The 50,555-nt window shown below is 40.7% G+C and overlaps 1 protein-coding gene across 1 annotated transcript; it reads left to right on the forward strand.

Annotated features, from left to right (window-relative positions):
- Positions 1-1,047: 1,047 nt before the first annotated feature.
- On the forward strand, positions 1,048-35,961 carry LOC133417861 (heparan sulfate glucosamine 3-O-sulfotransferase 3A1-like). The gene is made up of 2 exons (XM_061706047.1): positions 1,048-1,800; positions 34,014-35,961. Exons 1-2 carry the CDS (start codon positions 1,253-1,255, stop codon positions 34,633-34,635), a joined length of 1,170 nt encoding a protein of 389 aa, XP_061562031.1. The 5' UTR covers positions 1,048-1,252; the 3' UTR covers positions 34,636-35,961.
- Positions 35,962-50,555: the final 14,594 nt, after the last annotated feature.

Raw genomic sequence — 50,555 nt, forward strand, 5'->3', positions numbered from 1 at the left:
TGAAGCTGGAGAAAGCAGGGTGGGATCCTCTCAAGATGATGCAGATAAAGGTCCGGATCACTACTGGCTGTGGCGGACGTTACCAGCAGATTAGCTGGTAACGGCTAGCTGCTCAAGGGTAAGCGCCCAACTATAGAAGAGTTGTTTACGATCAGCAGCAGCGTTGACTTGCAAAGCGCCATGTTTGCCGCATAGCCAAGAGATCTTGTGACTTACCATCAGTGGCAGATGCTAACATGTTCTTCCTTGAGCTATTGCAGCGATGCATCAAATGTAAGTAAAAATGTGATTATAGAAATTGCCAAAAGCAACTATAATGTAATACACATTCTCCACCAGTAATAAAACAAATTCCAATTACATACATTTTGTAATAAATGTACACAATTTTGTTATATGTAATTCGTTACTCCCAACAACGTTCGCGGGTGTGCTGTAGCCTATCCCAACTGACTTTGGGCGAGAGGCAGGGTACACCCTGGACTGGTCGCCAGCCAATCGCAGGTTACATATAGGCAAACAACCATTCATACACACATTCGCACTTACGGACAATCTAGATAAAATTTACCATGCATGTTTTTCGAATGTGGGAGAAAACCAGAGTCCCACGCAGGCACGGGGAGAACTTCCAAACTCCACACAGGAAGGCCGGGGCCCGGATTAGAACCCACGACCTCTGAACTACGAGGCAGATGTGTAATTGTAAAAGTAATTGAAAGCAATCAAGTTACATGACTAATATTATGGTACTTGGATTACATTAGTGACTAATTTTTTTAACAGGTAACTAAGTATACATACGGAATACATTTTTTAAAGTAACCCTCCCGTTAAATAAATGATCTTATATTAAATTGCTATTTGCTACCCATAACGACTAAATTTCATTTGCGCATTGCCGAGATCATCAGAAATTCTCCCACCTACATGAAATATGATTGGCCGCTGTCCCGCTCCTACCTTTTTTCTCATTGGTCAGCGAGGGTGCCCGTCAACCACACTGACAGGCGAGAAGTTTACAACTGTACACACGTGCGGCGCCCGAGTCAGAGATTGAGAAGATCTAAAAGTCACCTGTCATCTTTAAAAACAGAAACAAGCTATATAAACAAGCTCCACGCTTATTTCCTGTTCCGATTTTTTTCCGGATTCGAACGCAACTTAGCGCAGCAGGTATTTTTTTTCTGGGTGTGGATGAACTCGTCGATGTCTGCATGGCAACGAGACGACTCGGTGATGCGCGCCTAGCATGGCGGTGGCCCCCGCAGCGACCACACAGGGATGGCGCTCGCCGGTGAACCGGACGCCCCAGTCCCGAAGAGCAGCGCTCATGCTGGCCTCGCTGCTCACCTCTCTCCTCCTGCTGCTTCACTGCCTGGCGTCCCAGCCGCGATCCACCTCCCGCCGGGCAGCAGCGGACGAGCCCGAGTTCGACTCCCGGAGGAGGCTCGAGTGGACCGGCGTCGGGGAAGCGGCGGGCTACCCGGCCTCCAGGCGTTCGTCGCGGGTGCTCGCGGACGAGCTGGAAGCACCGGAGAAGAGGGCGGAGGCTGCCGGCATCCTACTGGCGCCGCAGCTGGCGGCGGCCGACCGGAGGGTGTCACCGAGGCTTGCAGGTAGACTCAGCCCGCTCGGGGAGGGCGTCAAGAAACTGCCTCAGGCGCTCATCGTCGGTGTGAAGAAGGGAGGCACCCGTGCCCTGCTGGAGTTTCTCCGGGTCCATCCGGACATCAGGGCCGTGGGGGCAGAACCGCACTTCTTTGACCGCAACTACCACAACGGCCTGGAGTGGTACAGGTAAATATTCCACCACGTTACCCTCCTTAAATGTAATATGGAAATTAGTTTTTTGGTCCAAAATATGCTTTTCATGAGAATATGCAAATTTAGAGACTTTAAGTGTTTTTTTTTTTTTTTTTTTTACACATCAGACCTTAATGTTATAAGAAAACTTACTCATGCTTGGATTTGAATGATATTTTAAGTTGAATGGATCAAATTCGTATGGAAATGATTTTTTGGGGTCAAAAACATGCTTTGCATGACAGCTGACGGTGTTGCTGATTTTCATTTATTTAAACACTTCAAAATGTCTTTTTGCTTGATTTTGAATTATTTTATTTGAAGCCGCCGTCTTTCTCTTTGCGTATATTTCATTAGACTGCAAGTTTAAGACTTAAATACAACTTTCTTTTTGTGAAGCTATTTTTTTGCACAGTATAGCCCTGTAATATTTTAATTTTATGTGAGACAACAATATATTTCATGAGCGGATAACTTTTTACAGGGGATTGAGAGTGTGTTTGACAGTAAAACACAATCTGTCACTTTTTGTTATATAACTGGGGCAATCCTATGGCTAAAAAAATCTAAATAATATTTCTAATTTTTAGATCAGTTTATTTTAGCTGAAAATTATAATTTAAAATATTCACGATAATTAAACACAAATATTACGGGTAAGTGCAAAGCAGACACTTGCATGTGATATTTTTTGTATATTTAATAAGTAAGTCACACCACTGCATGTTTCAGAAGACGATTGAGTGAAACAATAAAATGCAAAATAAAAATAGTAAAAACAAATGTTATTTTCTAAAAAGAAATAAAAAGAACCTGCTGTTGATTATTTTTTTATTTTAATAAAATTGAAAACAAGACGTCTTATTTTCTAAAGAAAAACACGCAGAGTTGAAAAGAACCTACAATATAAATTATTAATATTCTTCAGTTATTTTATAAAATGGATTTCAAAACAAGATTGCTTATTTTGTTTAAAAACAAAAACAACAACACTTTTTAAGTCGAAATTATTTTTCTTAAAAAAAAACCCCACCACCACCACTTATTTCGTCAAAATTTATTTTTTAACGGTTATTTAATATAAATTAATAAGTGGTACGGAAAATGAATGAATGAATAAATTCAAAATACGATGGCTTATTTTCTAAAACAACAACAAACAATCAAAAAGAAATTAAGTATAAATTATCTTATTTATATATATATATATATATATATATATATATATATATATATATATTAAAATAAAATAGATGTTTTGTCTTATTTATTCAAATGAAATTAAAAACCAGACAGCCCAACTCTGTGGTCCCAAGTTGTTCCAGCAACAGGGACTCCCCCAAATAAAAGCCTCTCCATGGTAAAATTCCGCGTTTGTGATTAATTTTGTCTGTCACGGCGAGCGTTGTGGGTTCACGTTTCTGTAGCCTGGTGGGGGAATAATGGTAGAACGCCACCCCATGCTCCCCCACTCCCATTAACTCTACTGTGTGTCTAATGGGGCTGTTCTATATAGAAGGATTAGGGGCCAGAATGAAAGGTTACCTGAGTGTCTCAGGAGGAATAATTCACCTTTTGCGCCGAGCTAACTGCCATTAGTGGGCCCGAACCACCAAACTTTTCCTCTCCACAGTCCACGCACATGCACACGCATACACACGCAAGCAGTCTGGCGCCCCCCACACACACACACACACACACACACTCTCACACACAAACCTCCTTCTTTGTTCCTTCATGAGAGTGAACATTCTCTTTTTGCCATCACTCTTTCTCACCCTTCTGTTTACCTATTCATCCATTGTGAGATTGCAGGGAGGAGGGGCGGGCGTTATATCCATGAGGGTCCCATCTATCCCGAGACGTTGCCAAGATTCCCCGGAATTTTGGACCGTGCCTCCAAGGACGGCCCGCTACCCCCCCCCCCCCCACCCCCCCACCCCGTCCCCTCCGCCCCCTCCTCTGCCGCCTCCTCCTTCTTCATGCTGCCCATTTAGAAGAGGAGCAGCCTTGAATGGCAAAGAGGAATAAATAAGTGTTAAAACAAGCAGGCCCGCTCAGCAGGAGTTCATGTGGTGGAGTGCTCTCCTTTGATTGTGCCCCCCCCCGAACCCTCCCCCCACTTTAGATGGGAAGTGGTTGTCTCGGGGTCACCGAGAGGCATGTAGAGGCTTGTGGTTAAAGCCGGGAGTTTTTCCGCCTATTTACGCAGGTCGCTGTTCGGTGTGAACGGCACCGACACGGAAAGAGGGTCCGAAGTCGACCTGACAATTTGCATTTGGAGGTCGTATCCAAAAATCCCTTTCGCCCAGAGTTTGAGCAGAATTGGCACAACAGAGGCCTGACATTCATTCGCCTGCGTCTTTCACACAGCGACGCGGCGTCCCACCATCAGATAAGTACATGCACGAATAGTTGTCGCGCAAATGCTTTCAACACAACAGAACAGTAGAAGTGAGTGTCAAGTGTTAACTTCACACCCCAGTCCACGTTTAACACTATTCCCTTTCACACAGCTGCTGTTGTGTTTTCACGATTACTTTCAACAAAATAGGAAGGGAGAAGCAAGTATTGGGTGTTAAACGTCCCCATACGCTACGGTATTTCCTTTCACACAGCCGCCACCCCTTCTCTGTTACCTCTCTGATTGTACCTCGGAAGCCGATCTGTGAAAAAGTGAAAGGTGCTAAAAGAAAACAGAGGTGGCATGGCAGCTGTGTGAAAGGGAAGAGCAGAAAGCTGCAAACTGGGGTGTGAAGTCTAACCCCCGACACTCATTTCTCTTGCCTTGTTGTGTTGAAGCTAATTGTCAAAGCGCAACGGCCCTGGATTTGTCGCCAATTTGCCGGCTTTAGAGTATCAAATGCGGGACAACGGCTGCGTGAAGGGGAACAGCGAAAATCCGCGACTGGGGTGTGAAATCTAACGCCCGACACTCCTGTTTCTCGCCCTGTTGTGTTGAAAGCAATTGTCACAGCGCAACAGCCAGGGATTTTAAAGTCAACTCGCCAATTTGCCAACTTTGGAAGCAGTATCTGAGATGGGATGGTGGCTGTGTGGAATGGAATAGTGGAAAGTCTGAGCTGAGGGGTGTGAAGTTTGACACCGGACACTTGCTTCTCTCATCCTGTTTTATCCCCGATTGTGGGATCCCGTCAATATCGGACGCTGGGTTCTGTGTGACAAATAAATGCCACATGTGTCTCTGATGCTGGCAAACTATGTGTGAAAGCAGGGAAATGTGAAACTTGCTGAAATCAACCATCAACAGCCCCATTTCACGCTGTAAGAATTACATGTTGACTAGAAAACAAGTCTGACATCTGATTGGTCTTAATTTGAATCTTCATATCCAAAAGTTATGTAATCCCTCTTCTGCATGCCAGAGGCGCGCATCCCTAGCAGGATCTTTGTTTATCGCCGGGGCCAGGACGCGTCGTTGGCGCCAATCCCTCCCCAATGGGAACCCGCTGACCATATTTTAACGCCTCCTAAGCTCTTAATGGGACGTGGCAGCTCCAACAGGCCTCCTTCTCCGACGTTCTCCCCTCCTCATACCCCCGCCTCGCACTTGTCCCGCTTGTGGGAATTTCCACCCGGCGCCCCCAAACAGACGCTCACACGCCCAAAAGCAATGATGCAAAATGCTGTCATTAGTCATAAAAGTTGACTTTTTCCACTACATGCCGCCTCACTGCTAGCTTTGCTCTTATGTTACACGGTGACCAGACGTCCACTTTTTGAGACCTACAAACAAAAGGGGGTCAGAACAAGTAAAAAATCATCCGGGTTAATGATCTCAATCAGCTCAATGAAAAAGAATAGATAACAAACATGCGCTAGGAGTTCAAACACCCATTACGTTCTCATTAAGTTCAGTCTTACTCAATGGTGTGACTGTAACTGTATTATATATATATATATATATATATATATATATATATATATATAAAGGGAAATTACATTTTAAAAGTCGCAAATTCCTCCATGTTGTGATTTTATTTATATTTTATTTATAATTAATACTTTTCTAAAAAATAAATAAATAAATGCTATTACAAGACTCGCATTCAACCATGGCGTGACTGTAATTATATATACAGTGTTCCCTTGCTATATCGTGGTTTACCTATACATATTCATATTGCACGTAAGTCACCATGTCACGGGATTTTGAGAATATGTTTAGATTTTTTGGGAGTGGTAAAATAAACACTTCCTAGCAAAAAATATTAAAACTAAAAAAAAGAAAGAAAATATCATTACAACACATATTACAAGGAAGTAAAATGTACATAGTGTACCGTACTACTGTGCATTACTGTATGTTTAAGGGTTTAAAATGTGTTTAAGAGTATAGAGAGTGTTTAGAATATGGTAGAGATCAATAGGAGTGTGGGGAAGATTAATAAGAGTGAGAGGGGAGGTTCATACAGCTTTAAAATATGAAATAATTCATATTATATAAAATATATATAAAAAAAATATATTATATATATATGTATAAAATAATTTTTTAAAACGTGGTCGCTACTTCGATTTCACCTATTGCGGGGTTGGTTAGTGTATAAATATATTCATATTTAATTAAAAAGTCCCACCTTCTTCCAAAGTGTGACAGTAGTTTTTGAAAAATACATTGAAATTCTTGAATTAAACATTTAGTCCTCTGATGTGTGACTTTTAATGTAATTTTTAATTTAAACAAATATTTTCTTCAAATATTGTGTATTTATTTTGAACTTACATAAATCGGAATAAATCATTAATTTTTCCATGATGTGATTGTAATTTGTTTTCTATTTTCTTTTAATAAATTAATTCAAATTAATAAATTATTAAAGACTTGAAACACATTTGCTGTTAACTTTTAATTCAATTTTATTTTGTTAATACGTTTTTAAATTAGACATTTAATTAACAAGTCCCACTTTTCCCCAAGATGTGACTGTATTTGTAATTCAATATAGTTTTAATAATAAAAAGAAATACAAATTCGATTTACAACTCCCATTTGCTCTAAGGTGTGACTGTATAGTATTTTTCTGTTTTCGTTTTCTTTTAAACTACCATAATTTGCTCGAATTTCAGGCACTGCTTGTGTAAATCACTGAACAGCCTGACGCCAATCATTTTAACAGCACCACTGATCTCCAAAGGCAAGTCTGTCAAAAAGGGAATGCACCTCCTCAAATTGTACAATAAATTATATTAATTACATGAGTCATTTGCTTTGCTATTTAGTAATAAATATATATATATATATATATATATATATATATATATATATAGTCCATCAAAAGTATAGCAACAACTCACATTATTTCTAGCTAAAAGTGTTTCCACACGTGATCAGGATGGAGAAAAAAAAAAAAACAACAACAACCTCCTCCCTGATCTGTCTGCCACAGTTCATCTATGTTCTCCTCTGGTTGTGGTCCACCAACGGAGGAAATGTGCTGCTCTCATTAACATGCAAATCCTCATCTAAGGAGAACAGGATAATAGTGGCATTGGGGGGGGGGGGGGGGGGGGGGGTAAGAAAGGCTGTGTAGCACCACGACTCACTTGGAAAGCAATCTCCCTCCAGTCTAACACGCACTTACTGTAACAATTACCAGCGCACAGGTTGAGATTAATCGAATTACCGGGCGGTTTCCCTGCACTCGGACGGCGGCGCATCAATCACACCGCCGAACGCCGTGCGGATCCTTCATCACCGTCCTCGCGAGACGCCAGGCCGAGCTGTCGCCCTCCATCTATCAATAAAGCGGTCCGGGGTGGCAAACTCATTTTCTAGCACATTCTCGCTTTAATCAAGCCGGCTGGCGTGTGCGGCAGAAGCTGTCAGCCATCTTTCCCACAAACGAGAGGCATGAAGGAGAAGATGGAAAGTAGAAAAGGCCAAGACTGTGGAAGCCACTGCAGACGCAGAAAATGAGAGATTAAGGGCGATGAAAACCTGCACATTTTTTTTTTAATACCATGCAACATTTACAACAGTTGGATTAATACACGAGGAAACAATTATTCATGATAACTTCCAGTTTGCACAATAGAAATAACAAAGACTAGAAATAATCCAGTCCCAAAAATCCACTGCACGCTCGCTTTGTCAAGGGCACGCAATGTCCAAGTCATGGTTAATACAATTGCTCCTCTTGCCAATTATTATTGAGCCACCTTGCACAATAGAAATCAACAGAAGTAGAAAAACAATCCACAGTCACAAAATAGTCCATACCAAGGTCAGTCACGTTTACGCATCAAAAAAGGCAATGAAGATATTTGCAATCTGCCAGTTTATATACATATATATATATATATATATATATATATGTATATATATATACATATATATGTATATATGGGCGTACTGGAGCCTATCCCAGCGATCAACGGGCAGGTGGCGGGGTACACCCTGAACTGGTCGCCATCCAATCGCAGGGCACATAGAAACAAACAACCATTCGCACTCTCATTCACACCTACGGGCAATTTAGAGTCTTCAATCAACCTACCACGCATGTTTTTGGGATGTGGGAAGAAACTGGAGTGCCCGGAGAAAACCCACGCAGGCACGGGGAGAACATGCAAACTCCACACAGGATTGAACCCCGGTCCTCAGAAATGTGAGGCAGACGCTCTAACCAGTCGCCCACCGTGCCGCCTCCACAGGGTAAAAAAAGTCCATGGCACGTGTGTTCACATGCACACAATGTATATTTCATGATTAATGCAATTGCTCCTCTTGCCAGACAATGATAACCACCGCCTTGAAAGAGTAAGAAATAATTCACATAGTAAAAAAGTCCACAGCATGCTCAACCACACCACACAATGCACGTCATAATGTGACTGCTCTTCTCGCCAGTTATTAATGATAGCCACCTTGAACAATAGAAATAAACAGAAAAACTTGAAATAATCCACAGAGCCACAAAACAGACCAAGTCACACTCGGTCACAGTCACATAATCTAAATGTCATGATTAATGCAATTACTCTTCTCTACAATTATTAATGGTAGCCACCTTGCACAATAGAAATCAACAAAACAACCAAAAATTGTCCAGTCAAAAAAAGTCCATAGCACACTCAATGTAAAATCCAATTGCTTCTCTTACCAGTTATTCATGGTTACCAACACCTTGCACAATAGAAATAAACAGAACAAGTAATACACCCAGGCACAATAATATCCCTCGAGTGTATGTGCAATGTACGTGTCATTTCTTTATTATCTAGTCATTAATGACACACCTCCACCTTGCACAATAGAAACCAACATATTTGTATTGCCTTCATGTACTGTTCGAACAGAAAGACAGACAGAGGTTGGGCACTCAAACAGAGGTTTGCGCCTGAGGTTCCTGCCGTCTGGCTTGTTCTCCGTCCGTGACTCTGCCAGGGCGATTGGCGCCGAGCCGTCCTATCACCACACAGGCGGCTGCAGATAGCAAAATGCGGTGAGAGTGCCAGCGAGAGTGCCTTAGAGCACAGTCGCCGTGGAAGCGCCTAGAAAAACTTCCTTGAACAATCTTTGCCTGCCAGGAACAACAATCTTTTTTTTTTTTTTTTTTTTTTTTTTTAAAGCAAATGTTTGAGTTGGAAAATGGAAGACGCTTGAAGAGCGAGCCTCATTCTTTTGTCGCTTCTCAGGTTTTTCCACAAAGAATATTTTGTATGTAAAAAATATATATATATATACTGTATTGTGAATATTACAAGATATATTTTTTTATAAACAAAAAAAATGGCTATACAAGATCGGACACATTTTTTTTAAAGTAACAAAAATAAAACAAATGTTACAAGAGATCACAAATTACTATTTAAAATATGTTGAGTGTTAACACAATTAAAAAAATACATTTCATCTTCTCAAAATTAAAAAGTGAAAGATTTTTTTATTATTATGAAATAAATCAATCAATAAAATTGCGTGGAATATGTAAACATGTCCTGATTATCTAAATTAGGCCAAACATTGTACGAATAAATGCAAACAAATGGAATGTGATTAGATAAACTATTTTTAATTTTAATATATTTAAAATGTGGACTCATACAAAACCAGTCAGCCACCATGACACCTATTTTAAAACATGGAAAAATAAATTTAAAAAAGGGGAAAATTTAATTGTTTTAATTATTTTTTTTACAATTAAAAACAGTGTACACACCTTTATTTAATTAATGTTGACTGTTACAAGATATGACACAACACTTTAAATAAAAAAAATTAAAAATAGTATAAAAAACAAGACAACTCCAAATGTAATTGAAATTAAAATGTAAATAGGTGGAATGTTAGAAGGTATCACACTATTCTTATTTAAAAAATACAAATAGTGGAATGTTACATGATATCATACTATGTTTAATTATTTTTAAAAAATGTACAAAACTATGCGACAAAATTTCACACTATATAGTGTGTATAATTGTTTTTAATAAAAAAAGGATAGGATGTTACAAGAGCTGCGACCCTAGTGAGGATAAGCGGTGCAGAAAATGAATGAATGAATGCTACTAGTTTATAATTCTTTTTAAAAAGTGGAATGCTATAAAGTTATTAGACCATTTTTACAATTTAAAACAAAAAATAAAGGAATTTAAAATATATCACAATAATAGCTCTTCGCTTTTTCACCGATAACACATAGCTGAGATGTAGACTGTTTTTAACTGAAATTACTTATGACAAATATTTAACTGCGTAGTTAGCGTAGCACCACCACCTTGTAAAGGTGGCATTTTCCCCATCATGGACGATAAGATCGATCGAAGCAATCCGAGTGCATCCCCGTGTATTTCAAGTGACAATAAAAAGTGACCTCCGAGCACTCCTTTGGAAATATGAATCCGAAAATAAAAGCTGGGTTAACATATAGGCTAATACCTCATAAAAGGCGCGACAGCTGCTAAGCGGACCGGAGATATGATTGGAGGGCGGTGGGTTGGGGTGGGGGGTGGGGAGTCCTCACAGGTTGCCGACTTTGTGTACACACAAACCCCGAAAGTGAACAAACAACAGAATCCTTGAAACAATGTAACATGAGGAGGAACCCTTCAGAGCCATCTGTCTGAGCTCCCAGGGTGGCACGTTCGGCGGACCCCCGTCGGAAACCATCGATTGAGTAGCCACTTAGCATCAGGCTAGCTCACTCGCAAGTGTTGGGCGCCTGCCGCTAGTCTAGCAAAGAAACCGTAAGACAATTACATACCTTAGAATGTAATGATGATAGTGACTAAGATGATCACAGTTAACAGTATCATTACAGTGTCACTAAAAGAAATATGACACTGATTTGCTAACAAGAGCGGCTCAGGCCCAAATATTAGGGAAAAAAGAAATAATGCTCCAAATATTTATTACAAAAAATACCTAAATAAATACAACAGACAGGATGAAGAGAAAGCCAGTAAAAATGAAATATGAACGAAAATGTACAAAAATATTAGGGAAAATATAAAGATATTTAAATAAATTACACATATACGGTATTAAGGAAACCTTTTTCAAATATAATAACTATGAAAGTTGGAAAACCATATTTAAAAAATAAAAATAAAGACAAAATCTAAAAACAGTCGACACCATTTTGGATGAAATATAAAAATCATTAGTCCAACTAAAAATATATTTGATAAAAAATACATTAGGAAAAACTTTTTTTGTAAAAAAAATAATAAATCCTGAAATGTTTGGGGAAAAAATTTAGAGAGATGAGAAAACTAATATGTAAATATAAAACTATTAGTGCAATTCAATGAAAAATATTGCAATATTAGGTAAAATACAGAAAGATTCAAATAAAGTACACACAGGCAAAGTTTATTTCAAATAAAAGATACATCAGAAAAATATGTCAAAATTAGACAAAATGCTAAACTATTAGACTACAAAATTAGGTAGAAAAGTACAAAAATAGTCAAACTACAAAATATTCCACAAAAATGCAGACTAGGTATAGAAAAAAATTATAACAAAATAAGGTAAAAATAATTGACAAAAAAAAAAGGGGGGGGGGGGAGAGTACAAAATTACTGTATGGAAAATATTGAAATACAATACAATACATTTTAGGGTAAATTCCTATGAAATGTTAGAAACCCAAAAAATATCCAACGATTATACAAAAGACAAATGAAAATTTTAGACAAAACAATTCATGAATACAAAAACAGTTGAAAATCGCAAAAATAAGGAAAATTAAAGACAAATAATCTAACACAATATAAACAAAAATATTGGGCGAAAAAGAAGAGGAATTTTAAAATATGGGAAGAAAACACAACCATTAGTAAAAGGTTTGTCAGTAAACCAAAAACCATTTAATTTCTACACTAGTCCCTGTGTCCCTGTTATGTTGAAGGTACTCGACAGCTTCAGGCTAGCTCGCGAGGGGCCTAACAACAGCTCTTAATTTAGAGAGGAGTGTGTCAGGTGCTTGTGATCCAGGTGGAGCAACCCTGCACCTGCTACCTGTCCTCGCCCCATCCCCCAGCATGGTGCAGAGAGGGGCGGATTCCCCAAATGCCGGAGGGCAGCTGTTGACAGGCACTACTTTGGAGAGCCCAGCATGGGGCCTCACAGGTTCAGCTGCCAAGGGAATGTAAGGATGTCAGAAAGGGTGGCGGAGGTCAAGGAGTTGGCGAGCGAGAAGGGGGCCGCCCGAGGAGGCGGGTCAGTCGGTGGGTTGAATGGGAGTCGGTGGCGTGTTGCACGCCTTTCCCGAGAGGTGAATGTCCCAGTTTACAATCGCGACCCCTCGATAATCACTTTCACAATCCAAAGGCGGCTCAAGCGCTCATGCTCAGGAGGTCTCCGGAGATCACGTTACATCCGCTGTGTGTGCCCACTACAGCCCACCCGAGACTGCCTCGACCTCCGCCGGGCTCCGTTTCACCTGCCGCCTGCCCGCCCAATCCGACCTGCTGCTAGCAAATTTGACACATTGCAAGGAAAAAGGTTGAAAGCACGCTTGATGCCGGCGCATCAATCACACTACAGCCAGTTAGTCTAGCCTGGGGTGGTATCCTCAAAGGCTTTGTATCCTTGACACTTGACTTTTACGGCTTACAAATGGACCTGGCCAAGGTATAAACATGCTTTGGCCACATGCAATAACAAACGTTTCGTGATATAGCATCACTCATCTATCAAGTGGTTCAAATTTGGTAGCGATCAGAAACATTTTCTGGAACAACTGCGTCTTTGAATGAAGACACTTAAAAATAGCCTTCAATGCCCACTTCTAAGCAAAAGGGATTTTATTTATTTATTTTTGGAGTCTACTCATGACAGACGTGCCTACCAAATGTCATGTTCTGCAGAGGAACTGGCTTCAGGGGGTTGAATTTCCAATAACTTCCGAGCACCGCTACCAAGACAATTTTTAGGGTTGTGAAATGGAAAGATGTTCCTAAAATGGCCGCTATAAACCAAAATGGCAAGACTTTCTGTGTCTTTTTGGGCATGTCTTTTTGAGATTTTGGGGCTGAATTAAGAAAAGAAAATTCAGAAGGACCCCACAGACAATTTTAAGGCTTGACACCTGGAAAAATGAGCCTAAAATGGCTACTATAAACCAAAATGCCAGCCCTTTCTGTCTTTTCAGTCACGGGTGCTTGAGACGATGGGGTCTTCTCATGATAGACATGCCTAGCAAGTTAAATTTTTTTCCTGGAAACTGGCTTCAAGGGCTGAATTCAAAGAAAATCCGTGGGATGCCACTGAGACAACTTTTACAGTTGACACCTGTGGGGGGGGGGGGGGGGGAAACCTAACTAAAATGTCCCGCTATGAACCAAACTGGCAGGCTTCCTGCATCTTTTCAGGCACGGCTTCTTGAGGCTTTTTAATGGGTCTACTCATGATAGACGTGTACCAGCTTTCACGCTGCGACGTAAAAATGGCTTTGTGGGCTGAATTTTTATTACTAGGGTTGACATCATGAACACATCTGCAAAATGTGGTGAGATTTTGAGAACAGAAAAGCTCTAAATTAGGTGATTTATTTGGCCTAAGAATAATAACCGAAGTGGTGTCTTTTTAATTAGCCTCACTCATTTTCTTATTTATTTTTTGGTCTACTTTTGTCCAACGCCATCAGAAGCTTTTGGCTGGTCAGAAATTCTTTGAAGTGACTTATTGATCCTATTGTTTCCTGGTGTCAAGGTGTCAACCCCACACGCCCGGAAGACTTTTTTTCCCTTCCTTTTTATGGTCTGCTTTTATGTGGAAAGCGGACACCTCAAAGAACGGGGGTTTAAATCACCTTTACGGTCAAATCCATTTTTCCGACCCACCCGTGTGTACTACTCCTTTTCCACGCCCATCATTTCTCTCCCATCCGCTAGCATCCTTCTGGCTTATGAGCAACATCAAATCTTGTCCCTGGCCTCTAGATAAATGATCCAGCTGTGTCTTCGTTTTGGGACACAGTGAAGCAGCATGTGGCTCATTGCCCAAGGTTAGTCTTGTACATTCTGTTCCAAATAACTGTAAACAATTATATTTCTTTGATCCAAATAACTATCAACAATTGGTGATCATGAGGTGGCTCGATGTTATTTACTGTTATTTGGATCTCCAACATACAATTATTTGCAGTTACTTGGATCACAAACAAACAAAAAATTTAATAGCTGTTAATAGCTGTTTGAATCACAAACATGTTTTTACGATCACTTGGATCACAAACATTCTTTTGTTTGCTGTCACTTGGATTACAAGCCTACGATTGTTTAATGCTACTTGGATCACTTAATATACAATTGTGTATGACTATTTGGATCATAATCATACAATTGTTTATGACTAATTCGATTACCAATATACCGTTGTTTATGTTAACTTGGATCACAAACATAGTATTGTTTACATTCCATAGGATCACACACATACTATTTACGGTCACTCGCCTCACAAACGTACAATTCTTTGTAGTTACTTGCATCACAAAAATGTTTTTAAAGTTACTTTCATCTCAAACTTAAAATTGTTCACCGTTATTTGGATCACAAACATTCTGTCCTGTGATATGCGGCATCTGCATCTTACAATGAATATAATGGAACGATAACAGTTGTTGTTTCCCAGTGTTTATGACACTTAATCAACACAAGGGAAACCATTGTTTGGACCACCATTTTGGACCCTTAATAAGTCATTTCAACCTTCGGGCAGGGAGTGGGCGTCTTCCCAGCGATTTGCAAACATTTTACTCGCCGTCATTACCAAGTCATCAATAAGGAGGAGGAGCGACAGAATGGGTGAGAGTGGGATGTTCTCAAACAAGACGCCTGTGTGTTCTTTATCCACAAAGTACGCGCCCCCCAACCCACGTGAATTATTAACCCGGCCAATTAGCAAAGCTGCATTATTCACCGGGAAGCTGCGACAGTGTCCATTAACGGCGGCGCTCACTTCCCACGTGACGGCCTCATGTTCACAGCTCACATATTAAGTGGTTTACTTTTATTCTTTCTTATGCTATGTCCTCGTAGACAAGGGGATCATTTTTGTAACAGTTTTTAAAATAATGTATGATTGAGGAAACATTTGTTTTTATTTTACGAAATTTAATTTTCCGAGTAGATCTGGTAAAAAGTCGGAAGAAGCCGTACCTGACAAGACACAGGATTGATAGACCCTCTGCCATTTTGCTTTGAAACCGCCATTTTGGGGTCATTTGGGCCATTTTCAAGGGCACGAGTATTTTGGGTGGAAAATTCAGCTTACAAAGGCAGTTTCACTTAGCCGCATTAAAAATTTGGGGGGAAGAGTGTCACGAATCAATTTCAAGAGCCATCAAACTTTGGAGCCATGCTTTTGCCCACCCACAATAGCCCATCTGTCTAGTCTATGTGGTTCAAATTTAGTAGCAATTAGAAAAATGTCTTGGACAAATTAATTTTTCCAAGGACACCTGCAAAAAAATACCTAACCCTATTGTAGAATGGATGCTTCGAACCAAAAGGCGGACTTCCTGTATTTTTTCCCCCAGGTTTACTTTAGGTGCTTGTGACTATTTGGCTTCTCTACTCATGATAGACAAGCCTACTAGGTTTCATGTTCATAAATGAAAGCAGTTAAGTCTGATGACTTTTGAATTCACTGAAGTCACCTCGAAGCCATTTTCACTGAGCAACGTAAAATTAGGTAGGTGTGTCTCTCATGAGTGGACCCATAAATAAGTCTGACGAAGCAATGCCTGAAAAGACCCAGGAAGCCAGGCATTTTAGGGTCGTTTTGGCCATTTTCAAGGGTACTTCGCAGACAAACTAGTTCTACAGGCGTTGTCCGATTGCTACAGTACCAAAATCTAATTTGGACTGATGGGAGACCTATGTCTCATATGGGCAGAACATGGTAGCAAAGTTTGATGACTAGCAGGCTCTGTGATGGGGGAGGAAAATAAAATAATATATATATATATATATATATATATATATATATATATAAATAAATCAGCCCCTGAAACCACTTTCATGTAGCAATATGAAATTCGGTAGGCTTGTTTATCATGAGTACACCCCCAAAAATTCGCATGAAGCCATACCCCACCCCCCCCACCCCCTCAAAAAAAACAACAACAACAAAAATAACAGGAAGTCAGCCATGTTGTTTTAAAGCAACTATTTTATGGTCAATATGGACATTTCATTCAAAATGTAACTTTTCTCGGAAGAACATATTTTGTCAGATTGTTACCAAATTCGAACCATATGTAGTGGACAGATGGATGATGCCAAACTGCAAGCCGTTTTGCATTTTCATTATTGCGTGTGGATGTCGCATAGGGGCAAAGTTTGATGTCTCGCCATAAAATGGAAACCTCTTAATAAGTCCACTCTACAAGGTCAGATCTTGACCTAACATGTTGCGCATGATGAAGGCCCCACCTCCTGATAGTAATGTATACTGTACATGCAATAACTCTTCTGCTTTAATTAACCATTGTTTCCCGGGATTCTATATCAACATCTAGTCAGCTTGTCGCCACGATTTATAGACCTTCATAACACGGAAGAATCTCTTTTTCTAGTTGTCCCCCTTTGCCGCAGATCAACAGACAGTTATTTGATAAGAGCCATTTATTATCATTTGCTTATCTGAGTAATTGATGCCCAACCTCCTTGCTCCCCTGCCTGTCAGCATGTCATTGTGTAAACACTCTGAAGAAGTTGGATGTTGTCAATGAAAACAGCTCATGTCCAATATTCTAAAAAGGGGATGTAGCCTTGCCATGATTGCCTGAGAACCTCTTCACCCTTAGTAAGAGACCCATTAAGTCTGTTGAGATGCGACCACATCCATTGTGCTCTTTTAGGATTCACCTGAGGCATTGATTTATGGACCTTCTGAGACAAGCCGGCGTAATTACGCTGAAGTTGTCAAGCTAAATCCCTCCACCTTCCACCCCACCACCACCACGCTTGACGACTATGCACTGGGTGAAACATTGCGTGAACGGCCGCCGTGGACCCGTCCTGTGACACACCATTTATAATCGTCACACTATTTTCCAATCAGCAGCCCGGCGGCGCCAAGTGTTATTTTGCACTTTTTCTGGTTTCTAATCGCCGGTCGGCCTGAATTCAGCAGCCGGGATTCCACCCCACTCACCACGCCGCACCCACAAAACCTTTTATGCCAACTTCTTCTTGCATGCACAAAATAGTAAAATGTGCCCTGGAAAAAGCCGCCAGCTAAATTTAATACTCAACTTTTGAGTGTGATGACCAGGTTTCAAATTGTATCACTATAAAATAAAAATAAAGCAAGACGACAAAACACTATATTCAGAATTTGAAATAGGGATATTCAGAGTGTGAAATCAGGATCCAAGCCCAATTATTTCATCAGTCTTTAAATTCTATCGACCCATGGAATTTACTGTCACAAAGAACGATACAAAAATATGCAAAAAACATCAAAATTGCTGTCCCTTTTGATGTATAAATCAAGTTGCTCAATTATTCCTGAAATTTTGATGTTAGATGCCACATGTCAAATAAATGTATGATTTCTTTTGTTTTGATGCTTTTCTTTTAGCTGTATATTGCAAATTAATCCAGATCATGACCACAACTTTATTCTTTGCTGATTTTATCTTCGGGTCATAATAAAGCTACACAAAAATGTCTTACAAATTTGTTGTAGAATTGTTTTTTGTTTTTGTTTTTTGAGCGATGCAGGTCAGAAACAAAGATACTAAAGTATGCAAAAAAAGAAATAAAAAAATAGATTCACCTTGGTCTAGGGCTAGGCAAATAATCACTTCTATCGATTACTTTGAGTTCATTTGCAAGGTTTTTTCTTCTTCCCAAATGGATATTTTGAAGCTGACAAGCTGATTAACAAAAGCAGAGTCAGTGTTGCCGATTGAGCAATTCAGTTGCTATGTACAACACATTTTCTGACTAGCGGATTTAATTCCCGCTAATAAACAGACAACATGAACCGAATAATTTCTGCAGTTTTCCGAATGACAAAAAAGGAGCCCGATGGAAGTCGATGGTGAGTCAATCGTGCTGAACATTGCCAAAATCAGTGTCCATTTTAAAGGGATTTGAAATGTACAGCATATGCACCAGGCGAGCCATGCAGTGTGACGTTTCATTTTACTAGAGTATGCTATTGTAATTTGGGTAGTTCACAAACTTGTTTTGACAAAAGGGATTTTTTTTCCCTAGAGGAAGCACGTATTTTGTTATTTGTGAAAAAAAACTATACTTTATTATTTCTGTGGAAATTGATGCAATTTAATACTAGGAAAAATAATAGTAAAAAATAAAAACGGTCCATAACGGACAGTTTGCATTTGCACATGAAATGCAGATTTGTACTTGTTTATTTTTACGATTATGCGTGTTTGTGAGCACATTAGTCCTCATGCTAATGTGTCTGACAGCGCTACACATTAGCATCAACTGTCGGCAAAATGAGCAGCGTTAATGTACGTCTCGTTTGGCTTAGTTGCTTCTCTTCTCATTGTGCATCTTCTGAAGGATGGCTGTTGTTGCGCTCTCCACATTCATTGTTCTAATTGCGGTGTGGACAAGAGAAGCGTTCATTCACGCCCGCATCCGTCATTCAAGCCCGGGAGAGTTTTATCACACTGCTGTGATCTCCCGGTGGAATTCTCTCTCAATGTTAATGCGCTTTTAGGACGATGGCGTCAAAGAGAAATATTGAAAAAGATCCTTCTGATTTATACCGTCAATTAATGGGTCTGTGAACGCCTCATTTACCGTCTCCACGGCAACGCACAGCCTGTGTGTTAGAAAAAAAGACATTGGTTTTAAGCTATATGGATGAATGGTCTTTATTGCTTAGTTGTGCTTCATTCACCTTTCGCTAAATCACTCCTCGGAATTTATTTATTTTTGCATGAGTTTTAGGTTAGAGTTTAGGTTGTGGTTATGTTTAGGACTGCGGTTTAGGTTAGGGTCTAGATTAGGATGGGACGGATTTAGGATTAGGTTTAGGTTAAGGTATAGGTTAGGATTGGGGTTAGGAATTCGATCCATATACAGTAAATGATACCACTCTAAAATACATTGCAGTAATTTTTTTCCATGGGCTCCTGTGTAAAGTAACTTTGATGCAACTCTGAGAGCTGTTTCTAATATTTATCTCATAGCAACGTGAGAGGGCTAGGACGCCTCACGGGGAGGTGGACCTGCACTACACTGCATCCTTTGTCCTCAGGCCCCCGTCATGCCATTTTATTCCTAACGCCATCCCTCTCCGCGCAGCGAGGCCCGACAGGCTAAAACATTAGCACGTTGTCAGCGGCGGATCAGATGCCACCGTCCTCTGTTACGCTTCATATTCAGCCTCGGGGATGCCGTTACCTCACTACAGTCTGGGAAGCAAGAAGACGAGGCCCAACTTGCTTTCTCACAAAATGGGCTGGGGGGTTAATTGGGGTTGAGCCATCAGCAACCACTAGCTGCGGTTTGGCTTGGACCATTTTTCACCTTTTTCTCACCGCGACGTTCCGCTCTGTTGGTCTGGTGTAACGTGACCTTAAACACTTCCCAACTGTTACGGCAAAACGTTTCAGAGACTCCACTCTTTAATTTAGCACAGTAGGTGCTGCTGTTTTGCATAGCAACAGAGTTCATAAGGCCTCAGCAGTTAACTCTTCAACCACAGCAGTTTACTATCCCCCCAGAAAACTGAAATCATAATCTGAATAAAAGTCATAATGATATGAAAGTTGTAACTTATCGAATGAACTTGTAATTTTAGAACAGTCGTGTTATGAGAAAGAAAATTATAGTAGTAATATTACGATAAATAAATGTATATCTCACTATGGATGCATTTTCAGGGAAATAAATCAGAATTTAATGAGATAAAAGTCAAAAATTTTCACAACAGAAGCCGCAATCTTACAAGAATTCAGTGGTAATGTTACAAGAAAATATAATTTTTTTTCCAGATGAAAAGTCGTTTTACTGTTCAGAAAACATAGATGTAACATTATGAGAGAAAGGTTTGAACTTTATCAGACTGATGTATTAGCCATGGGGAAAAAAGATTATTTATTTATTTTTTAAGATAAAAAGGTCTAACATTACAAGAATAGTTGGATTTTTTACATCTATAAAGTGACAATGATACTAGAAAAAGTAATAAAATTACTGGGAAAACAAACAAACAAAAACTTACATATGTGTAATTGTATGGGAAGAAGTCAAAATGTTATGTGAAAAAATAATATTACAAGAAAAAAGTTTACATTTTTCCACTATTTTAAATTATTGTGATCTTACAATGATGAGTTTTTTCAAAAATGCCTACAATGAATGAACCACGTTAGTTTTTTAGAACGCTAGCTTGCTGACAGTAAATTGTCACGCTTGCTCACTAATTCAAAACACATTTGTTTACCCACTTAATTTTGAAAATAAAGTCATATGTAAAAAAAAAAGTCAATCTTATGAGAGTAAAGTCATACCCAAGGAAAATGTGGGAATATTAAGGGTTAGTTTTTTTGTTTGTTCCCCCCCCCCCATTTTAGTCAATTCCCATTTAGGTTTAGGTTGAGTTGTGCTAAGTGGGGAGCATCCGTAGTTGCTAATCCTGTCTGTGGCGCTCTCGCAGTGGCTTGGCACCAGGACGCGGGAAGCGATGGAGGCTGCCAGGCGCTTTGTGTTTCCGAGCCTGGGAGAAATGGGACGGGGAATGGCGGAACACACGGAAAAGAAGAGCCGGCATAATCGCTTTGACGTTCACCCGTGTCATGCTGGACTCTCACGCCCGCCTCGACTTTCGTTGCTTTGGAGGGAAACTGGAGCTGGGTGATTTGCACCGGCGGGTTTTAGCTATCTCGTAAATTTGTTGCTCCTCAGCTAGCAAGGCGCACGCCTCTGTTTTAAAAGTTTTACTGTCAAATATTTGGCTTTCGCTGAGCTTCGGCTCTCCGCTTTCATACGCAGATAAGGTTTCACTCTCTCGCCCTCGGCGGCCCGTGGGTTCTGATACACAGTACCGTAAAAAACACTGGGAAAAACAAAACAAAACAGAATTACAGGCCCCCTAAACCTAATAATTGGTTGGGTCATCCTCAGCAGCAACAACTGAAATCAAGCGTTTTATATAAGAGTACGAGAAAGGGGCCAATACTTTTTCACGGCACTGTATTATCAGAACCTTTGCAGTATTTTTAAAGAAAAAAAGGTTTTATTTTTCCAGAAAAAAGTTGTAACATCAAAATCTACAATGTTATAAGGTTGGGGGATAAATGTGAGAAAAAGTTGTAATTTTACAAGAAAAAAAGTCACAATCTTAAAAGACAAGTCAATGTTGCGAAGGAAAAAAAGTTGTCATGAAAAAAGCGGCTTTCCACCCCCCCCCCCCAAGACAAAAAGTTGTAAGCTCATGAGAATAAAGTTACTTGAGAGAGAAGCTGAAGTCGTAAAGATGGACATCAAATGGCCTGACAGCGACAACTGCTTTTAACACAACAGGGTGCAAGAAGTGAGTCTGTTAAACATCACACCTGGCTTTTACACTTTTCCCATTTACAGTCAGTTACGCCTCCGATATGATCGCTGAAGCTGGAAAATTTGCGGGTCACCTTCAGTTCTTCCCTATCGGGTATCCTTTAACAGAATAGCGACTCGGGAAAAGCAAAAGAGGCTAAGGAAACAAACAGCTTCCTTGCTGGAGGTATGAACATAAACTATAAAAACTATAAAACGATTTGCTGTAACAGTAAGTACTTTTGTTTACATAGACCATACTGGATACTGGAAGTAAAATAAACACCGAAACAAAAAAAAATGTTTCTCTTTTCCGCACACATTTAAGTGAAAGCAAAAGTAAGAGTTGCACTGCGAGTCCACAGACGACAGAAACATCTTGAGTTGTTTTGACAGTCAGCAACAGTTTGAAAGGCCCACTGACACGTACAGTGTCAGTATTCATGCCTCTCAAGTTGTTTTGTAATGTGAAGACAATGTGTGCCCAGTTTTGCTCGTTCTGAACCAAAGATTTTTTCAAATACAAAGAAGAAGAGTAAAAGATTTTGACTAAAAACATTGATGGTGGAGGAAGAAGGTGAAATCGGATGCGGTGCTTGGTCTGTATCCATAAGATTCTAGGAGATGGACAGAAATATGGACACTATGACAGGACCCAAGACTAATCCGAGCGCACCGCCAAGACCTCTCTTTAATTAGAAGATATCTTAATAATATCCCTAGGTTCTGAAACAACCACATATGATTGGATATGTGCTTCAGGAAGTTCCAGCCTTTTTGGATCTTGGTCAGTAGTCAGTCTTTATTAGTCTATCGTTAGTCCTTCTGGTTCGCCGAGTGAAGTCTTTACCAATTGAGTCATTGACCTAAGAAGAGCAACCTAAAACCCCACGGTGGGTGGGAGGTTAAGACATAAGAGGTGCGGCAAAGGATTTTCGAATTTTCCTGTGAAAGCAATAGGAAATAAGAGGGAAGGAATAATGGGATGGGATTGTCTTTTTGCCAGTGAAACACTTTTTGCGGCTTACGGATCAGTTATCACACTGGAGCACTAACGTTTAAGTTTTGCACACCAACAGGCTCATTTTGGAACATACCGCCATGGTAACCGTCACAAAGACAAAAGCTACTGGCTAATTATCACAGAGCGCAGCACCCCCCAACCCTAAAGGCTCTATTGTGCACTTCATCATTTTTACTTGATGTATTCAAATCAGGCTTACGTGCAGCATTTTAACACCCTCAGATTAACTCAGCACTAGAAAGGAAAGTATTGGGTGGCAGGGGGGTTGGTGATGGTGCTGGTCCTAATGACGCCACATTGACCATGTAAAGCCAACGTTCCCGAGGAGCACAATACGTTAAAAATAAGCTTTGCTATTAAACGTTAAGGTATCTTATCTCCCCGCGAGCCGCTTAAGCCCGCTAAAAGCTGACTTGGCAAAGGGAGGAAGTGTCAGTGAAGCTAATCCTGCTCGAGTGTCATCGCCGCAAAGTGGGTCAGGGAAGTATGAAAAAGTAATGTGAGGGCTCGGAATATGCCTTCATAGTGGGCCGCTAGAGTGCATAGGGTGCATAATAGCTTAATAGCATGGTATAAAAGTACATAGCGCGCAGGCTATAATGCTAATTCCTCAAGTAACAAGCAAGCTTTAGCTGTCCTTAACATTTCAGAATTTGAGCAGAATTTTGGGGAGGAAATAAAATTAACAATACATTTAAAGACAACTTTCGAAACTAAGCTAGCTAGTTTGTGAGAAGAAGGAGAACACTTTTATGACATGCAAATTTTCTGACTTTCTGCTACTATGCTGCCCCCTGTTGGTTTGGAGTTGGACGGCTAGCAACCAGCGTGAGAAAACAACCAATATAACGACCAGGTAATGAGACTGAGAGACTGAAAGCCGCAGTGTATTTGTCATCTGTACATGAATAACAAGTACTACTACTGATATACTGTACATGCGGATATAAGTGGTAAACTGTACACTAATAAAGAGAGATTCTATACAAATGTGGATATAAAAAGCAGCAAGAATAGTCAGCAGCGTTGTATGCGGCAAAAACACAACTGTAGGAAAGAGTTGGTAAAAGAGTATTATACAATGCATATATCAGTTAAAGGTGCAAAAGTTAATCGGTTAATCAACAACTAATCGATTATCAAATTAACTCACAACTATTTTGATTATCGATTACAAATTTAGAGACTTTGTTTAACTTCAAATTGTCCAAATCCTTGCAATTTCATCCTCTCAACAGTAAATATTCTCATATTTCTGTCATCCTCCATGAAAGCAGACGGTTTATCTTTGTATTTATTCAAAATAAGACATTTGCAAACATCTGCTTTTTCTTTTGAAAACAATGATCAACCTTTTTCCCTATTTTCTGACATGTTATGAACCAAACCAGTAACTGGATCAATAAATAAATGGACAGAAATTGAAAATATATATATATATTTTTTTTTAGCCGATTCATCGATTAATCAAAAACTATCAACAGATTAATCGTTAGTTGCAGCCCTAGTATCAATACATACTGTATATACCATTGGGAACAGAAAACTATACTGAACTATACATACAATATTTGCAAATGTGTAGGCACAGCACAAAGAAATAGCAGCATTGAACGTAGCAAAAACTATCATTTACATGTATGAATACATACTATGTTAGCAGCAGAAACAAAATACTATACCATATCATGCATACTGTATATGCATAGGTGAATGTGAAAAGCAGCAGAAATAGCCGCAGTCAACACATACCAGATATATGCTGGAAGCAGCAGAAGCTGAATACTCGAATATACTATGCATAATATTTATTCAGATGAATGTGAACAAAAGCAGCAAAAATAAGCAGTGGAATTGCATGTGACTTTTTTAGGATGGTAGCTTCACACATGCTAGTTCATCCAGACTCCAGGCAGGCTAGTCTAAGTTGAGTCATGACATATCTGCGCTTCTTTATCCTTTCTCACCCTCAGCCATCTTCCTCACGCCGCACCTCGCTGATACACCGTCCATCTGAATAATTCAATGTGCATGTTGCTGTAAAGATAAAGCTTTATTATAATTTTTTTACCCCCCTCCCTTATGCAATAAACTGGGGACTGACTGGCACAGAACAGCGTGGTGGATAAAAGACAGATCCTGTTGTATAAATAAATTTATAAGGATGCACCGGCAAAAGCTAACTCTATAAAATTTTTACTCAACTGGATGGCGGCAGCCCGTTCAGTACGGGAAGAAAAATGAAGATAAATCAGAGGGCAAGCTGAGGATTTATTTTTACAAGATGTTATTACTACCGTGAAAGGGTGTGATACAATATTTTTTCTCATAGTCCAATTATAATCCATCTCTCACATACAGCACACGTCTGATTATTTATTTTCCCTTCCCACATCAGCCCCAAACATTTGAGGGCAAGATGGAAGTTTTCCAAGTGGAGCCCCCTCTTGAGATGGATTGACGCGGTGAGAAGCCAGAAGGATAACATCGGCTATTTCTATGGATTTTTTCCCACCCATGACACAGAGGAAAACTCCATTATAAAAATGAATATTTGCATAAAGATGCCAAGTGGAAACATTTGGCAAACCCGCCAAGTGAACTGGACCAAAGTAGATAAGCATGCCACAAAGCACATTCATGTCAGGGCAGTTTTACCAAGTGTAGTACTTGGGCGTACTTTCCCATTTGTTCAAGCCACGTACCCCCTTAACTACAGAAATGGTGCACACACACTCCTACCACCCTTTAAAAAAAGGCATTGTGTTGAGTCACACGAACATTAAAACCCATAACCAAAACACAACATTAATGTGTTATTATTATACAGGGGGGCTCGTACCTCTGTCCCCGATCTATTACTGTATGTATTTCTTTAAGTCACTCTAAAACATCTATTATAGGTGTTTTTCCCCAAAACGCCTCCAACATCCCGGCAGCAATGGCGCACCCCCTTTACACTGCTTCCACTATGAAATGGGGAATAAATAAATAAATAAAAAATTCACAATATCAGAGATATTCATCAAGCAAAAGATTGAATCAGTGTCTGGGTCAAAACCTGGCGACTATGCGTGTAACAATTAATATTCACAACAAATGAATTTGATTTTCCATGGGTTTGATTGAAAAACAATATTGGGCTCACAAAAAAAAAAAAACACAAAAAAAAAAACATACAATTCTATGGAAGGGCTATAATTTGCCATTAAAAAAATTAACATATCCTTTAGGATGATACTGAATGCACTCAAACCTCAACGACAACTGTATCAAAGCAAATAAGCATGCCTCAAAGCACATCCATTACGTTACGGCAGTTTTTCCAAGTCTAGCTTGGTAAAAACCCTTCAGACATACAGATAACATTTTTCTTGGGTTTAATTCAAGACCGATATTGGGCTCATCTCAAACAATATGATCATCTCATCTCAATATCGCCCCAAAGGGATAAAAGTTTTTAAACACACCATTTATGCTTGATTTTGCTGTTCACACATTTTAGTTTTGTTTTAGTTGATCGAGCATTTCTTTACTAATCAAGCAAGCTAAAAAGTACATGTGCTGTGCTTCATTAAATACAAATACATAATTTCAATACTATTGGTTTACACAAAAATGTCTATAAAATGTAGCGGAATGGTCTATGATGGAGCAATCAATTACATTTCAACAACCCATTATATTTCAATCCATTTTGGTGATATTTGTTATACAAAGTGAATCATATTTGGCACCCACTGTTTGTTCTTCATCCTGGATTAACCACAAAGTATTGTAAATTAACAAAGAATTGGACTAACAAACCCAAATAAACTCTATAAATTGTATTCAGTTCAGCCTTGGTGGAGGTCTGTGCTCTACTTAGTGGCCTCCTAACGAGCTATTTATGATCATTATGGCCTCAGACGTTTGCACAGTACAGGATGTCACCCCGCGATGGAGTTGGATTGTAAGGAATAAATAAACTTCAATAAATATTTACCACCTTCCCAATTTGAGGAATTTTAACCTATTTGGGACTTTATTTTGACATTTTGGAGTCAAACCGCAGATTATTTGGAGTTTCAGAAAATATCCCAACTCTGAGATATAAAGTTTCTCAGAAGGGTCACTGATAGTGTAGTGGTTTACTCACTCAGCATGCGTTCAGTTCCCACTCAGTGGATAAGCAGTATGACAGAATAAGCCTTCAAAAAAATAGATGCTGGGATGGATGGCTTCTTTAAAGTTGAAAACCGCCGCGTTGGCACACAAAAGCAAAACTCTCCAACCCGGCAGGAAACAAGCGGAGTGGTGCGTGGGACCAATCGGGGGGGTAGGAAGCAATTTGGAGAGACGAGACAATTACAAGATAAGAGAGCCATCATCTCGTCGTGGAAAAAACGTGGCGACGCCGTCTCAGAGTCATCCGCCGGGGAAATGACAAGCTTTTTTGAGGGGGATAAAGAAGCAAACAGCGATAACAACGTCACTTGGGCGGAAAAATAAGTCAAAGAAAAAGTCAGTATTAGAATAACAGGAAGTTGATAGTGAGATTGATGGGTATGTTCATGATAAATGTATTGCATAGGACACATTTGAACTGATGTCTAAAATACTTGAGAAGTATGACGAATATTCTTTAACGTCTTAAACATTTTGAAAATGCTGCCTGTTCTTTGAAGGTTTATTTGGATTAGTTGGAAAATCTGGTGTGTTTCGGGATAAAGTGTCCAAGAATCAACCCCTCGCTGACACACTGAAACGGCACAGTTTGATTGAAATAAATGGACAGCAAATGTGTCATAAATCCATTTTAATGTGTTGTGGCGACAGATAACATATATTGAAGCTATTAAACTGAGAAAAACAGGCACTACCTCAATGTCATTGCTACCCAATAGCTGCCTGGGCGGCCGGCAATGTATATTTTCCATTGAGTTAGTTTTGTATTCGAATTTGATTGAGTATGATGAATGATGTCCAGATGTTTGCTGACAGGTGTATAAATAAAACCAAAGCTAAAAAAAACTTCAAAGACAAGGTTAAAGTAGAAAAAACATCAAGCCATATTATAATACAGCATACTGAAGATTGGGAATAGCTGAGGAAACATGCATGCACTCTCTAACTTTACTGTTAAAAGATTTCTGGTAAAGACAAAGATAGATAGATAATATCTCAGGGGTTTCCAATTGTCTCGATAGTGCCCACCCTAGAGTTTTTTTTTTTTTTACCCCAGCTCCCAAAGGCAGTTTCACCTAGCAAATAAAAATTTGGTAGGTGTGTCTATCATGGGTGAGACCCTGTGTCCTAAAACACACAAGAAGTCTGAAGTTTTGGTTTGAAGGAACCATAATGGGTTCATTTTTATGCCATTTCAAGCCACCAGAACTTTGGGAAAACTCAGCACCTGAAGGCAGTTTCACGTATAAATATGAAATTCAGTAGGACTGTCTATCACGATAAGGTCCACAAAAAAGTCTGAAAACACACAAACTCGCTGGAGTTTGACAAATATCGAGACCACCTCTTACAGAACCGTCTCGCACGGGTTTGATTTGGTCCACACTAGCGTTCGCTTGCAGTGTTCACATGTTGAAATGAACCTGAGTTTCAATTAAAATGAGCCAACATATTTGACGAATGACGATTATATTCTGTGTTTCTTGCCACAGTTATGAAAGATAGGTAAAAGCTTGAATGTTTAAAGCCCAGAGCGGCGGGCTTCCCCTTCACCGCACGGCAGCCATTACTCTAAATCACAGCCGCGACCTCCTCTGCTCACATCCACTGACCTGGAAAATATGCGGCGGGGTCCGTGCCTCACCGAGCTGGCCTTTGCTTGGCCGGCAAACAGCAGAAATATTGAGCCAATTACAAGATGATTATCTGCTGGCAGTGGCAGGGGAGCTAGCTGCGGGTGTGAGTGTATTTATGCCTGCCTGGCAGTAGGAGCAAGGAAAATTAATCAAAAGGCCTGCCATGCGAGGGAGAAGCACTCCTGCCTGCTTACCGCCACTTGTCCATTGACAAGACACTGGCTCCAATCCAAAGCCTTTCGTTTCCTGGAAGGACAACACTCGGAGGTGGCTGCCGTATTGTCCGTAAGACCCGGTGGTGCATGTAGGCGTTGATTTTGTGGCTTTCATATGACAGGCAGACATGAGTCACGTTAATTTACAAGCAAGGGGAAACGAGCGATGCATCAGACCACTTCTTTTATACCACAAAGGCAGCATTGAAAGATGCGCTGCGCTCGAGTGTGTACATTGGATTTTGCCTGCGAAAAAGCATGGGCATGCCTTCGAACCAGCAAGTCCTGGCGTCCCGTCCTTCCTTTTCCATTTGTGACACCAAAGTCCTGACAGGTTCACAAGACGTTCCTCCGCCGGCATCCAAATTCCTCCAAAAGTCGTCTTGTTCTTGCTGTTTTTCTTGTTCACCTCCCAACGAAAACTCGAGCCAGCAAGATGTGAGTTTGATTTAAAGCGGTTGGATGAAGACATCAAAGTCAAACGTGGAGGTGCAGTAAAACAATTTCTTACATCACTGACGCTGCCGATAAAGTCTCTCCGGGAGGTGAGGAACTGACCTGCAAATGCAGATTTTAGTGGTGCTGCTTCTTGCTTGTAAGTGAACACAACTTGTTCTGCTTCTAGATTATACATAATACATACACTACATATACACAACTTTTTAACTGTCGGGTTGAGCCAGGAGCAGAAAAACAAACTGCAAATTACTTGCAGGATGATTTAGCTCCTTGCAAACGGGCCACCTAAGGGGGATATTTCCCGGCTCGCTGCCTTGTGTGTTAGATACCTATGCAGGATGGGTGGTTTGAAGTCAACCCATGACTTTGCAGCTAGCGGGAAGCTAGGAGTGTGAAGACAAACTCCTGAGATGGGCTGCCCACTGCCCTTAGCATTGAAAGCAAATGTAGCTGCCCAGACACTGAAATCGCCACGTGTCTAATTATCTAAATGAGAGAAGCCACATCGGCATCGACACACGCACTGTCCCACTTAGGAAGATTATCTACTCTTAAGCCTCTGATACACCAATTTGCCAAGAAGGCAGCGTGAAAGAGACTTTGGAAATGATGGGTGAACTGTTCCATTCAGCCTACTAGGACTCAAATTGTTAAAAGCCAAAAATAAATGTACACCTTTTTCCGGGCCTACTCCACAACTTGATTATTCTTTCTTTGCTAATGTCCTACAATAATACTCCATAGTCACTTTCACTTCTGCCATCTATGATGGTTTGCTCAGCTGTGTTTAAGGTAAGGATGCAAGATGGGAGGTTGAAGTCGACCCCAGCTTTAGAAGGGATAGCGGGAAGTTGCAACCAAAACGTGAATTTTAACACCCAAGACTCACTGGTCACGGCCCTTTGTGTTGAAAGAAATGGTCATAGTCGTGCTGAATTCGACCCATTAATTTGCCGGCTTTGTCTTCCCAGTTGTAGGATCAGAGCTGCAACGGTCGAGCAGGAATTTATGCAGCAGACAAAAATCACTGAAGCGGGACACTGCTACGTCAGAAGTGCACCTGCACGCCGCCGATGCAGCTCGGCGCAGAGAAGTAATTAGATATGTGGAAGCATCGAATGCGACAGCTACAATTGTTTTTAACGCAAACAACCATTGCCAGTGAGTGTTATGCGCTGGTCTCGACTGGTGGCGTTCTGTCTCGGATACTACATCGGAAGTCTGCAAATTCAGGGTCAACTCCAACACCCCCATCTGCATTGGTACTTTAAACTAGTGATTAGCAGCCACTGTGCCCTGAGAGATCATCAGGTGTGCCACCGGAAATTATTAAATTCACTCACAGAAAATGGTCAGCAATCCATTTACTACAAATAATGCATCTTTGTTTAACTATCTGTATGAACAAAGCATAGTGGCAGGCAGAACAATGAAATGATATGACAAGATGGCAGAAGGTACAATAAACCTTGTGTAACACCCGAGGCTTTCAGGACAGTTGTTCTTGCCCCAGATGCTGGTGTTAATGTCGCCACCAATTTAATTATCTGAATGTGTGAAACCACAATGGCCGTTTGAACACGCACTATAGATGCAACAATGTCCCACTTTGATTACTTGTCTGAAAAGCACAGGTAAATAAATGCCACCTGTACCGCTATGCCTCTTTGCCAGAAAAGCAGAGGAGACTGTATCCATTTCCCATGACTGCACTTCCTGGGTGCACCTGAAACGCTTCTTGCGATAACTATAAAATTTATATTGTCCCCGAATACGCTTGTTTAGTTTCATGTCGCACGCCACACAGTTCCATCCTCCTCACTGACCCTGAAAATGCCCCGCCCCCCTGAGTGGTCCTCAACGGTACTAGTGCCTTTGCTACATTGACCACAGAACAAGCGTGATGCTCGCCATCAAATATGAATGCGTCCTTTAGCGCAGTCTCATCTCTTTTTCATACACCCAATAATGTTTTCATGTGAGGTTGCCGTAAGGGCGCTTTTCCTCAAGCTGGAATTAGTGCGTTCGTGGTGAGAAGGCGATTTATCAGTATCGACAACAACAAGCTTGATGTGGGAATTCCCAGCAGGCATAGCTGTGTTTTTTGGAAATGAGTGACGCTACTCATTCTCACGTTGTCTGGGGACCCATGTGGTGAGCAAGATCCATGGACTTTCAAGACCCGATGCAGCTCATAGTTCTGACATGAGCCCAGAGATACAGTTACTCATACATTGATGACCACCAAAGGATTTCTGCACTATATATATATATATATATATATATATATATATATATATATATATATATTATTTATAACTCCATTTTATATATATATATATATATATATATATATATATATATATATATATATATATATATAGGGTTATAAATAAAATAGAAAATAAATAAAACATGTACATCTTCAAAGATTTAGTTTGAGTGCCATTTCTTATGAAAAAAAAAAAAAAAGAAAAAAACAATTCCAGTTTTTATCAGGTCTCAAGCTTCATCCATTTTTAGCATGTGTAGCAGTGACTGCTGGTCAGCTAGCATTAGCCCATAGATGACTTGCTGTGGTTATTCTTAGGATTTGAAGGCATTTTGTCAAATAACGCAATAACTTTTGTGTTTTGTACACTATGTGTAAGAGTGGCGCATCTTCTGCCATGATACATACAATACGTGTCTAAAAACCGGGTGTATTGGGTACTGAATTGCACGCCACCACAGTACGCAGTTCACATTTCGAGAAATTCGTGGTTCGACTTTGACCCCCACCACTCCCTGCCTGTGGTGTTCGCACAAAACAAGCAACATAGTAAAATGGTGGAAAATTCCCGGCTTGAAAAAACAGTGTGGAAGGGGCTCATTGGTTTGTGTTCATTAGGGTTAAAAAAAGTTGGGTTTCAAAAAATCCTGGCCCTTCAGTTTTGGTCCACTGTGGTTTTGGATCAGTAAATTTTGATCTGCACTAGAGTCATTCTGCTGAAATTATTCATTAGAAAGTGACGCAAAAATTCCTCTGACCATTCTTATCCACTGTATTGTTTCCCGTACCTCGTGACACAGAAGAAATCTATGTTGGCCATTCAATGGACAACGGTGTCTTTGAGTCACAGGTTTCAAACCAAACATACTGTAGAAATGCGACTTGTGTCCAAAGGAATGCCTGCGGAACCCTACTACCAGGTACTTTTGGAGAGCCAGCTAACATGTAGAAGCTTCAGAGTTGAGTTTGGCTGGCTGCTTAGGGGGCCGTTCGACCAGGCCACTTTGTCAGCTTCAGTCCTCGCCTGCCGAGGCTGATAAATAATTGACATATGCGTTCTGTACTTTCGTGAATTTTAAAACTGCATTCTGCAGAGGTTCTAAATACCGGGGGTGGGGGGCAGTGTTAATTATTCATGGCTTGCATTTTACCTGTGTTGCTTCGGGTCGCCGTTCTCCCTCGCCGGCCTCCCTGGTGAAGGGAAAGTGCAGAAAGGGGCGTTGATACATTTTGCCAAGGAAATGTCTTAGCGCAGCTTTGTCGGCGTAAATATTTGAGTCTGGATTTATGAAGTGGCTTTCATCAGCGGGGTTTCATTTCAGGGAGGTTTTGAATCAGCGGCTGGACAAGTGGAACTGCTTAGCTTCCCCCACATCCGCCACCTTATTTCAAATAAACCTGATGATTAAGCGCAAGAAGTGAGTAAAACATGTGCAGAGGTGATGTTGTTCATCTTTAGTTTAAACAGGTGATCAATTATGCTGAGAGGCCCTTCTTTAGACTATCAATATTTCATAAGTGGGCTTCACATGGTATGGTAGCGACAGTATCCTCTTTCAAAAGCCCCTTGGGAGCAACCAGCTTGCTTTCATAAGCCCCTTAACAGCAACATTGTGGTGGAATCCTTGAATTGTTCACCACAAGAATGTACCAACATCCCGGGACTCGCAGACACCGCAAGAATCAATATTTGCTCTCGCCACCTCATCCCAGCAGACACCTGATCAAGATCAAATAAATAAACGTGGTCCTGTGGTATTCTTGACTAACTGAAGCCGCAGTGGCCCCTGTCACACTTCCCGTGTCTGTGCGAAAGGTAGCCTTCCATCCATTTTATACCCCTTGTCCTGTTCTATCCCAGCTGACGTTGTGCTTCTGAGGTAGCAGCGGTGTGACGTTCAACAACCAACACTCACCCGAGTGAGGCTAAGCGGTAAAGAAAATGGATGGATGGATAACCATAAAGAAAATAATGATGGTTGTTGTTCAGTCATCAGTCGTATTAAAAAAATTATAATAATTTTCACAAATTCTTCCTGGGTATGTAAACATATGAGCACAATTGTACATATATGCAGTCATATGTACCCCTGTCATATTGGAATGAAATTGTAGGCTGCACCTTTTTCATAACCTCTAGGTGGCATACTAGAATGAAAGTGTACAACTTTATAACTAACCTTTAGGGGGCGGTAGCACATTGGAATGAAAGTGTAAAGCTTTTTCATAGCGTCTAGATGGCGGCATACATTTATAAAATGGGAAAGTATTTTTCATTTTCTCCTATACCCATGTATAATACGCACTATTGACTTTTTTTTGAGGGGGGAACGCGCATTATACACGAGAAATTACAGTACTTCTCTGATGAGTCAATTTTAGTCATGTGACTCATTCCTTCCTGTCTCTGGTCCTGGCAGGGATCTGATGCCCAAGACCCTGGAGGGCCAGATCACTATGGAGAAGACCCCCAGCTACTTTGTGACCAAAGAGGCACCCGCCCGGATCTCGGCCATGTCGCGAGGCACAAAACTGATTGTGGTTGTGCGAGACCCGGTCACCCGGGCCATCTCGGACTACACGCAGACGCTGTCCAAGAAGCCGGACATTCCGTCCTTCGAGAGCCTCACCTTCAAGAACAAAACTACGGCCCTCATCGACACGTCGTGGAGTGCCATACAGATCGGCATCTACGCCAAGCACCTGGACAACTGGTTGCAGTACTTCCCCATGGAGCAGATCCTATTTGTGAGCGGCGAGCGGCTCATCAGCGACCCGGCCGGCGAGCTGGGCCGCGTGCAGGACTTCCTTGGCCTCAAGCGCATCATCACCGATAAACACTTCTACTTCAACCAGACCAAGGGCTTCCCGTGCCTCAAGAAAGCCGAGGGGAGCAGCAAGCCCCATTGCCTGGGCAAAACCAAAGGGCGCACCCACCCCGACATCCGCCCCGAGGTGGTGCGCCGCCTCAGAGACTTCTACCGGCCCTTCAACATGAAGTTCTACCAGATGACAATGCACAACTTTGGCTGGGACGACTGAATGTGGCGAACGACAACGACGTGGCTGACTGCAGGTGGAATATCAGGGAGAAAAACTAGGGGATTACAATTGTGCTCATAGACTGAAGTTTTTTTTTTTTTTTATTTTCCTCTCTCCAAGAAATTGGCTAAAGCTGAATGTCAAATATGAGGATAAAGCCAACATTTGAATTTTACACTTTTCAGTTGAAACTTTAAGTTAGTTGCAAAGCAAAAAAAACATTTAAAAAAAATTTTAAGTTAGTTGCAAAGCAAAAAAAACTGTCAACTCAATGTTTTGATTTTATTCAATTAATTGACATTACTTGAAAATTGCTGATTTAAAAATAAATGAATGCTTTATATAGAGAAATCTTATGTAAAATGTAAATATAAAATAAATCTAATAAAATAGAATTGCATAAAATAGTTATAAAATAAAAAATAACTATAAATGTAAATAATGGTAAAAATACATGAACAATATTGATATAATTTATAAACTTAAAATCCTGTTTTCCACAGAAAAGCAGACATTCTCTTTGGTTTAATCAGCAAAATACATTGCAACTCGGAACTGGAAATAGTCCTTTTTTATATGTATGCTTACAGCAAATGTGTTTGACTTTAAATCATAAATAACCTCATATTTTTGGCTTTGCTGTGGAAAATTATTATGATTATTTTTTTTTAATCCTCAAAGTGTTCTGATCAAATATGCAAAGTGTGACAGTGTGTTTCCGGAACAATCCCAATCAGGTGTTTGTGGAAGGACTTGTGTGTTTGATTAATGTTTTTGATTTAAAAGTAACATATGCACTGAGTGATTTAACGCCATATACTGTATTTGAAACCCGATATACGTAGCTGCTTTTGAGGCTTAACATTTTTCTACCGACAAAATCTCTTAAGTATTTTTGCAAATGTATTTATTCCACATGTATTTTGAATAACTGATGTCTAACACTTCATTCACCCTGGTGTCTTTACAGCACACGCTTAAATTTCACTTCCATTCTCTTGTCTTCTTAAGCAAATTTTTTTTTCCTTTCGCTCACCGCCATTCAAGCTCCTTCGTCCCAAAGCGGGACTCCAATTTCCTAGGACGTGCCTCCGCTCGATGTCACTTTTAAAGCCTGCGGGGCCACGTGTGCCGCTCGCCGAGCACAATGGCCCGCTTGTGTTCCTCCTCTTTTGTGTGTGGACTTGTAAGAAGCAGATGTGCATCAAAAGAAACACAATCATTGAAAGGTTTGAATAAAAGTTGTTGCAAACATTTTCGTCTCTCAATTAAATGTTCTCCGCAAAGACACGGGAAAAAAAGCTAGGATGTATTAAAGAAATATTTTGAAAATACATGCTGCAAGTTGAATCATATTCCCCAAAATGTGAAGCATTTCATTAGTTAAAAGTATGAAATTGTGCACGAAAGCCGGACTGTGGATCACTCTATATTAGCATTTTTACGATGGAACTTTGACTTAGTGTGCCCTTGGTTGCCATTAGGCCCTTTGTACCACAGATGGTCTGCTGGAGATGCGCTTTGGTCCTTGGTATTGATCTTTGATGTTATTTTGTATTGCCGTTTTATATTGTCTTGTATTTACACCTATGGACAACTTAGAGTCTTCAATAAATCTAACATGAATATTGTTTTGATTTGGGGAGGAAGCTGGAGTACCTGGAGAAAACCCATGCAAGGGAGAACATACAAATTCCACAGACAATGCTGAGATTCAATCCCAAACCTCAAAACTGTGAGGCAGACATTTTCACCATTTTCACTGTTCTTCTGTCTTTTGTATTATTAGACTTTGGTATTTCATTGATCTTTGATGTTTTGTATTAGTCATAAGCCTTGGGTTTAGGTCTTTGGAATTTGTTAGTACTTTGATATTTCTCGTCTGTATTTGTCCTCGTCTTTCATATTGTTTTAAGTATTGGTCTTAGATATTGATCTTTGGGTTTTCACAATATTCTTTGGCCCTGGGTATTGGTTTTCAATACTGGTTTTTGGTCTGATATTGTTTTTGGTACTGCTCTTTGGTATTTGTCCTTGATATTGGCCATCAGTCTTTGGTATAAGTCTTTGACATTGTTTTGTGATTGACGTTTGATATTATTTATGCACTGTATTTGTCTTTGGCATTGATCCTTGCTCTTTAGTATTATTCTTTAGCCTTGGGGTATTGGTCTTGCATATGTTTTTTTAGCATTGGTTGGTCTTTGGTATCGGTCTTTGAAATTGTTTTTGTTATTATTTGCCTTTTTATATTTTTGGAAGTGTCTTCAGTATTTGTCTTTGGTGTTTCTATTATTGTTTGTCCTTGGGTATTGGTCTTTGATATTGTTTTTGGTATTGGTCTTTGGTATTAGTTGTTGGGATTTGGTGTTGGCTGTTGGTATTTCACTTTTATTTTCTTTGTATTGGTGCTGGTCTTCTGTCATTAGTCTTTGATATTTCTTTCTGATAATTTTAAAGTAGCTTTAAATACGGTTTTAGGTATACTGTTTTGATAGTTTTGATAGTTTCACATTCTTTGGTCTTGGGCATTGGTTTTGATATTGTTGTGGAGTTGAACTTTGGTATTGTTTTTTTTTTGTACATTTCTTTAGTGCTGGTCTTCTGTCATTGGTCTTTGATTGAGGTATACTTGTCCATTAGTGGTCTTTGGTATTGTCTTTGATGCTGTTTTTGGTATTGGTCTTTCGTTTGACTATTCACATGCACCCACGAGTTGGAAAAAATATGTCATCTTTTCTGGGATTAACAGAAACAAACACATAACCATGAGCAGGCACTAGCAGTCAGATGGAACTCTGCAGAGTCTTTGTTTAGCCTCCCGAATATCAACAATCTGCTTTCTTGGCTCATCCCATCACATGCACACATGGCCGTACACCTACCTGTGTAAGGTCACCTGTGCACAATTAACTCCCTCCCAGACCCCTCTTTAACTATAAACCATCAACTTCCCCGTGTTCACCTCCACACACGCAAAACACTGAGCTGGGTCTTTTTGCACAAGACGGGTGGGCTACCACAGCCCCCTAACAGTACCCCTTCATATGACGATGACGTGAGGGAGGGAGGGGGGTTACATAGACCAGGAATGCGGGCCTTCTTTGTGACCACACACACACGAAAGACTCAGACACGGCGTAGATCGCAAGTGTGTTTTCTTTCATAATCCCCCCCTGGCTGGGTCTGAGCAAATATCTCCAACAGGCACGCTCCATGCTAACGCCAATCTAATCAAAACAACCGACTGGGGCGCACCCTCCAACCCCCCAGTCCCCACACCCAAACCCAACCATCTCGCACGCTCATACGTCAGAGAGTGATACTTTGCCGCCAAATAATCCTTATTAGATATTCAGATATTCCCATGAGGAGACATTTGACAACACCCACCCTAGCACTTCCAATAGTCAAACGATATAGCTTTAGGGGGGGGGGAACAGTGTTTGCCGTGGCAACAGTAATCCGGGAACTGAAAACAGGCCTTTTCCCCATTTGCCGTCACGCAACTTGTCAGCCAAAAGGAAGCAGCAGAAGGAGCAGCCTTCCTCTTCTGTTTTCCAGAATATATGCTCTGTGTATCAATATACTGCATGTCTGCATGCATAGTCTTCGGCTTTCAAAACAATTTTCCCCATTGGGATTAATAACAGCGGAAATCCTCCATTCGGGGGTTAGAACGATTACTTGTGACACACCTGGATTTGTCGTCCCCCTCTTGCAGGGTTTGGTCCTTTTGGTTCTTCTTCATGGTGTTGGTTTTTAATCTTTGGAATTTGAGTTTTGGTGCTGCTGTGAGCTTTGCATTTTGCGAATTTGTCTTCAGTCTTTGAAAGTGGTTCTTTGCTTTTGGTTGTTGGCCCATTGTATCGGTCTTTAATGTTTGTTTTTTATATTAGTCTTCATAATGCAGTTAATTTCTTTAAATTTTCTTTTTATTATATTTGTTAATTAACAACATGTAAAAAATGTGGCATTTTTGAGGGGCTGTCATTTTAATGGGGAGCATTTTTTTTTTATGAGTAAATTGAGTTGCAGTTTGGTGACCAAGCCACCAAATGAAATAAACTCGTAAGTTCAGGTGTCACTATATTTTGCTTTTAGCATTGGTGTTAGATCTTTGGATTTTGTCTTTGGTTGTTAATGGTCTTTTGTACTGGTCTTTGATATTATTTCTTTATATTTGATCTTATAAGTTTTTGATACATTATTTGTCTTTGTATTGGACCTTGATATTGTTTTTGGGATTGGTCTTTAGTATTGGTTTTTGATCATTGGATTTTTGTGTTGGGTATTATTCTCTGATAGCAGTCTTTAAAATAGGTCTTTGGTATTAGTTTTTGGTCATGAACTTGTCACTTCAAAGCTCTGGAATGCCAGGCACAAAACAAAAAAAAAATCCCCGAAATGTGACTGGGACATATTGCGGTCATCTCCTACGCTGCATTTTTATTTGAAAAGTATTGTTTGTTATTGTGGTGTGGGTGTACAAGTGCACTGCATCACACTGACAGATGTTTCTCATAGTTGTCTTTTTTAGCAACACGAGAAGGTAAAAATATGCTGCAACCACAATAACAAACATGGTAAATTAATTAAAACCTCTCAGCCTTTCATGCAGTTGTTGTATATGGTAAAACTGTACCAAATATTGTGACAAAAATCCCACAGAGAACTGTGTCAGTTTGTGTGTGCATGTGTTGCGGGAACTCCCTCCAAACGCCGTGCGAAGGTTTCGCCGCCGCGTGACTCAGATGTTCCATGACGGGCCGTTCAGGGCTCGATGGGAGCTTGACTCGTGTCGCTCGGCATTTGTCACCGTGCGGGGAAAATGTGAGGCGAACACGTGTTAACCGGAACGTCAGGATCAATCAAGGCCTTGCTGAGAGGCAGCAGGTCCTCCGTGTCAGAGATACACAAAGACGTGTCTGCAAAGCGTCCCGTCAATAGCAACAAGTGACACTTCAAAGAACAGCCATTTTATTTTTGAAGTCTGTGGTGAAAAGGCTGCTTTTTTAAAAAAAATAATAAAAAATTATCGCAAACAAATAGGCGGCCATTTTTACCTACCGGGCCGCTTTGATGTGAATCCCTTGACTGCAGTGGTACGCCATCCCTCAGCTGGCTGCGCCCCCCTGAGGAACATCCACAAAGTTAAACAAGGTACAAATTCTTCAAATAAAGATCAGAATTACCAATAGGTCACCAGGGAACCGAAACCAGTGCTAGGAGCCTATACCAAAGTTCAAAGACCAATACGAAAGATGATTACCAACAACAACACAAATGATCAGACCAATATTAAAGACCAGTACCATAACAATGTCAAAGACCAATTTCAGAGACATCAACGACCAATTCCAAAAATAATAAGAACTATACAAACAATCAAAGACCAATACAAAAGATCTGTATCAAAGACCAATACTAATGATCAAAGACTAATATTAACCACCAAATCAAAAAAATAGAGTGATACTAAAAATAACATCAGTGACCAATACTTAACAATATCAATGACCATTACCCCCGACAATGCCAAGAACATTAGACCTATGCGACTATCAAAACCAATACAAATGATCAAAGACAACGATGACAATTACCATAAAATATCAATCAAAGAGCAATACCAAAAACAATGCCAAACAATATCGAAGCTCAATATGAAAGACATTCACAATCCCAGATCAATACTTTAAAACTTCTCATGCCAATATCAGACAAAAGAAAACAGACATGCAAAACAACAAAGTAATACCAAAAACAACATCAAAGACATACAAATGATCAAAGACAAATGAAATGACCCGTACCAAAGATGACATCAAAGACCAACACCACAAGACTATCAGACCAACACAATCAAAACCCAATACCTAAAAAATATCAAAGACATAAAAATGATCAAAGACAGATGATATCAAAGAACAATAAAAACAAAGACAATTAAAAAAAAGACTAAAGACAATACCAAAGACCAATGCTTGAAACTGTACCGTAAAGATCAATACCTAAACCCATTAAAGACCAGTCCCCCAGAGTTTTCTGTAATTTATTCTATTTGTAATAACTTTTCACAAACAAATTTTGTACGGCACGAGCGTGTCGGGAAACAAACTGCATTGTTGTTTATCACGGTAAAGGTTGTAAACATGTCATTTGATAAAGTGCAGGCGGAGAAAAAAAATAAATTAGTCCGTGAAACAAATCACCGTAAATAAAACATCAGCAACTTGTTCCCATTCACTGCACCGTGTGTGTGTGTGTGTGCCTCATGAATAAATGACAGGCGGGACATGTTTACCTCCCGCTCATTACACACTTACACACACACACAACTTTTCCAAACCCACAAAAAGTAGCTCACGGGCCAAAAGGAGCTTGTTAATAATTTAAACAAATGCATAAAAAGTCAACACGTAATTATTCATCACCATGGCGATGGAAGGGACCTCCCGGGGTGTTCGTGTTTGCACTGGCCAATCAGATTTGTCGATTATATTCATGTTAAATTTTGCCCAATGACTCCACCCCAGTGCCTGTTGATGTTTTTGTTTCTTGCAAGACATACAGACGAGTCTTTAAGTCAATGTGTATCAGTCACTACTTTTCAAAGCTATTTAAAAGATTTTTTTTTTGTTTGAGTCTTGATGTCAGTGTTGTGTATCAGTTACTACAGTGGACATGTATTTTTCTATGTCGAAGTTGGACATCAGTCATTACCGAGGACAGCTGTTCATAAGTTTTTTATATGCTTAAGTCTTGCTGTCAAAGTTGCATATAAGTCACTACAATGGACAGCTATTCAAAAATTTTTATTTTCTATGTTAAAGTTAACCATCACTTACTACAGTGCTCAGCTATTCAGAATAATATTTTCAACTTTAAACATCAGTCATCTATGTAGACAGATTTACAAAAAATATTTTTGCCTGGGGGCGACTGGTTAGAGCGTCTGCCTCACAGTTCTGGGGACCTGGGTCCCCGCCTGTGTGGAGTTTGCATGTTCTCCCCGTGCCTGCGTGGGTTTTCTCCGGGCACTCCGGTTTCCTCCCACATCCCAAAAACATGCATGCTAGGTTGATTGACAACTCTAAATTGCCCATAGGTGTGTATGTGAGTGCCGATGGTTGTTTGTTTGCCCTGCGATTGGCTGGCAACCTGTTCAGGGTGTACCCAGCCTCCTGCCCGATGATAGCTGGGATAGGCTCCAGCACGCCCGCGACCCTAGTGAGGAGAATGGATGCATGGATGGATTTTTCCATTGCAAAGTTGAACATCAGTAACTATAGTAGACAGCAGTGCCATGGAAATTGTTTTGAAAATTTGAGCATCACTACCTTGGACAACTTTAAAAAAAAATATACAAAAATAAATTCCCTGTCAAAATGTATTATCACTACAGTAGACAGCAATTTACAAGCTGTTTTCTTCTCCATGCAAGAAGTTGTTTATCTGTCACTAAAGAGAAGTTATTTATACAATGTTTTCTATAGGCTTGTCTTGGTGTAAATGTGCTTATCAGTCACTGCAGTGGACAGCGATTCAAAAATGTTATTTTTCCACAGCAAAGTTGAGTGTCAGTCACTACAGTAGACAGCTGTGCCATAGAAATTGTTTTTTGAAAATGTCAGCATCAATCACTACAGTGGACAGCTTGTAAAAAAAAAATTAAAAAAATAACAAATCCATGTCAAAGTTGAGCATCAGTCACTACAGAAGACAGCCATCCAAAAGCTATCAATATTGTGTCCCGCTGAGTATCACTCTAACTGCTGTGACGGCGCACGTTTGACCTCTTAGGTTGTATTTCCTGCAAGGTGCGCGTCAGGTAAGCGACACAGGTGGACGAGCGCGCAGAAGGGGGCTTGGGTGTCCCGTTTCAGGCGGCAGCTGGCGAGTGAGGCCCGGTCTCGAGGTCACCCTTTCTCCTCCTCCTCGTCACCCTCTCCCGGGCTCCGAGCCACCTCTCCACTCCGGGCCCGGCTCGCCGTCACCTGATCTCTGCCCGGCTCGCATGGGAACAGCGAGGCCGCCGCGCGACAATGGCGCTCTTTTAATTACGAGCCCCCGTGCGCTCAGGTGCCGAGCGGCCCGGATGCACCCTGTGTCAGCGGCACCGGCATTCGGGCATGGCGATAATTGATGACATCGCGGAGGCGTGTAGCACGCATAAAGGCCACGGAGGTGAGTGCCGCTAATTTTAGCCCGCGTGACAGGCGCACATCACACTGACGCTATTTTTAAAACAATACCTCACATTTAACTCTATCGTGCACACTGTATCGCTACTCAAAAAATGTCTTTTTTGTGTGTCAAAGGTGAGCATCAGTCACTACAGTGGACAGCTAATCAAAAGATCTTACTGATGTCGCATCAGTCAAGATGTTTTCTTTATGTGTATGTTGAATATTAGTTACTAAAGTTGCAAAATATATGTTGACATATCTATTAAAACTATTATTATATTTCCATGTCATTGTAAAGCGTCAGTTACTACATTTGACAGATATTCAAAAGATATGTTCTCTATTTCAAAGTAAGATATCAGTTACGAAAGTGGATTGTTATTAAAAATGTTTTGCATATCAGTCACTACAGAAGATAACGGATCAAAACGGTTTTGTAGGGCACAGTTTAGCATCAGTCATTACATTGGACAGCTATTCAAAAACTTTTTTCACATCCGTTGTCCACACTACTGTCTGACTTTGAGATCAAAGTTTCACATCAATTCACTACAGTGGACATCTCTTAAAAAACCACCAGTAAGAAGTGTGGACACGGTTTCTCATTCAATAGTGTGTCCACATTTTTGACTGGTTGTGTATGTTCCTGATGTCATAGTTAAACATCAGTCGCGACAGTGGACAACTATTCAAAAGATGTTTTCTTCATGTCATAGATGCTCATTAGTCGTCACTACAGTGGAGTTCTGCTCAAAAGCTGTTTTCTTCTAGTGAATATGTATATATGTCTTTGAAGTCAAAATGATGCATCAGTCGCTACGGTGGCTCGCCATTCATAAGCACTTTTCTTCTATATGCACAACTCTTTGATATCAAAGTGTCATATGAGTAACTACGGTTAAATAGCTGTCCGCTGTAGTGACTGATGCGTCTATTGGACAGCAGATAACGCTCCTTGCAAAAGAGGGAGATTTTCCTAATTCATGCACGAAAGAGTTAAGTCCACCTCTGAAGGCAGGTGTTAACTGGAGGCCCTCACATGATGGAGCTCTCGTCGCTCTCGGCTCGTCAACCATGACCGCCCCACTCGACGGCGTTACGTACCTCGCGAGACGACTCAGATGAGCTCACCGGCGGGCTTACGTCCGCTTCCCTGAGTTTAAAATGAACGTTTTTAATGACGTGCCAACATTGGCTGGCTCAGCCGGCACATAAACAGCCTCTGCGCTGTCGCTAGGTGACTGACGGCGGCTGGGCGGCCATTGGTGCTTCCGTGTTTGTTTGATCCTGGGCCCGCGTGACACGCGCTTCCTGGCTCCAAATAGGCCAAGGCCGCATTACGACATTTGCACTTCCAATGGCGGGTTCACACGGACCTCCTTGCGGGGTCACGTCGAGAGATGGCGCTGACCGCCGTGTCTTGCACTCAGGCCGCGTTGAGTTTGCAATGCATACTGTTAAATGTTGCAAAAAAAAAACGCACTTGCCGCAATGGACAGCAACGTAAAAAAAACTTTTATTCTACACTGGATCATGTTAAATGGGAGTCAGCGTACACCTGCTACCATTTAAAGTGTCAGCTCTTCTAGTAGTTTTTTTTTTTACCGTTTTTCTTGCTTTCTGGCAAAAGCCTAAATGTTTTGTGCTAATGCTGCTATTACGAACTGTTCTTAATTCCTTACACCTTGTGTAAGGCACCAGTTCCATCTGACGAAAAAAAAGCCACAAAGCATGATGATCGGACCAAAACAAAATATCCCAAAAACGTAGGAAAATGCGTTCCAGTCCGATCCAATCAAGGTTGAGGTTTTGGTAATAATTCTAAAAAGTTATGTGTGGCGTATAACACTGCTGTTCACCAAAATAACACCAAACCTACATGGTGGTGGCAGTTCAAAATAGCAAGGTGAAAGGAATTCTGAAAAGTTCGAAATAGCAATCAATGTTAGCACAAAACCTTTAGGCTTCTGCTCAAAAGCAAAGAAATGCCTACTAGAACAGCTGAAATGTATATGGGGTTAATCAGAGACACTTTAAATGGTGGCAGGTGTGTGCTGGCTACCATTTAACCTGAGCTTGAATGGGATTGGTTCTGAACACAGCCACATTCTGTTACAAGAGGGTGTGAACACTTATGCAACCACATAATTTCAGTTTTGTCCTCTTTTTTTTTTTTTTATATAAACGTCTCCTCTCAAAGTAAAGAATTATCTATCAAGCCATACAGGTTATAGGTCACATTAATTGTATACACGAGTCTTGTTAGTGTGGTGCGTCAGTCACTCGAGTGGACAGCTAGCTGCTTTCTTCTATACACAGGAGTCTCCATGTCAAAATAGTTTATTTGGTCCCCTGACAAACGAAACAGGCGTCAACAGGCTTCACTCGTGGTCTTAAAGTGTCTCCAAAGAAAATTTAGTTAGCGAGCTTTTCTTTTTCTTCCTCTTTCTTTTCTTAACCCTCCTGATCAGCCGTCACAAATGTTTCTCTTTGAAGGTACAAACGAGGCAGGATCGACTCTTCTGGGAGCCTTACGGAGGCCCTGATCCGATTACCCAGCAGGCACCACCCTCCTGAAAAATGTGTCTGCAGGGCCCTGCACCGCCTTTTAAACTTTCGCTTGCGTGCAATAGACAATATAGACAATAAAAATGCTGCTGAAGTCCGCCTTTTGCTAACACGTTTTGTAATTAGAGCAAACCACCTGTACCACAGTTTACTCCGGAGACGTGATGGTGCATAGCAACACGTTTGGGAAGGTTCGGGGCACGGAATGGACATGTAACGGCTGTCGGATGAGAAGGCTTTTGGCCATTTGATGGCCATAGTTTGGGCATCTGATGGAAAGGCTTTCAGGCATGTGGCGGACATGTGATAGACATGTTTTGGGCATTTGATTGGAACATTTTGGGCCAGTGATGGACATATAACAGGCATGTTGTTACCCTATTTGGAACATTTGATGGGAATATTTGGGCCGTGTGACAAAAATGTTTTTGACAGTTGACAGATGTTTGGGGGATTTCATGGGAAGATTTTTGGGCATGTGACAGAAGTGATGGACATGTTTTGGGCATTTGACCGGAATGTTTTGGGCATGTGATGGACATCATTTATTTGGGCATTTGAGGAGTATGTTTGAGGCATTTGATTGGAAGGTTTTTGGGCACGGACGTGATGGGCCAGTCTTGGGCCTGTTTTGGGCATTTGTGGGCAATCAATGGCAAGGTTTTAGACAATGTGTCAAATGTGATTGGGAATGTTTTTGGGCATCTGTTTTGGATAATTTGAAGAATAGATTTTTGGGTGTGTGATTTAATGGGCATTCTGATACATAACTGATTAACTGTCATTGACATCTGTATACATCGAATATGAATTTTGACGGGAAGTCGTGGCAATGAATAAGTGTTCATGGGAATATCCAGGCATGTGATGGGAATGTTGGGGTTTTTTTATGGGAAGGTTTTTGGACATATGGGAATTTGGAAATGCTGTGGCTATGTGATGTGAATATTTGATGCATCTGATGGACATTTGCTAGCCAATTGATGGGAATATTTGGGCATTTAATGGGAATATTTTGGACATGTGACCGAGGTGATTGGGATTTTTCTGAGCGACTATGGGCATGCAATGGACATGACAGCCATGTTTTGTCCATCTGATGGGTATGCTTTGTTTATTCGATGGGAATGTTTTGGGTATGTGACATATATAGAAGAAGAAGAATAGATGAATCACCTTTTATTGTCATGTTTTGGAATTGTCAGATATGTTTTGGCCATTTTAGGCATGTATTGGAAAATGTTTGGTATCGCTGGCGGGTGAATGTTTGGAATCAGATACCTGGCATCCTCTCAAAGTTGCTCTTGGGAGTCAAGGCCCTGGAAAAGAGACTTGATCCCAGGCGGGATTTGCCACTGAGGAGACGTCCTGGCTGATTAACAGCTGAGACAACGGTTCAAGGCCATAGCTAAGACTTTAATTGGAGCAGACAGCAGCTAACGATTGACTTCTCAGACTCTTCAATGAGCTGAGGAACCTGATTAGCGTGTTTAGTTGAGCGCTTGTCCCCAATTGGGAAGGTCAAGTGTGGGAAGTGGATTGTTCCTAAATGAAAAGTGATGCAGGTGCTTGACGGCAGGGGGGCTTGTTTGAGGCGACTCCCGAAGAGGCCAGACTTGGAAAAATCACATTAACAAGCCGGATTGAAGCATCCGGAGTGACTCTGTGCAGCGGCTGATCCCATTAGAGCGATAACACCCCCCTCCTGACTCCCTTCCTTCTCCTCCATCCTCTCTTTAAACCCACAGGAAATGGCTTTTTATGAAGCTAAATTAATTGACCATGAAACCGGCCCACTAGCACATCGGTGACAGATTATCTTCATCGCTGATTAATCACGTTTACAAAGCGCTGTCAAATTAGGCCAGCATATATATTGTTTTAGAATGTAAATACTGAATGTTGTGAGCATGTGATGGATAATGTATGTTTTAGGCACATTTTGGCCATTTGCTGGAAGGTTTTGGTATCTGATGGGAATGTGATGGCCATGTTTGGGGCATGTTGGGAAGAAAATGTTATGGGAAGGATTTGGGCATGAGATGTGGATGTCTTGGGAATACTTCAGTGAATGTAGTTTGAGTATGTGATGGGCATGTTTTTTAATTTGTTATTCTGCTTCAGTGAACAGCCAAATATGATCCCAAAAGCTAAAATGCACAAATGAGCTGCAATGTCATTACATTTATAAGCATTTCGAACTAAAACTAGTAAAATGAGATTTGGAATGTGTTTTTTTTTATTATTTTTTTTAGATGAGTCCTGCCAGCAAACAGATGGCAAGTTGTAGCCCCATTAGTCCGAGGAGCTGGCTTCGCTGGCGTCCGTCAACAATGAGGTGCATGCTATTGATTTGTCACTGAAAGGAAAATTACATCGCACACCAAAACGTCTACTTTGCAGCCCACGGCGACGCGATGCGAGCATGTTTTGCTTGATTTTGGCAGACATGACGGATGTCGTTGAGACCAGCCACCTGTGCTTCCACAACCGAAACAATTTAGATTCAGATTCCAGACCTTTTGAAAAGTTTTGTAGTGTGAAGCCCCCGTGGTGGTTCCCTGATGTGCTGGTGGCTGCAGGCCGCTAATGGAGGCTAATGGTGCAGAAACAAAGAGTCTGTCTGCTAAGTACAAGCAACAACACACAGCTGCCTTCTGATATCAAAACAGTTTTGATATAACATGACTTTATAAATCACATTACATTACATACACCAACAGAGCTTCTCTTTGTCACATTATAAAAGAAATATTCTATAAAGAAGGACTATTCTCATTAAGAATCATGTCTTCTGATCTATTATACTATACTATTATTGTTCATCAGAGTGTGACCAGTGCAGCCTGAGTGTACATAACATTTCATTCATTCATTCATTTTCCGTACTGCTCATCCTCACTCGGGTCGCGGGTGTGCTGGAGCCGATCCCAGCTATCTTCGGGCGAGAGGCGGGGTACACCCTCAACCAATCGACACATAGAAACAAACAACCATTCGCACTCACATTCCCACCTACGGGCAATTAGGAGTATTCAATTAATCTACCACGCATGTTTTGGGGATATGGGAGGAAACCGGAGTACCCGGAGAAAACCCACGCAGGCACGGGGAGAACAAGCAAACTCCACACAGGAGAGGCCGGGATTTGAACCCCGGTTATCAGAACTGTGAGGCAGATGTGCCAACCAGTCGTCCACCATTACACTGTACATAACATCTGTCTGGGTTAATTCTGTGTGATTCTGTTGGTAATGTCCGAGTCTATGGATCATTGATCACAAAGAATTTGTGTTTTGGGTATGTCATGGACATGTTTTGGAAACAGTTTTGACATGTTTTCAGCATTCTTTGGGCATGTGACAGTCCTGTTTTGGGCAAGTGATGGAAAAGTTTTCAGCATTCAATGGACATGTTTTTGGCATTTTTTGGGCATGTGATACATGTGCTTTGGATGGGTGACAAAAACGTTTTGGCCATGTGATAGACATGTTTTCAGCAGATGATGAACACGTTTTGCACATGCTGAAATATGAAAGGTGATGGAAAAGTTTTGGCCATGGGATGGACTTGTTTTGTGAATGTTTGGGGCATGTGATGGCCATGTTCTGGGCAAACCAGAGAAACACTATAGGCATGTGATGCAAACATTTTGCGCGTGTGATGGAAATGTTTTGGGCAAGTGATGAAAATGTTTTGGGCAGGTGATGAAAATGTTTTGGGCAGGTGAAGGAAATGTTTTGGGCATGTTGATGGGTATATGTTTTGACTTTTTAAAGGACATCTAATGGGAATGTTTTGGGCATGTGATGGACATGTTAACGGAATGTTTTGGGCATTTAATAGACGTATGTGATGGAAATGTTTTGCGCACGTGATAAATGTTTTGGGCATGGGATGGAAATATTGTGGGCATGTTTTGGGTATCTGCTAAACACGTTTTGGAAACATAAAGCATGTGATGGGGAGGTGACGGAAACATTTTGGGAATGTTTTTTTTTGGATCTGATGGATATGTTTTGTGCATGTAAATTACATGTGATGGGAATGTTTTCGGCATGCGATGGACGTTTTTTGCAAATACCTGTGCTAGAGCTAACAGTGTCTTTCTGACATTTTGGGATCTGATGGATGTGTTTTGGCCTCATTTTGAACCATATACAGTATTTATATTGTTCATAATGTCTTGAGCAGCCAAACGTTTTCTACTGTATGTCACAGTTAGTTCCATTTCCTGCTCTATGGCTATCATCACACGTTTCCCTCACTTCCATCATTGGCAAGCTTCAGTGGACCACAGTCTCATGAGATTTGCTGATTTTGCATCTTTGCACTACAACATTCCTGGATGTTCCAAAATGTTCCATTCTCGCAACGGAGGAGGAGCCGCAATTGGAATGTGCACCAATTAGGCATCCCGGTGCTTTTTTTTTTTCCATCCCCCGAGTATCTCTCCTGGCCTCCACCCAGTCCTGCCCTTGCCGTCTTGTCTGTGTAAACAACTTAATCACACTCAGAGGCTTGTGGGCTGCGAGTCGGGACGCGGCTGTCAATCATCATTGTAGGACTACTTTGGTGGACAAAAATGTATTTATAAAAAAAAAAAAAAAAAAAAAAAAAAAAAAAAAAAAAAGCTGTAGTCATGTTTAGTGAAGTAGCTCTACCTGTTAACACAACCCCAGCAGATGTTTGTTGGCTGCTTCACGCAGATGCGCTTGATCCAAGATGATTGGTCGTAATTACAGGCTGTAAATCGATAGCGGAGCACTGACTGACTGGTTGATTGTTCGAGTGACGGGAGTGAGCTGCTGCATAATAGGAACACCTGGTGGGCCCGGAGAAAGACCAACAGGGTCGGGTTTGTGTGTGACATCACGGCAGGGGAGACGCAATGCAAAATTAACGAAGATAACACAACATTGTTTTCGTTATCATTGATCAAATAAAAAAGGCTGAAATATATATGCACACAAGTATTGGGACAAATTCCAACATAGATAACACTAATGCTGGCTGGAAATCCCACATTGAAACGTTAATTTAAAACCCCAACCCTTGCTTGAAACTCTACTGTACTTTGGAACCCTAATCTTGGCTTTAATCCCAAAATTGAAACCCATCCATTTTCTGTACCACTTTATCCTCACACGTGTCACGGGT

The sequence above is a fragment of the Phycodurus eques genome, chromosome 19 (genome assembly GCF_024500275.1).
Source record: "Phycodurus eques isolate BA_2022a chromosome 19, UOR_Pequ_1.1, whole genome shotgun sequence".
NCBI lineage: Eukaryota > Metazoa > Chordata > Actinopteri > Syngnathiformes > Syngnathidae > Phycodurus > Phycodurus eques.

Bases quoted from the DNA above. Each gene is read 5' to 3' on its own strand.
- LOC133417861 (XM_061706047.1), top strand. From the start codon at position 1,253: ATGGCGGTGGCCCCCGCAGCGACCACACAGGGATGGCGCTCGCCGGTG. The intron at 1,801-34,013 runs GTAAATATTCCA...TGGTCCTGGCAG, and splicing joins AACGGCCTGGAGTGGTACAG to GGATCTGATGCCCAAGACCC.